The 51,912-nt window shown below is 50.3% G+C and overlaps 1 pseudogene; it reads right to left on the minus strand.

Annotated features, from left to right (window-relative positions):
- Positions 1-491: 491 nt before the first annotated feature.
- Positions 492-38,799, minus strand: LOC118391623 (tyrosine-protein kinase JAK2-like; annotated as a pseudogene).
- Between the last annotated feature and the right edge of the window lie 13,113 nt (positions 38,800-51,912).

Consider the following 51,912-nt stretch of genomic DNA (forward strand, 5'->3'; position numbering starts at 1 on the left):
ACAGGAGTACAGCATTACAGGAGTACAGCATTACAGGAGTAGAGAAGTACAGCATTACAGGAGTACAGCATTACAGGCGTACAGTATTACAGGTGTACAGCGTTACAGGAGTACAGCATTACAGGAGTACAGCGTTACAGGAGTACAGCATTACAGGAGTACAGCATTACAGGTGAAGTACAGCATTACAGGAGTACAGCATTACAGGAGTAAGAAGTGAGTACAGGAGAATATTACAGGAGTACAGCATTACAGGAGTACAGCATTACAGGAGTAGAGGAGTACAGCATTACAGGAGAACATTACAGGATTACAGCATTACATGGAGATTAGAGGAGAACATTACAGGATGTACAGCATTACAGGAGTAGCAGGAGAATATTACAGGAGTACAGCATTACAGGCAGTAGAGGAGTACAGCATTACAGGAGTAAGTACAGCATTACAGGAGTAGAGGAGTACAGATTAGATGAGTACAGCATTACAGGAGTACAGCATTACAGGAGAATATTACAGCGATTACAGGAGTACAGCATTACAGGCGTACAGCATTACAGGCGTACAGCATTACAGGCGTACAGCATTACAGGAGTACAGCATTACAGGCGTACAGCATTACAGGCGTACAGTATTACAGCATTACAGGCGTACAGCATTACAGGAGTACAGCATTACAGGAGTACAGCATTACAGGAGTACAGCGATGCAGGAGTAGAGAAGTTAGCAGCATTACGGGAGTACAGCATTACAGTGTTACAGGCGTACAGCGTTACAGGCGTACAGCGTTACAGGAGTACAGCGTTACAGGAGTACAGCATTACAGGAGTACAGCATTACAGGAGAATATTACAGGATTAGAGCATTACAGGAGTACAGCATTACAGGAGTACAGCATTACAGGCGTACAGCATTACAGGTGTACAGCATTACAGGAGTAGAAGTACAGCATTACAGGAGTACAGCATTACAGGAGTACAGCATTACAGGAGTACAGCATTACAGGAGTACAGCATTACAGGCGTACAGTATTACAGGCGTACAGCATTACAGGAGTAGAGAAGTAGTGTACCTTGCAGATCTGTGAGGCGTAGTGCAGGAGCTTCTTGTAGTCGAAGCGGGCCTTGTTCTTGATGAGGTAGTCCCTCAGACTGCCGTAGGGGAGGTACTCCATGATGAGACGCAGGTTCCTCCGGCCTAGGAATAGGGGAGGAAGAGGGTCAGACAGGCACCCAACAGAGGGAGGGAGAGAGAGGGTCAGACAGACACAGAACAGAGGGTCAGACAGACACAGAACAGAGGGTCAGAGAGGAACGCAACAGAGGGAGAGAGAGGCTCAGACAGACACAGACAGAACAGAGGGCCAGAGAGAGAACAGAGGGTCAGAGAGAGAACAGAGGGTCAGTCAGACAGAACAGAGGGTCAGAGAGTATTACAACAGAGGAAGAGGAGATCAGGGTCTTACTCCATTTATTTGTATTTTTATGGAGAGCTACAGTCTGAACTTGTCCAATAAGAACAGATGTTTGTTTTACCTTGCAAAATGTCTTATTACAGTGTACGCTGAGGGCCCCTCTCTTCAGGGGCCCTCAGCCGTTCCTGATTGAACTGGTCAGCTAATTAACAAGCCCCTGATTAGGGAAATCAGTCCACGGCTACAATAACATTGTGAAATATCTGGAGGTCCCAGAGGAAAAGGTTTGAAAACCTCTGCACTACTAAACACAACCCTGGCCTGTCTTTCACAAAATGGACACGATGAACTGATCTCCTGCCTTGGTAATTCACCCATGCTATTGTTTGAGGAGAGTGTACAATTATGAACTTGAAAATGTATTAATAAACCAATTAGTCACATTTGGGTAGTCTTGAGACAACATTTTGAACAGATATGCAATGGTTCATTGGATCTGTCTAAAACTTTACACATACACTGCTGTCATCTAGTGGCCAGAATCCAAATTGTGCCTTGGCTGGAATAATACATTATGGCCTTTCTCTTGCATTTCAAAGATGAAACAAGAAACAAACAAGAAAAGCATGTTTTTTTCTTTGTATTATTTTATACCAGATCTAGGGTAGCCTAGTGGTTAGAGTGTAGAGGCGGCAGGGTAGCCTAGTGGTTAGAATGTAGAGGCGGCAGGGTAGCCTAGTGGTTAGAGTGTTGGACTAGCAACCTGAAGGTTGCAAGTTCAAATCCCCAAGCTGACAAGGTACAAATATGTTGTTCTGCTCCTGAACAGGCAGTTAACCCACAGTTCCTAGGCCGTCATTGAAAATAAGAATTTGTTCTTAACTGACTTGCCTAGTTAAATAAAGGTAAAAATATATATATTCTCCTACATTCATTTCACATTTCCACAAACTTTAAAGTGTTTCCTTTCAAATGGTACCAAGAAAATGCATATCCTTGGTTCAGAGTCCGTAGACCTGGGTATGTCATTTTAGGTCAAAATGGGGAAAAAAGGGGCCAATCCTTAAGATGCACTGATTCCCTGCCTTGGTGATTTAAGTTTCTCTAGTTATGATGATGGTAAATCTCACCAGCACTGTAACACACTCCCTTGTACTTGACGATGTTGTCATGCTGAAGGGACTTGAGGATCTCTATCTCACGTTCAAAGTCTCGGAGGTGTTCTGCTGTGCTGTGCTGCAGCTTCTTGACAGCCACAACCTCCCCAGTGTTATCCTGCAGAGGGTCATACCTACACATCTCCACACTGCCAAAGTTACCCTGAGAGAGAGAAGAGAGAGAAGGAGTTAGAGAGAGGGGGAATAAAAAGTGTGGAGAGGGAGGGAGTTAGAGAGAGTAAAATGTGCAGAGGGAGTGAAAAGAGGAAAAAGAGCGACAGAGCGACTCCCATATCTATTGAGCAAAATACCACAGTGTGACATCACAGCAGCAAGATTTGTGACCTGTTGCCACAAGAAAAGGTCAACCAGTGAAGAACAAACACCTTTGTAAATACAAGCATAAATATGGGTTATTTATTTTCCCTTTTGTACTTTAACCATTTGTACATAGTTACATTTGTAATGTCTTTATTCTTTGGGAACTTCTGTTAGTGTAATGTTTACTGTTCCTTTTTATTGTTTATTTCACTTTAGTATATTATCTACTTCACTTGCTTTGGCAACGTTAACATATGTTTCCCATGACAATAAAGCCCTTGACTTGAATTGAGACAGAGTGAGTGACAGAGAGACAGAGAGTGAGTTAGAGACAGAAATGAGAAGTGACAGAGAGACAGAGAGTGAGTGAGTAGAGACAGAGAATGACAGAGAGTGACAGAGAGACAGAGAGTGAGAGACAGAGAGTGAGTGAGAGACAGAGAGTGACAGAGAGAGTGAGTGAGAGAGAGAGAGAGTGAGTGAGAGACAGAGAGTGAGTGAGAGAGAGAGTGAGTGAGAGACAGAGAGTGAGAGACAGAGAGTGAGTGAGAGACAGAGAGTGACAGCGAGAGTGAGTGAGAGACAGAGAGTGAGTGAGAGACAGAGAGTGAGAGACAGAGAGTGAGTGGGAGAGACAGAGAGTGAGTGAGAGACAGAGAGACAGAGAGTGAGTGACAGAGAGACAGAGAGTGAGTGACAGAGAGTGAGTGACAGAGAGACAGAGAGTGAGTGACAGAGAGTAGCAGAGAAGAAGTGAGTGAGAGACAGAGAGTGAGTGAAGAGACAGAGAGTGAGTGAGAGACAGAGAGTGAGTGAGACAGAGAGTGAGTGAGAGACGGACAGAGTGAGTAGAGAGAGACAGAGAGTGAGTGAGAGACAGAGAGTGAGTGACAGAGAGACAGAGAGACTGGTGACGTGTGTGTGTTGTCGAACCTTGCCCAGCTGCTTGAGGAAGATGAGATGTCTCTCTTCAAACTGAGCAGGGTTTTGGTTCTCAAAGGCCCCTGGGAACCCAAACCCTCTGGCCCTGTTGGGCACCATGTCACTCTCCACCAGCAACTCATAGTCTGCAGCAGGAGACAAGACACAATCAACACCTTCTGGAAATAAACCAAAACATACATACATCCTAATCTAGCATACATTTTTTACCCAAAAGTGTCAGAGAACTGTCAACACTGACAGTGACCTAATAGCCTACATTCAGTATATCTTGCAGTCCATGCGAGAATGGAACTGACGTTGGCAGTGCCATGGTTTAACACACCGAGCCACTGGAACAGCATCAGTGAAATCACTAGTAGGACATGTTTGTCAGTCTGCAGAGCACTAGAAAGAGAGGAGACGACCGACCAGGTGTGAAGAGGCTGTTGAGGTCTCTGATAACAGCTCTGAAGGAGGGTCTGTTGGACGGCTCATAGTCCATACAGCTGTTGATCAGGTTGGCCAGCTCTGTCCACTTAGGAGCAGGCAGCTGGTGATGGTCTTCATAGAACAGACGTTTCTACAGAGGACAATAACGTCAACTATAAACAGAGGAACTCTAATACCTTACTAATAATGGATTATTATGCTGTGCATGACAGTTGGATGGTGTTTTTTAACAAGACAAAGACAAATAACCTGATGAAGACAATGTCAGAAGACAGTTTTAGTCTCAGTGTCCAGACAAGAGAACAGTACATCAACTATGTCTCTCTAAACATAACATACTGTAACATACCAGTAAACTGAGGCACAAAACCCTCAGGTTGGACATCTTCGACTTTGATTTAAATTGATTTGATTTCCTGCTTGTAAAAACCACCTTGATATTTGGCTGTAATTTACAGTGGGGCAATACCAACAATGAGACAGAAACAGGAGATGGAGTCCTGCCTTATAGACCGTTCTGGCTCGCACAAGGCTTACCATTACTGACTAAATTAAATTATATTAGAATTATATATCAATATATATATATAGCAAAATATAAATATTCCATGAAAAGTGTTAATTGCACCTCCAGAAATCCTTACCTTGGAGCAGTCCAGTGTGCTGAGTGGTCTGTCTCCTCCACTACAGATCTCCCACAGAGTGGTGCCGAAGGCCCACTTATCTGTAGCCAGAGTCATGATGTCTGTCCTCCCAAACACTCTGAGGTACCCAGGGGATGCGCTCCACAAGGACTGGAGGGACAGTGGAGGACAGGATGATGGGATGGGAATACATAGAGTACACAGACATTAAATATACCCCTTCCTGACTTCCTGAGTTGCTGTTCTTATTTGTTTCTGCGTTGTATGCTTTAGCTGTTAGTGTATAAAACATTAGGAACAAACACCCAGTGATGCCTTGTGTCGCTGTGTAACCAAGCCAAACAGTCGACACATAGTATTGTAAAACAACGTGCAAAAGTTCAGTAAAGTACAATTTCTTAGTACAGTATCTTTGTAATAACTAATACGCAGGGTCGGTAATTACCATCTTTGGGCAGCACAGTGATGCTGATTCCAGGGTCACTCAGTTTGATGAAGGGGGTTCCCATTCTTCCTGTCCTCCTCTCGGATCAACAGGACGCTTCTGGCACACACGTTCCCATGGACCAGGCTCTTGTCCTCCTGTTATTAAATTGAACATGGCGGACTGATTAGTGGCTGATTGAACACAAAAGTTACACCATTACGGAGATATCTGCCACTTAGCAGATTCAGTTGTATTCAATGTGTTTATTGGACAAAGAGGAGAAAGTGGGAAAGATAGGGAGGGGGGTTAATTGATGGATTGATTGATTGGTCTTACCAGGTAATGCATAGCCCAGGCCAGCTGCTTGGCCACCTCTAGCTTCCAGGTGATGTTCACAGAGCTTCTTCTTCTTCAGGTATGTATCCAGGGAGCCAAACTTCCCATATTCCTGCACCATCATGTCTGAAAGGGTTAGAATTCAACAAATTACAGCTGGACCAGTGGAGCACATCTACTAAAGGGGCTTAAAACTGCTAACAGAGGCTAACAGAGGAAAGGTTGGGATGGAGACAGAGGAGGCTAACAGAGGAAAAGGTTGGGATGGAGACAGAGGGAGGCTAACAGAGGAAAAGGTTGGGATGGGAGGTAGACTAACAGAGGAAAAGGTTGGGATGGAGGTAGGCTAACAGAGGAAAAGGTTGGGATGGAGACAGAGGGGAGGCTAACAGAGGAAAAGGTTGGGATGGAGACAGAGGAGGCTAACAGAGAAAGGGTTGGGATGGAGACAGAGGAGACTAACAGAGGAAAAGGTTGGGGTGGAGACAGAGGGAGGCTAACAGAGGAAAAGGTTGGGATGGAGACAGAGGAGGCTAACAGAGGAAAAGGTTGGGATGGAGACAGAGGAGGCTAACAGAGGAAAAGGTTGGGATGGAGGTAGACTAACAGAGGAAAAGGTTGGGATGGAGGTAGGCTAACAGAGGAAAAAGGTTGGGATGGAGACAGAGGAGGCTAACAGAGGAAAAGGTTGGGATGGAGACAGAGGAGGCTAACAGAGGAAAGGGTTGGGATGGAGACAGAGGGAGGCTAACAGAGGAAAAGAGGGTTGGGATGGAGACAGAGGAGGCTAACAGAGGAAAGGGTTGGGATGGAGACAGAGGGAGGCTAACAGAGGAAAGGGTTGGGATGGAGACAGAGGAGGCTAACAGAGGAAAGGGTTGGGATGGAGACAGAGGAGACTAACAGAGGAAAAGGTTGGGATGGAGACAGAGGAGGCTAACAGAGAAAAAAGGTTGGGATGGAGGTGGAGGAGACTAACAGAGGAAAAGGTTGGAGATGGAGGTAGAGGAGACCTAGAGGGATGGAACAGAGACTAACAGAGAGGAAAAGGTTGGGATGGAGGACAGAGGGAGGCTAACAGAGGAAAAGGTTGGGATGGAGACAGAGGAGGCTAACAGAGGAAAAGGTTGGGATGGAGGTAGAGGTAGACTAAACAGAGGAAAAGGTTGGGATGGAGACAGAGGACTAACAGAGGAAAAGGTTGGGATGGAGACAGAGGTTGGGGAGGCTAACAGAGGAAAAGGTTGGGATGGAGGTAGTAGGTTGGGATGGAGGGAGGTAGACTAACAGAGGAAAAGGTTGGGATGGAGGTAGAGGTAGGAGGTGACTAACAGAGGAAAAGGTTGGGATGGAGGGAGGTAGACTAACAGAGGAAAAGGTTGGATGGAGGTAGAGGTAGACTAACAGAGGAAAAGTTTGGGATGGAGGGAGTAGAAAAAGGCTGGGATGTGGAGGCAGAGGTAGACTAACAGAGGAAAAGGTTGGGATGGAGGAGACTAACAGAGGAAAAGGTTGAGATGGAGGTAGGGAGACTAACAGAGGAAAAGGTTGGGATGGAGTATGGGAGAAAAGGTTGGGATGGAGGGAGACTAACATAGGAAAAGGTTGAGATGGAGACTAACAGAGGAAAAGGTGGGATGGAGGTAGACTAACAGAGGAAAAGGATGAGATGGAGGTAGACTAACAGAGGAAAAGGTTGGGATGGAGGGAGACTAACAGAGGAAAAGGTTGAGATGGAGGTAGACTAACAGAGGAACAGTTTGGGATGGAGGGAGACTAACATAGAAAAGGTTGAGATGGAGAGAGACTGGATGAGATGGAGGTTGACTAACAGAGGAAAAGGATGAGATGAGGGACTAACAGGAAAAGGATGATGGAGGTAGAGGGAGGCTAACAGAGGAAAAGGTTGGGATGGAGGTAGACTAACAGAGGAAAAGGTTGGGATGGAGGGAGTAAACAGAGGAAAAAGAGATGGAGGGAGACTAACAGAGGAAAAGGATGAGATGGAGGGAGACTAACAGAGGAAAAGGATGAGATGGAGATAACAGAGGAAAAGGATGAGATGGAGGTAGAGGAGGCTAACAGAGGAAAAGGTTGGGATGGAGGAAGACTAACAGAGGAAAATGGGATGAGATAGGAAAAGGTTGAGATGGAGGGGAGACTAACAGAGGAAAAGGTTGGGATGGAGGTAGATAACAGAGAAAAAGGATGAGATGGAGGAGGCTAACAGAGGAAAAGGTTGGGATGGAGGTAGATGTAGACTAACAGAGGAAAAGGTTGGGATGGAGGTAGAGGTAGACTAACAGAGAAAAAGGTTGGGATGGAGGTAGACTAACAGAGGAAAAGGTTGGGATGGTAGATGTAGACTAACAGAGGAAAAGGTTGGGATGGAGGTAGAGGTAGACTAACAGAGAAAAAGGTTGGGATGGAGGTAGACTAACAGAGGAAAAGGTTGGGATGGAGGTAGACTAACAGAGGAAAAGGTTGGGATGGAGGGAGACTAACAGAGGAAAAGGTTGAGATGGAGGTAGAGGTAGACTAACAGTGGAAAAGGTTGGGATGGAGGGAGACTAACAGAGGAAAAGGTTGGGATGGAGGTAGAGGTAGACTAACAGAGGAAAAGGTTGGGATGGAGGTAGAGGTAGACTAACAGAGAAAAAGGTTGGGATGGAGGTAGACTAACAGAGGAAAAGGTTGGGATGGAGGTAGACTAACAGAGGAAAAGGTTGGGATGGAGGGAGACTAACAGAGGAAAAGGTTGAGATGGAGGTAGAGGTAGACTAACAGAGAAAAAGGTTGGGATGGAGGTAGACTAACAGAGGAAAAGGCTTGGGATGGAGGTAGACTAACAGAGGAAAAGGTTGAGATGGAGGAGAGGTAGACTAACAGAGGAAAAGGTTGGGATGGAGGTAGACTAACAGAGGAAAAGGTTGGGATGGAGGTAGACTAACAGAGGAAAAGGATGAGATGGAGGTTGACTAACAGAGGAAAAGGATGAGATGGAGGTTGACTAACAGAGGAAAAAGGTTGAGATGGAGGTAGAGGGAGGCTAACAGAGGAAAAGGTTGGGATGGAGGTAGACTAACAGAGGAAAAGGTTGGGATGGAGGGAGACCAACATAGAAAAGGTTGGATGGAGGAGACTAACAGAGGAAAAGGTTGGGATGGAGGTAGACTCAACAGAGAAAAGGATGAGATGGAGGTAGACTAACAGAGGAAAAGGTTGGGATGGAGGGAGACTAACAGAGGAAAAGGTTGAGATGGAGGTAGACTAACAGAGGAACAGTTTGGGATGGAGGGAGACTAACAGAGGAAAAGGTTGGGATGGAGAGAGACAACAGAGGAAAAGGATGAGATGGAGGTTGACTAACAGAGGAAAAGGATGAGATGGAGGTGACTAACAGAGGAAAAGGATGAGATGGACAGAGGGAGGCTAACAGAGGAAAAGGTTGGGATGGAGGTAGACCAACAGAGGAAAAAGGTTGGGATGGAGGGAGACTAACAGAGGAAAAGGTTGAGATGGAGGAGACTAACAGAGGAAAAGGATGAGATGGAGGTTGACTAACAGAGGAAAAGGATGGGATGGAGGTAGAGGAGGCTAACAGAGGAAAAGGTTGGGATGGAGGAAGACTAACAGAGGAAAAGGTTGGGATGGAGGACTAGAAAATGAGATGGAGGGAGACTAACAGAGGAAAAGGTTGGGATGGAGGGACCAACAGAGGAAAAGGATGAGATGGAGGTAGACTAACAGAGGAAAAGGTTGGGATGGAGGTAGATGTAGACTAACAGAGGAAAAGGTTGGGATGGAGGAGAGGTAGACTAACAGAGAAAAAGGTTGGGATGGAGGTAGACCAACAGAGGAAAAGGTTGGGATGGAGGTAGATGTAGACTAACAGAGGAAAAGGTTGGGATGGAGGGAGCAGACTAACAGAGGAAAAGGTTGGGATGGAGGTAGAGAAAAGGTTGGGATGGAGGTAGACTAACAGAGGAAAAGGTTGGGATGGAGGAGACTAACAGAGGAAAAAGGTTGAGATGGAGGTAGAGGTAGACTAACATGGAAAAGGTTGGGATGGAGGGAGACTAACAGAGGAAAAGGTTGGGATGGAGGGAGACTAACAGAGGAAAAAGGTTGGGATGGAGGTAGAGGCAGGACTAACAGAGGAAAAGGTTGGGATGGAGGTAGACTAACAGAGGAAAAGGTTGGGATGGAGGTAGACTAACAGAGGAAAAGGTTGGGATGGAGGGAGACTAACAGAGGAAAAGGTTGAGATGGAGGTAGAGGTAGACTAACAGAGAAAAAGGTTGGGATGGAGGTAGACTAACAGAGGAAAAGGTTGGGATGGAGGTAGACTAACAGAGGAAAAGGTTGAGATGGAGGTAGAGGTAGACTAACAGAGGAAAAGGTTGGGATGGAGGTAGACTAACAGAGGAAAAGGTTGGGATGGAGGTAGACTAACAGAGGAAAAGGTTGGGATGGAGGTAGACTAACAGAGGAACAGGTTGGGATGGAGGGAGAGGTAGACTAACAGAGGAAAAGGTTGGGATGGAGGTAGAGGTAGACTAACAGAGGAAAAGGTTGGGATGGAGGTAGAGGTAGACTAACAGAGGAAAAGGTTGGGATGGAGGTAGAGGGAGTCTAACAGAGGAAAAGGTTGGGATGGAGGTAGAGGGAGGCTAACAGAGGAAAAGGTTGGGATGGAGGTAGACTAACAGAGGAAAAGGTTGGGATGGAGGTAGAGGTAGACTAACAGAGGAACAGGTTGGGATGGAGGTAGAGGTAGACTAACAGAGGAACAGGTTGGGATGGAGGTAGACTAACAGAGGAAAAGGTTGGGATGGAGGTAGAGGTAGACTAACAGAGGAAAAGGTTGGGATGGAGGTAGACTTACAGAGGAAAAGGTTGAGATGGAGGTAGAGGTAGACTAACAGAGGAAAAGGTTGGGATGGAGGTAGAGGTAGACTAACAGAGGAAAAGGTTGGGATGGAGGTAGACTAACAGAGAAAAGGTTGGGATGGAGGTAGACTAACAGAGGAAAAGGTTGGGATGGAGGTAGACTAACAGAGGAAAAGGTTGGGATGGAGGTAGAGGTAGACTAACAGAGGAAAAGGTTGGGATGGAGGTAGAGGTAGACTAACAGAGGAAAAGGTTGGGATGGAGGTAGAGGTAGACTAACAGAGGAACAGGTTGGGATGGAGGGAGACTAACAGAGGAAAAGGTTGAGATGGAGGTTGACTAACAGAGGAGAAGGTTGAGATGGAGGTAGAGGTAGACTAACAGAGGAAAAGGTTGGGATGGAGGTAGAGGTAGACTAACAGAGGAACAGGTTGGGATGGAGGGAGACTAACATAGGAAAAGGTTGAGATGGAGGGAGACTAACAGAGGAAAAGGTTGAGATGGAGGTAGAGGTAGGCTAACAGAGGAAAAGGTTGGGATGGAGGTAGACTAACAGAGGAAAAGGTTGGGATGGAGGTAGATGTAGACTAACAGAGGAACATGTTGGGATGGAGGGAGAGGTAGACTAACAGAGGAAAAGGTTGAGATGGAGGTAGAGGTAGACTAACAGAGGAAAAGGTTGGGATGGAGGGAGACTAACAGAGGAAAAGGTTGAGATGGAGGTAGACTAACAGAGGAAAAGGTTGAGATGGAGGTAGACTAACAGAGGAAAAGGTTGAGATGGAGGTAGACTAACAGAGGAAAAGGTTGAGATGGAGGTAGACTAACAGAGGAAAAGATTGGGATGGAGGTAGACTAACAGAGGAAAAGGTTGGGATGGAGGTAGAGGTAGACTAACAGAGGAACAGGTTGGGATGGAGGTAGACTAACAGAGGAAAAGGTTGAGATGGAGGTAGAGGTAGACTAACAGAGGAAAAGGTTGGGATGGAGGTAGACTAACAGAGGAAAAGGTTGAGATGGAGGTAGAGGTAGACTAACAGAGGAAAAGGTTGGGATGGAGGTAGACTAACAGAGGAAAAGGTTGGGATGGAGGTAGAGGTAGACTAACAGAGGAAAAGGTTGGGATGGAGGTAGACTAACAGAGGAAAAGGTTGAGATGGAGGTAGACTAACAGAGGAACAGGTTGGGATGGCGGTAGACTAACAGAGGAAAAGGTTGAGATGGAGGTAGACTAACAGAGGAACAGGTTGGGATGGAGGTAGACTAACAGAGGAAAAGGTCGAGATGGAGGTAGAGGTAGACTAACAGAGAAAAAGGTTGGGATGGAGGTAGACTAACAGAGGAAAAGGTTGGGATGGAGGTAGACTAACAGGAAAAGGTTGGGATGAGGGAGACTAACAGAGGAAAAGGTTGGGATGGAGGTAGACTAACAGAGGAAAAGGTTGGGATGGAGGTAGACTAACAGAGGAAAAGGTTGGGATGGAGGTAGAGGTAGACTAACAGAGGAAAAGGTTGGGATGGAGGTAGACTAACAGAGGAAAAGGTTGGGATGGAGGTAGAGGTAGACTAACAGAGGAAAAGGTTGGGATGGAGGTAGAGGTAGACTAACAGAGGAAAAGGTTGGGATGGAGGGAGACTAACAGAGAAAAGGCTGATGGATGGAGACTAACAGTGGAAAGGCTGGGATGGAGGGAGACTAACAGAGGAAAAGGTTGGGATGGAGGTAGAGGAGACTAACAGAGGAAAAGGTTGGGATGGAGGTAGAGTGTAGACTAACAGAGAAAAAGGTTGGGATGGAGGTAGACTAACAGGGAAAAGGTTGGGATGGAGGTAGACTAACAGAGGAAAAGGCTGGGATGGAGGGAGACTAACAGAGGAAAAGGTTGAGATGGAGGTAGAGGTAGACTAACAGAGAAAAAGGTTGGGATGGAGCAGACTAACAGAGGAAAAATGGAGGTAGACTGAGGAAAATGAGATGGACAGACTAACAGTGGAAAAGGCTGGGATGGAGGGAGACTAACAGAGGAAAAGGTTGAGGAGGTGGTAGACTAACAGAGAAAAAGGTTGGGATGGAGGGCTAACAGAGGAAAAGGCTGGGATGGAGGTAGACTAACAGAGGAAAAGGTTGGGATGGAGGTAGTTGGGATGGAGGTAGAGGTAGACTAACAGAGGAAAAGGTTGGGATGGAGGTAGACAGAGAAAAGGTTGGGATGGAGGTAGACTAACAGAGGAAAAGGTTAGGTTGGGGATGGAGGAACAGAGGGAGGTAGACTAACAGAGGAAAAGTTGGGATGGAGGTAGAGGTAGATAACAGAGGAAAAGGTTGGGATGGAGGTAGAGGGACTAACAGAGGAAAGGGTTGATGGATGGAGACTAACAGGAGGAAAAGGTTGGGATGGAGGCAGAGGAGTCTAACAGAGGAAAGGTTGGGATGGAGGCAGAGGAGACAGAAAAGGTTGGGATGGAGGTAGACTAACAGAGGAAAAAGGTTGGGATGGAGGTAGAGGTAGATGGAGGAACAGGTTGGGATGGAGGTAGAGGTAGACTAACAGAGGAACAGGTTGGGATGGAGTAGTCAACAGAGGAAAAGGTTGGGATGGACTAGACAGGAGGAAAAGGTTGGGATGGAGACAGAGGAAAAGGCTGAGATGGGAGGTAGAGTAGACTAACAGAGGAAAAGGTTGGGATGGAGGTAGAGGGAGACTAACAGAGGAAAAGGTTGGGATGGAGGTAGACTAACAGAGAAAAGGTTGGGATGGAGGTAGACTAACAGAGGAAAAGGTTGGGATGGAGGTAGACTAACAGAGGAAAAAGGCTGGGATGGAGGTAGAGGCAGACTAACAGAGGAAAAGGTTGGGATGGAGGTGGAGACTAACAGAGGAAAAGGTTGGGATGGAGGTAGACTAACAGAGGAAAAGGTTGGGATGGAGGTAGAGGTAGACTAACAGAGGAACAGGTTGGGATGGAGGGAGACTAACATAGGAAAAGGTTGAGATGGAGGGAGACTAACTGAGGAAAAGGTTGAGATGGAGGCTGACTAACAGAGGAGAAGGTTGAGATGGAGGTGGTAGGCTAACAGAGGAGGGGAGGTAGACTAACAGAGGAAAAGGTTGGGATGGAGGTAGAGGTAGACTAACAGAGGAAAAGGTTGGGATGGAGGTAGACCAACAGAGGAAAAGGTTGGGATGGAGGTAGATGAGATAACAGAGGAACATGTTGGGATGGAGGGAGAGGTAGACTAACAGAGGAAAAGGTTGAGATGGAGGTAGAGGTAGACTAACAGAGGAAAAAGGTTGGGATGGAGGGAGACTAACAGAGGAAAAGGTGAGATGGAGGTAGACTGGAAAAGGTATGGAGGTAGACTAACAGAGGAAAAGGTTGGGATGGAGGTAGACTAACAGAGGAAAAGGTTGGGATGGAGGTAGACTAACAGAGGAAAAGGTTGGGATGGAGGTAGAGGTAGACCAACAGAGGAACAGGCTGGGAGAGGGAGAGAAAAGGTTGGGATGGAGGTAGAGGTAGACTAACAGAGGAAAAGGTTGGGATGGAGGTAGACTAACAGAGAAAAGGTTGGGAGGTAGAGGTAGACTAACAGAGGAAAAGGTTGGGATGGAGGTAGACTAAGAGAGAAAAAGGTTGGGATGGAGGTAGAGGTAGACTAACAGAGGAAAAGGTTGGGATGGAGAAAAGATTGAGATGGAGGGAGACTAACAGAGGAACACTTGGGATGGAGTAGAGGACTAACAAAAAAGGTTGGGATGGAGGTAGAATAACAGAGGAAAAGGTTGAGATGGAGGTAGAGGTAGACTAACAGAGGAAAAGGTTGGGATGGAGGTAGAGGTAGACTAACAGAGGAAAAGGTTGGGATGGAGGTAGAGGTAGACTAACAGAGGAAAAGGTTGGGATGGAGGTAGACTAACAGAGGAAAAGGTTGGGATGGAGGTAGATGTAGACTAACAGAGGAAAAGGTTGGGATGGAGGGAGAGGTAGACTAACAGAGGAAAAGGTTGAGATGGAGGTAGAGGTAGACTAACAGAGGAAAAGGTTGGGATGGAGGTAGACTAACAGAGGAAAAGGTTGGGATGGAGGTAGAGACTAACAGAGGAAAAGGTTGGGATGGAGGTAGACTAACAGAGGAAAAGGTTGGAAAAAGGTTGAGATGGAGGTAGACTAACAGAGGAAAAGGTTGGGATGGGGGAGGTAGACTAACAGAGGAAAAGGTTGGGATGGAGGTAGAGGTAGACTAACAGAGGAACAGGTTGGGATGGAGGTAGACTAACAGAGGAAAAGGTTGGATGGAGGTAGAGGTAGACTAACAGAGGAAAAGGTTGGGATGGAGGTAGACTAACAGAGGAAAAGGTTGAGATGGAGGTGCAGAGGTAGAAAAGGTTGGGATGGAGGTTGACTAACAGAGGGGAAAATGATGAGATGGAGAAAGGTAGACTAACAGAGGAAAAGGTTGGGATGGAGGTAGACTAACAGAGGAAAAGGTTGGGATGGAGGTAGAGGTAGACTAACAGAGAGGAAAAGGTTGGGATGGAGGTAGACTAACAGAGGAAAAGGTTGGGATGGAGATGTAGACTAACAGAGAGGAAAAGGTTGGGATGGAGGAGACTAACAGAGGAAAAGGTTGGGATGGAGTGTAGACTAACAGAGGAAAAGGTTGGGATGGTAGACTAACAGAGGAACAGGCTGGGATGGAGGTAGACTAACAGAGAAAAGGTTGGGATGGAGGTAGAGGTAGACTAACAGAGGAAAAAGGTTGGAGATGGGGTAGAGGTAGACTAACAGAGGAAAAGGTTGGGATGGAGGTAGACTAACAGAGGAAAAGGTTGAGATGGAGTAGAGGTAGACTAACAGAGGAAAAGGTTGGGATGGAGGTAGACTAACAGAGGAAAAGGTTGGGAGAGGTAGAAAAGAGGAAAAGGTTGAGATGGATGGAGGTAGACTAACAGAGGAAAAGGTTGGGATGGAGGTAGACTAACAGAGGAAAAGGTTGGGATGGAGGTAGACTAACAGAGGGAACAGGTTGGGATGAGGGAGAGGGTAGACTAACAGAGGAAAAGGTTGGGATGGAGGTAGAGGTAGACTAACAGAGAGAAAAGGTTGGGATGGAGGTAGAGGTAGACTAACAGAGGAAAAGGTTGGGATGGAGACAGAGGCTAACAGAGGGCTGAGAACAGAGGAAAAAGGTTGGGATGGAGGTAGACTAACAGAGGAAAAGGTTGAGATGGAGGTAGAGGTAGACTAACAGAGGAAAAGGTTGGGATGGAGGTAGACTAACAGAGGAAAAGGTTGGGATGGAGGCAGAGGTAGACTAACAGAGGAAAAGGTTGGGATGGGGAGACTAACAGAGGAAAAGGTTGAGATGGAGGTAGACTAACAGAGGAAAAGGTTGGGATGGAGTAGTAACAGAGGAACAGGTTGGGATGGCGTGCAGACTAACAGAGGAAAAGGTTGAGATGGAGGGATAACAGAGGAGGTTGGGATGGAGGTAGACTAACAGAGGAAAAGGTTGGGATGGAGGTAGAGGTAGACTAACAGAGGAAAAGGTTGGGATGAGGTAGACTAACAGAGGAAAAGGTTGGGATGGAGGTAGAGGTAGACTAACAGAGGAAAGGTTGGGATGGAGGTAGACTAACAGAGGAAAAGGTTGGGATGGAGGTAGAGGTAGACTAACAGAGGAAAAGGTTGGGATGGAGGTAGACTAACAGAGGGAAAAGGTTGGGATGGAGGTAGAGGTAGACTAACAGAGGAACAGGCTGGGATGGAGGTTAACAGAGGATGGATGGAGGTAGAGGTAGACTAACAGAGGAAAAGGTTGAGATGGAGAGGTAGACTAACAGAGGAAAAGGTTGGGATGTAGAGGGAGACTAACAGAGGAAAAGGTTGGGATGGAGTAGACTAACAGAGGAAAAGGTTGAGGGATGGAGGTAGACTAACAGAGGAAAAGGTTGGGATGGAGGTAGACTAACAAAGGTTGAGATGGAGGTAGAGGTTAACAGAGGAAAATGGAGGGAGACTAACAGAGGAAAAGGTTGGGATGGAGGTAGAGGTAGACTAACAGAGGAAAAGGTTGGGATGGAGGTAGACTAACAGAGGAAAAAGGTTGGGATGGAGGAGACTAACAGAGGAAAAGGTTGGGATGGAGGTAGAGGTAGACTAACAGAGGAACAGGTTGGGATGGAGGTAGACTAACAGAGGAAAAGGTTGAGATGGAGGTAGAGGTAGACTAACAGAGGAAAAGGTTGGGATGGAGGTAGACTAAGAGGAAAAGGTTGGGATGGAAAAGGTAGACTAACAGAGGATGGGATGGTAGACTAACAGAGGAAAAGGTTGGGATGGAGGTGAGATGGAGGTAGACTAACAGAGGAAAAGGTTGGGATGGAGGTAGACTAACAGAGGAAAAGGTTGAGATGGAGGTAGAGGTAGACTAACAGAGAAAAGGTTGGGATGGAGGTAGACCAACAGAGGAAAAGGTTGGGATGGAGGTAGACTAACAGGAAAAGGTTGGGATGAGGGAGACTAACAGAGGAAAAGGAGGAGAGGTAGACTAACAGAGGAAAAGGTTGGGATGGAGGTAGACTAACAGAGGAAAAGGTTGGGATGGAGGTAGAGGTAGACTAACAGAGGAAAAGGTTGGGATGGAGGTAGACTAACAGAGGAAAAGGTTGGGATGGAGGTAGAGGTAGACTAACAGAGGAAACAGGTTGGGATGGAGGTAGACTAACAGAGGAAAAGGTTGGGATGGAGGTAGAGGTAGACTAACAGAGGAAAAGGTTGGGATGGAGGTAGACTAACAGGAAAAGGTTGAGATGGAGGTAGACTAACAGAGGAAAAGGTTGGGATGGAGGTAGAGGGAGACTAACAGAGGAAAAGGTTGGGATGGAGGTAGACTAACAGAGGAAAAGGTTGGGATGGAGGTAGACTAACAGAGGGAAAAGGTTGGGATGGAGGTAGACTAACAGAGGAAAAGGTTGGGATGGAGGTAGACTAACAGAGGAAAAGGTTGGGATGGAGGTAGACTAACAGAGGAAAGGTTGGGATGGAGGTAGACTAACAGAGGAAAAGGTTGGGATGGAGCTAGACTAACAGAGGAAAAGGTTGGGATGGAGGTAGAGGGAGGCTAACAGAGGAAACGGTTGGGATGGAGGTAGAGGGAGGCTAACAGAGGAAAAGGTTGGGATGGAGGTAGACTAACAGAGGAAAAGGTTGGGATGGAGGTAGAGGGAGGCTAACAGAGGTAAAACGGTCAGAGGTATAATTTAGTTTGGTAATGTCACTTACTCTCCTCTCCGCAGACACACACGCCATAGGTGAGGAGCAGGTGCTTATGGGATAGCTGGCTCATCATACTGGCGGCTTCAAAGAACGACTGGAGAGAAGAGAGAGAAGAGCCGTCAGACAGAGTTAAATATTGTATCGTAGGAAATGTAATCAAACATAGAAAATTAACACATTAATTGGCAAAACATTGTGCTAAATAAAATGACTGCAATGGAAGAGTCATGTCCCTTTCAAGAACCAATGCAAAAAAAACTCCCAAGTCCATCTCCTTAACACTACATGTTGTTGGCTGGAGTTGAGGAGAGGTTCTCGACCAACCTCAGAGTAGTTTCGGTGAGCCTTATCCAGGATCTTAACAAGGACGTCCATCTGGTGAATCTCTCCGTAGTCTCCCAGCTCCTTCCTCACGCCACAGAAGATCTTAGTAAACGCCCCTGACCCAGACTGTCTTTCTGTAACACACAGGGAACACCGGGTCTGAGATCCTCTCCTGGTCATCCAAAGATGTTGTGATGATGCCAACACATCCGCCCCTTATTTCAATTGTATTTGTGAGTGTTAATTTCTATGTATATTTTATTAACCTACATTATTCATGTCATAGTTGAGATCTCATGCCACCATTTCACCTGAACCAGCTAAGGAGAAACAATTCAGTCTCTGATTGAAGTCCTCTATCATGTGTGTGAGTGGCAATGTCTGCAGGTACATGCAGGTGTATGTGACCGTGTCACAGGTGAAAGAGGTCATTACACCATGACAGGAATGTTAATTAATTTCACCTTTATTTAACCAGGTAGGCAAGTTGAGAACAAATTCTCATTTACAATTGTGACCTGGCCAAGATAAAGCAAAGTAGTTCGACACATACAACGACACAGAGTTACACATGGAGTAAAACAAACATACAGTCAATCATACAGTAGAAAAATAAGTCTATATACAATGTGAGCAAATGAGGTGAGATGAGGTAAAGGCAAAAAAAGGCCATGGTGGCGAAGTAAATACAATATAGCAAGTAAACCACTGAAATGGTAGATTTGCAGTGGAAGAATGTGCAAAGTAGACGAGAAATAATGGGGTGCAAAGAGCGAAATAAAAATACAGTAGGGGAGAGGCAGTTGTTTGGGCTAAATTATAGATGGGCTATGTACAGGTGCAGTGATCTGTGAGCTGCTCTGACAGCTGGTGCTTAAAGCTAGTGAGGGAGATAAGTGTTTCCAGTTTTTTGTAGTTCGTTCCAGTCATTTGCAGCAGAGAACTGGAAGGAGAGGCGGCCAAAGGAAGAACTGGTTTTGGGGGTGACCAGAGAGATATACCTGCTGGAGCGCGTGCTACCGGTGGGTGCTGCTATGGTGACCAGCGAGCTGAGATAAGGGGGGACTTTACCTAGCAGGGTCTTGTAGATGACCTGGAGCCAGTGGCTTTGGCGACGAGTGTGAAGCGAGGGCCAGCGAACGGTTGAAGAGCATGCATTTTGTTTTACTTGTATTTAAGAGCAGTTGGAGGCCATGGAAGGAGAGCTGTATGGCATTGAAGCTCGTCTGGAGGGTTGTTAACAGTGTCCAAAGAAGGGCCAGAGGTTTACAGAATGGTGTCGTCTGGAGGGCTGTTAACAGTGTCCAAAGAAGGGCCAGAAGTTTACAGAATGGTGTCGTCTGGAGGGCTGTTAACAGTGTCCAAAGAAGGGCCAGAAGTTTACAGAATGGTGTCGTCTGGAGGGCTGTTAACAGTGTCCAAAGAAGGGCCAGAAGTTTACAGAATGGTGACGTCTGGAGGGTTGTTAACACAGTGTCCAAAGAAGGGCCAGAAGTTTACAGAATGGTGTCGTCTGGAGGGCTGTTAACAGTGTCCAAAGAAGGGCCAGAAGTTTACAGAATGGTGTCGTCTGGAGGGCTGTTAACAGTGTCCAAAGAAGGGCCAGAGGTTTACAGAATGGTGTCGTCTGGAGGGCTGTTAACAGTGTCCAAAGAAGGGCCAGAAGTTTACAGAATGGTGTCGTCTGGAGGGTTGTTAACAGTGTCCAAAGAAGGGCCAGAGGTTTACAGAATGGTGTCGTCTGGAGGGTTGTTAACAGTGTCCAAAGAAGGGCCAGAAGTTTACAGAATGGTGTCGTCTGGAGGGTTGTTAACACAGTGTCCAAAGAAGGGCCAGAAGTTTACAGAATGGTGACGTCTGGAGGGTTGTTAACAGTGTCCAAAGAAGGGCCAGAAGTTTACAGAATGGTGTCGTCTGGAGGGCTGTTAACAGTGTCCAAAGAAGGGCCAGAAGTTTACAGAATGGTGACGTCTGGAGGGTTGTTAAAGGACCTTTCAGTCATGGCTGAAGGAGAAGGAGAGTGAGTGACAGAGAGGTAATCTTACGATGACAAGATCCTCCTTGCGTATCTTGTGGAAGACCATCTGGCTGATGTTGTGTCTGTGCAGAGAGGGGGACAGGGGAACCTCAGCACCCTGGTTACTGCGGCACACCAACAGGTTAGACTTGTCTGCAGATACAGGGAACACAGAGACGAGGACGTTAGGTGAGTTAGAAGTACATCATCTAGTATTATTTATAGGTCTTATTCATTAGGGCATACCGCAGCAAAAAAGGTTTTAAACGCTAAACAAAAACAAGTGGGACAGCTTAGGTAGACCCTGAACAGGGTGTGCAAAGCTGTCAACAAGGCAAAGGGTGGCTACTTTGCAAAATCTCAAATCTCAAATATATTTTGATTTGTTTAACACTTCTTTGGTTACAACATGATTCCATATGTGTTATTTCATAGTTTTGATGTCTTCACTATTATTATACAATGTAGAAAATAGTCTAAATAAAATAAAAACACTTCAATGAGTAGGAGTGTCCAAACTTTAGACTGGGACTGAATGTGACACAGCATAATGTTATGTACAGTACGTGTAACCTAAGTGTGTTTCTGTTGTGTTTGACTATAGACAAGGGAATTGAACATCATGGTGAACATACATGACCAAAATAAACCCTCTTGAACGTTATGACCTAGATGATGATCATTTTACAAGAGCTCGGACTATAATACTGCCGGGACGGTAGCGTAGCCTAGTGGTTAGAGTGTTGGACTAGTAACTAAAAGGTTGCAAGTTCAAATCCCCGAGCTGACAAGGTACAAATCTGTCGTTTCTGCCCCTGAACAGGCAGTTAACCCACTGTTCCTAGGCCGTCATTGAAAATAAGAATTTGTTTGGGGTCTGGACTAAACACACTCTCCTTTTAAACAATAGTGCATTATTTTTATATAGTTAACTAGACAAGTCAGTTGAGAACAAATTCTTATTTACAATGACGGCCTACCAAAAGGCCTCCTGCGGGGACAAGGGCCTGGGATTAAAAATACAGTAAATAAAAATATAGAACAAAACACACATCACGACAAGAGAGACACCACTATATAAAGAGACCGAAGACAACAACATAGCATGGCAGCAACACATGACAACACAGCATGGTAGCAACACAACATGACAACATTGTTCATCAAACTACTGTGAGAATATAGACTTAGTGTTGAGTGTGGCTGGAGAGCTGAGTCAGCCCACAGTTTATGATATTGTTTTAATCACAAAACACAGCTATGACCCTTATTCCCTGACCTCCTCACCTTTCGCTTTAGGCGGGCAGCACTTGGTGAACTGGAAGATGTGTCCGTCAGAGCGCAGAGCTTCCTTCTGGTAGCGGTGGAGCAGCTCCCTCAGAGAAGCAAAACTCTTCGTGGCCCCAGAGAGGATGTAGTCTCCTGATCCGTCTTCACTATCTGGCAGTGCTTGTACTCAACTAGGCTGTCACACTGCAGGGGGACACAGATCAGATATGCACCCTACCACTCCCTATTGGTCCTTACCCTTCAAAGTTTGTAGATATGTAAGGTGTTAGAAATATGGTGAAAGCTGCACCAGTACGCCTGCATACCTATCCAGACCCGTTCAGATCTGGAAACACTGAAGGGTCCTGGACTAAACACACTTAGCAGCATGTCTTTCAACCTGTATGGTATTATACTCACGCCCACTACAAAAGACAGGAAGTATTTGTTGTAGTCCTTAGGGCTGCTACGGAGGATGTACAGACCCTTTTGATTCCCAGACCGCCGCAGCTTACCAGCAAAGTCCATCCTGAGGATAGAGAGACAGAACAGATATGGTCAGTCATAGTTTGTGCGTGCGTATATATGTGCGTATATATGTGCGTATATATGTGCGTGTATATGTGCGTGTATATGTGCGTGTATATGTGCGTATATATGTGCGTGTATATGTGCGTGTATATGTGCGTGTATATGTGCGTGTATATGTGCGTATATATGTGCGTGTATATGTGCGTGTATATGTGCGTATATATGTGCGTATATATGTGCGTATATATGTGCGTATATATGTGGATGTACAGACCGTTTGATTCCCCCAGATGTGCCGCATGTGCGCTTACCGATATATGTGCGTGTATATGTGCGTGTAAGTCCATCCTGAGGATAGAGAGACAGAACAGATATGGTATATATGTGCGTATATAGTCATAGTCGTATATGTGCGTGCGTATATATGTGCGTATATATGTGCGTATATATGTGCGTATATATGTGCGTATATATGTGCGTATATATGTGTATATGTGCGTATATATGTGCGTATATATGTGCGTATATATGTGCGTATATATGTGCGTGTATATGTGCGTGTATATATGTGTATATGTGCGTATATATGTGCGTATATATGTGCGTATATATGTGCGTATATATGTGCGTATATATGTGCGTATATATGTGCGTATATATGTGCGTATATATGCGTATATATGTGCTTGTATATGTACAAGTTAGTGATGAGGGGGTTGACAGGGTTATATCCGCGGGACAAACGGGTTTAGGGTCATGACAATTTGCGGATTGAATAAAAACAGAAGACAATGCCTTTAAAAATGCATAAATGTGCAATTTATATCTATAGGCTACATGAAATTATTTTAGATGATCTGTCATTAGTGCTTAAGCCTAAACTTTAGAGCCTAACAGTACGTCCGCCAAATAGCCGACACGCCAATCCCCAAATAGCCGACACGCCAAATAGCCGACACGGACACCTAAAATAGTTTATTTAGTCTTCTAGGGCAACATATCTAACATATCAGGCAAAACAAGTCCTGCACCCGCTATCAAATCGTTACGCCGTCTCCGACTAGCCAACTGTTGTGCATTTTCGATATTAGCGGGTTAGGGTGCAGGCCTCAGATTGTCATGTTATCACATATAGGTTGGGCGGTTGCAGATGGGTGAACAAACCTGCTGAGCCACACACCCCTAGTACACGTGTCATGTGTGTGTGGATGTTCTTGTGTTTGTACAGTATGTGCCTAGTCTAGACTTACGAGACTGGACCATGGCAGTAACTCTGAATGGCCTCCAGCAGCCTAGGGGCGCCACCTCTTTACACAGGAAGTGGTGAGCGTCGGCTATGAGCCGGTAGTAGCCATCCACCAAAGACACAAAGGACAGAGCCTCCGACAGGGAACGGAACTCCAGCTCCTGTGTAGCAGAGAGAGATGGAGGAGGATAAGAGGAGGGGTGGATCAGTCCTCTGTTACGCATAATACATGAGACATGTTCCTGTTCTGATCTAACATATCAGCTGGTCTGAGTCTAAAATGTCACCCTGTTCCCCTACAAAGTGCACTTCGCCCTATGGCCCTGCTCAAAAGTAGTGCACTATATTGGAAATAGCTTGTCATTTCAGATACAAATTATGTCCTTGTCCCTGTCTGAGTTATGAGGTTAGCAGAGTCATCGTACCAGAGTCTGACTGTCCTGTCTGTTGATGGTGACGATACGACTCTCGATAGAGCCATCCTTGTTGGCTTGTTTGATGCTGATGTCAATAACTTCAGGGAAATCACAGTACATCTGGAAACCCTATAGAGAGAGAGAGAGAGAGAGAGAGAGAGAGAGTAAGAGTAGTAGCAGCCACCCTGAATGCACAACCGTTTCAAACATCCTTTCTCTGACTCTCTACGACATTATTACAGGAGACTATTTGAACACATGACTAACTCGAGCCCCTTTGTGGTTGTCTCAACAGGTCATATGTGCTTTCAGGAAAGAGAAAGATAAAAGGAGAAGACGAGAAGGAAAAATACGAAAGAAAAAGACGAGGACAACAAGGAACAAGAATAAAAAGGAAGAGAGAGTGAAAGAAGAATAGAGAAGAGAACGCTACTTCTCCCCCCTACCTTCTCTGCCTCCTTATCCTCCTCCCGGGACCACTGGATGCCGTTGTTTCCTGTGACGACAATGGTGACCTCTCCTTCCAAGGACTCAGTGACACGGAAGCACTCTGAGTAGAAGGCTGGGTGCAGCGTCTCCAGGTTTACCAGGTATTTGAGCTTGAGGTCACGAGCCGTGGCTTTACACTGGCTGAACTGCTGGATGAACTTCCTGAAGCGATGGCGGATCCTCTTCCGGGTCACAAAATGGTACTCTTGGATATGGGCACGTATGTCCTTGGGCAGGAACGACTTATAGCTAGGGAGGGAAGGTGAAAGAATTTGTTTAGTTACAATTGGGTCCATTACATACTAGCATCAATAGCAGCAAAGAGCTGAATTATGTGATACAACAAACACAATACAGATTTTAAGAACATGGGCTGGGGTGGATTGGAGTGAGGCGGGGGTGGATTGGATTGGAGTGAGGCGGGGGTGGATTGGAGTGAGGCGGGGCGGATTGGAGTGAGGCGGGGGTGATTGGAGTGAGGCGGGGGTGGGGTGAGGCGGGGGTGGAGTGGATTGGAGTGAGGCGGGGCGGATTGAGTGAGGCGGGCGGATTGGTGAGGCGGGGCTTGGAGTGAGGCGGGGCGGATTGGAGTGAGGCAGGGTGAGTGGATTGAGTGAGGCGGGCGTGGATTGGAGTGAGGCGGGGGGGTGGATTGGAGTGAGGCGGGCTGGGGTGGATTGGAGTGAGGCGGGCTGGGGTGGATTGGAGTGAGGCGGGCGGATTGGAGTGAGGCGGGCGTGGAGTGGATTGGGAGTGAGGCGGGGTGGAGTGGATTGGAGTGAGGCGGGGGTGGGTGGATTGAGGAGGCGGGGCGGATTGGAGTGAGGCGGGGGTGGAGTGGATTGGAGTGAGGCGGGGCGGGAGTGAGGCGGTGGGGGTGGAGTGGAGTGAGGCGGGGGTGGGTGGATTGGAGTGAGGCGGGGGTGGGTGGATTGGAGGAGGCGGGGGGTGGGTGGATTGTGAGGCGGGTTGGATTGGAGTGAGGCGGGGGTGGATTGGAGTGAGGCGGGGGTGATGGAGTGAGGCGGGGGTGGAGTGGATTGAGTGAGGCGGGGGCGGATTGGGAGGCGGGGGTGGATTGGAGGGAGGCGGGGGTGGATTGAGGCGGGGGTGGATTGAGTGAGGCGGGGGTGGAGGATTGGAGTGAGGCGGGGGGGTGGATTGGAGTGAGGCGGCGGATTGGAGTGAGGCGGGGGTGATTGGAGTGAGGCGGGGGGTGGAGTGGATTGGAGTGAGGCGGGGGTGGAGTGGATTGGAGTGAGGCGGGCGGATTGGAGTGAGGCGGGGTGGATTGATTGAGGGTGGGGGTGGAGTGGATTGGAGTGAGGCGGGAGGAGTGAGGGGGGTTGAGGCGGGGTGGAGGAGGAGGCGGGGTGGATGGAGGAGTGAGGCGGGGGTGGATTGGAGTGAGGCGGGGTGGGGTGGATTGGAGTGAGGCGGGGGTGGATGGATTGGAGTGAGGCGGGTGGATTGGAGGAGGCGGGTGGAGGAGTGAGGCGGGGGTGGATTGGAGTGAGGCGGGTGGATTGGAGTGACTGCTGGATTGGAGTGAGGCGGGGGTGGATTGGAGTGAGGCGGGATGGAGTGGAGGAGGGGGTTGAGGCGGGGGTGGAGTGGATTGGAGTGAGGCGGGGGTGGAGTGGATTGGAGTGAGGCGGGGGCGGATTGGAGTGAGGCGGGCGGATTGGAGTGAGGCGGGGGCGGATTGGAGTGAGGCGGGGGCGGATTGGAGTGAGGCGGGGGCGGATTGGAGTGAGGCGGGGGTGGATTGGAGTGAGGCGGGGGCGGATTGGAGTGAGGCGGGGCGGATTGGAGTGAGGCGGGGGCGGATTGGAGTGAGGCGGGGGCGGGGGTGAGGCGGGGGCGGATTGAGTGAGGGGGTGGATTGGAGTGAGGCGGGTGAGTGAGGCGGGTGATTGAGGAGGCGGGGTGGATTGAGTGAGGCGGGTGGATTGAGGATTGGAGTGAGGCGGGGCGGGATTGAGTGAGGCGGGTGGATTGGAGTGAGGCGGGGTGGAGTGGAGTGAGGCGGGGTGATTGGAGGAGGCGGGGGTGGATTGAGGAGGCGGGCGTGCGAGATTGGATCGAGGAGGCGGGGCGGATTGGAGTGAGGCGGGGGTGAGGAGGAGTGAGGGGGTGGATTGGAGTGAGGCGGGGGGTGGAGTGGATTGGAGTGAGGCGGGGGGTGGAGTGAGGCGGGTGGATTGGAGTGAGGCGGGGGGTGAGGAGGTGGGGTGGATTGAGTGAGGCGGGGGTGGAGTGAGGGATTGGAGTGAGGCGGCGGGATTGGAGTGAGGCGGGGGTGGATTGGAGTGAGGCGGGGGGTGGAGTGGAGTGAGGGGTGGATTGGAGTGAGGCGGGGCGGGGAGTGGATTGGAGTGAGGCGGGCGGATTGGAGTGAGGGGGGATTGAGTGAGGTGGGGGTGGATTGGAGTGAGGCGGGGGTGGATTGGAGTGAGGCGGGCAGATGGAGTGAGGCGGGTGGAGTGGATTGGAGTGAGGCGGGGTGGAGTGGATTGAGTGAGGCGGGGGGATGGAGGCGGGTGGAGTGGATTGGAGTGAGGCGGGGTGGAGTGGATTGGAGTGAGGCGGGGGCGGATTGGAGTGAGGCGGGTGGATTGGATTGAGGCGGGGGTGGAGTGGATTGGAGGAGGCGGGGGCGGATTGGAGTGAGGCGGGTGATTGACTGAGGCGGGGGTGGTGGAGGAGGCGGGGGGTGATTGGAGGAGGCGGATGGAGTGGAGTGAGGCGGGTGGATTGGAGTGAGGCGGGGGGATTGGAGTGAGGCGGGGTGAGTGGATTGGAGTGAGGCGGTGATTGAGTTGGAGGAGTGAGGCGGGGGTGGATTGGAGTGAGGCGGGTGGATTGGAGTGAGGCGAGTGGCGAGTGATTGGGGATTGTGAGGCGATTGGGTGAGGCGGATTGGAGTGAGGCGGGGGTGATTGGAGTGGGAGGTGAGGCGGGGGTGAGTGGATTGAGTGGATTGAGGCGGGGAAGGATTGGAGTGAGGCGGGGGTGACTGGATTGAGGGGGGTGATGGATTGGAGTGAGGCGGGGGATTGGAGGAGGCGGGGGTGATTGGATTGAGGCGGGGGGTGGAGTGGAGGAGGCGGGGGTGGATTGGAGGAGGCGGGATGGAGTGGAGTGAGGCGGGGGTGGATTGGAGTGAGGCGGGGGTGGATTGGTGAGGCGGGTGGAGGATTGGAGTGAGGCGGGGGTGGATTGGAGTGAGGCGGGGGTGGAGGAGGCTGGGGTGGATTGGAGTGAGGCGGGGGGTGGATTGGAGGAGTATGGCGTGGATTGGAGTGAGGCGGGGGGGATTGGAGTGAGGCGGGTGATTGAGTGAGGCGGATGGAGGAGTGAGGCGGGGGTGATTGGGAGGCGGGGGTGGAGTGGATTGAGTGAGGCGGGTGGAGTGGATTGGAGTGAGGCGGGGGCGGATGGAGTGAGGCGGGGGCGGATTGAGTGAGGCGGGGGGCGGATTGGAGTGAGGCGGGGGCGGATTGGAGTGAGGCGGGGGCGGATTGGAGTGAGGCGGGGGTGGATTGGAGTGAGGCGGGGGCGGATTGGAGTGAGGCGGGGGTGGATTGGAGTGAGGCGGGGGTGGATTGGAGTGAGGCGGGGGTGGATTGGAGTGAGGCGGGGGTGAGGCGGGGGCGGATTGGAGTGAGGCGGGGGATTGGAGTGAGGCGGGGGTGGATTGGAGTGAGGCGGGGGTGGATTGGAGTGAGGCGGGGGTGGATTGGAGTGAGGCGGGCGTGGATTGGAGTGAGGCGGGGGTGGATTGGAGTGAGGCGGGGGTGGATTGGAGTGAGGCGGGATGGAGTGGAGTGAGGCGGGATTGGGTGAGCTGGGGTGGTGGAGGAGGCGGGGGGGTGGCGGATTGGAGTGAGGCGGGGGCGGATTGGAGTGAGGCGGGGGCGGATTGGAGTGAGGCGGGGGATTGGAGTGAGGGGGCGGATTGAGTGAGGCGGGCGGATTGGAGTGAGGCGGGGCGGATTTGAGGCGGGGGGGCGGATTGGAGTGAGGCGGGGGCGGATTGGAGTGAGGCGGGGGCGGATTGGAGTGAGGCGGGGGCGGATTGGGAGGCGGGGGCGGATTGAGTGAGGCGGGCGGATTGGAGTGAGGCGGGGGCGGATTGAGTGAGGCGATTGAGTGAGGCGGGGTGGATTGGAGTGAGGCGGGTGGTGGAGTTGGATTGGAGTGAGGCGGGGGATTGGAGTGAGGGGGGGGTGATTGGAGTGAGGCGGGGAGTGAGGCGGGTGGATTGAGTGAGGCGGGGTGGATTGGAGTGAGGCGGGGCGGATTGGAGTGAGGCGGGCGTGGATTGGTGGATTGATTGAGTGAGGGGGGTGGAGTGGAGGAGGCGGGGGTGGATTTGAGGCGGGGCGGATTGGAGTGAGGCGGGCGGATTGGAGGAGGCGGGGCGGATTGGAGTGAGGCGGGCGGATTGAGTGAGGTGGGGGTGGAGTGGATTGGAGTGGATTGGAGTGAGGCGGGGGTGGAGTGGATTGGAGTGAGGCGGGGGGGTGGATTGGAGTGAGGCGGGGGTGGAGTGAGGCGGGGTGGATTGAGTGAGGCGGGGGTGGATTGAGTGAGGCGGGGGTTGGATTGGAGGAGGCGGGTGGAGTGGATTGAGTGAGGCGGGGGCGGATTGGAGTGAGGCGGGGGGGGTGGATTGGAGTGAGGCGGGGGTGGATTGGAGTGAGGCGGGTGGATTGGAGTGAGGCGGGGGTGGAGTGGATTGGAGTGAGGCGGGGTGGATTGGAGTGAGGCGGGTGATTGGAGGAGGCGGGGGGGTGGATTGGCGGGGGTGGATTGGAGTGAGGCGGGGTGATTGGAGTGAGGCGGGTGGGTGGATTGGAGTGAGGCGGGGGTGGATTGGAGTGAGGCGGGGGTGATTGGATTGAGGCGGGGGTGGGATTGGAGTGAGGCGGGGTGGATTGGAGTGAGGCGGGGATGGATTGGAGGAGGCGGGATGGAGGGAGGAGGCGAGGCGGGGGTGGAGTGGATTGAGTGAGGCGGGGGGTGGATTGGAGTGAGGCGAGGCGGGGGATTGGAGTGAGGCGGGGGTGGATTGGAGTGAGGCGGGCGTGGATTGGAGTGAGGCGGGGGTGGATTGGAGTGAGGCGGGATGGATTGGAGTGGATTGGAGTGAGGCGGGGGTGGATTGGAGTGAGGCGGGGGTGGAGTGGATTGGAGTGAGGCGGGGGCGGATTGGAGTGAGGCGGGTGGATTGGAGTGAGGCGGGGGCGGATTGGAGTGAGGCGGGCGGATTGGAGTGAGGCGGGGGCGGATTGGAGTGAGGCGGGGGGGATTGGAGTGAGGCGGGGGTGGATTGGAGTGAGGCGGGGGTGGATTGGAGTGAGGCGGGGGTGGATTGGAGTGAGGCGGGGGGGGGAGTGAGGCGGGGGTGGATTGGAGTGAGGCGGGGGGGGATTGGAGTGAGGGGGCGGATTGGAGTGAGGCGGGGGTGGATTGGAGTGAGGCGGGGGTGGAGTGGATTGGAGTGAGGCGGGGGCGGATTGGAGTGAGGCGGGGGGGATTGGAGTGAGGCGGGGGTGGATGGAGTGAGGCGGGGGTGGATTGGAGTGAGGCGGGGGTGGATTGGAGTGAGGCGGGGGTGGATTGGAGTGATGGATTGGAGTGAGGCGGGTGGATTGGAGTGAGGCGGGGGGGTGAGGGTGGATGGATTGGAGTGAGGCGGGGTGGATTGAGTGAGGCGGGGATTGGAGTGAGGCGGGCGTGGATTGAGTGAGGCGGGGGGTGGAGGATTGAGTGAGGCGGGGGTGGATTGGAGGTGGATTGGAGTGAGGCGGGGCGGATTGAGTGAGGCGGGGTGGATTGGAGTGAGGCGGGGGTGGATTGGAGTGAGGTGGGGGTGGGAGTGAGGCGGGGATTGGAGTGAGGGGTGGGGGTGGATTGGAGTGAGGCGGGGGTGGATTGGAGTGAGGGGGGGTGGGTGGATTGAGTGAGGCGGGGGTGGTGGATTTGAGGCGGGGGCGGATTGGAGTGAGGCGGGGGTGGATGAGGCGGGGGGGTGGAGGCGGGGGTGGGAGTGAGGCGGGGGTGGGTGGATTGGAGTGAGGCGGGGGTGGATTGGAGTGAGGCGGGGGTGGATTGGATTGAGGCGGGCGGGTGGATTGGAGGAGGCGGGGTGATTGGAGTGAGGAGGGGGTGGATTGGATTGAGGCGGGGAGTGAGGCGGGGGTGGATTGGAGTGAGGCGGGGATGGAGTGGAGGAGGCGGGGTGGATTGGAGTGAGGCGGGGGTGGATTGAGGAGGCGGATTGGGTGAGGCGGGGGTGGATTGAGTGAGGCGGGGGTGGATTGGAGTGAGGCGGGGGTGGAGGGCGGGCGTGGATTGGAGTGAGGCGGGGGGGGATTGGAGTGAGGCGGGGGGGATTGGAGTGAGGCGGGGGTGGATTGGAGTGAGGCGGGGGTGGATTGGGTGGAGGCGGGATGGATGGAGTGAGGCGGGGGTGATTGGAGTGAGGCGGGGTGGATTGAGTGAGGCGGGGGTGGATTGGAGTGAGGCGGGTGGATTGGAGTGAGGCGGGGGATTGGAGTGAGGCGGGGGCGGATTGGAGTGAGGCGGGGGCGGGAGTGAGGCGGGGCGGATTGGAGTGAGGCGGGGGGCGGAGTGAGGCGGGGGTGTGAGGCGGGGGTGGATTGGAGTGAGGCGGGGGTGGATTGGTGGATTGGAGTGAGGCGGGGGGCGGATTGAGTGAGGCGGGGGTGGGAGGCGGGGGTGGATTGAGTGAGGGGGTGGATTGAGGCGGGGGTGGATTGGGAGTGAGGCGGGGTGGATTGGAGTGAGGCGGGGGGGATTGGAGTGAGGCGGGGGTGGTGAGGGGTGGATTGGAGGAGGGGTGGTGGATTGGAGTGAGGCGGGGTGGAGTGGAGTGAGGCGGGGGGGGCGGATTGGAGTGAGGCGGGGGGCGGATTGGAGTGAGGCGGGGTGGATTGGAGTGAGGCGGGGGTGGGCGGATTGGAGTGAGGCGAAGGATTGGAGTGGTTGGATTGGAGGAGGGGGATAGATTGGAGTGAGGCGGGGGGGATGGATTGAGTGAGGCGGGGGTGGATTGGGATGAGGCGGGGTGGATTGAGTGAGGCGGGGGTGGATTGAGTGAGGCGGGGGTGGATTGGAGTGAGGCGGGGGGTGGATTGGAGTGAGGCGGGGATGATTGGAGTGAGGCGGGTGGATTGGAGTGAGGCGGGGGTGATTGGAGTGAGGCGGGGGGTGGATTGAGTGACGGGGGTGGATTGGAGTGAGGCGGGGGTTGGAGTGAGGCGGGGGTGGATTGAGTGAGGCGGGGTGGATTGAGTGAGGCGGGGGTGGATTGAGTGAGGCGGGCGGATTGGAGGAGGCGGGGTGGATTGGAGTGAGGCGGGGGTGGATTTGAGTGAGGCGGGTGGATTGGAGGAGGCGGGGGTGATGGAGGAGGAGGCGGGGGTGGATATGGATTGGAGGAAATGGATTGGAGGAGGCGGGGGTGGAGTGGATTGAGTGGTGAGGCGGGGTGGATTGGAGTGAGGCGGGGTGGGGAGGCGGGGGTGGAGGGATGAGGCGGGGGTGGAGGGAGGAGGCGGGGGTGGAGTGAGGCGGGGGTGGATTATGAGTGAGGCGGGGGTGATTGGATGGATTGAGTGAGGCGGGGTGGATTGAGTGAGGCGGGTGGTGGATTGAGTGAGGCGGGGGTGGAGTGAGGCGGGGGTGATTGGAGTGAGGCGGGTGGATTGGAGTGAGGCGGGTGATTGGAGTGAGGCGGGTGGATTGAGTGAGGCGGGGTGGATTGAGTGAGGCGGGGGGATTGGAAGGAGGCGGGTGGATTGGAGTGAGGCGGGGGTGGATTGGAGTGAGGCGGGTGGATTGGAGTGAGGTGGGGGTGGATTGAGGAGGCGGGTGGATTGAGTGAGGCCATGATTGGAGGAGGCGGGGTGATGATTGGATGAGGCGGGTGGGCGGACTTGGAGTGAGGCGGGGGTGGGAGGAGGATTGAGTGAGGCGGGGGTGGATTGGAGTGAGGCGGGGGTGGATTGGAGTGAGGCGGGGGGGGATTGGAGTGAGGCGGGGGTGGATTGGAGGAGGCGGGTGGATTGGAGTGAGGCGGGGATTGGAGGATTGAGTGGACGGGGGCAGATTGGAGTGAGGCGGGGGGGGATTGGAGAGGTGGGGGTGGATTGAGTGAGGCAGGTGGTGGATTGAGTGAGGCGGCTGATTGGATGAGGCGGGGTGGTGGATTGGAGTGAGGCGGGGGTGGATTGGAGTGAGGCGGGGGTGGATGGAGTGAGGCGGGGGTGGATGGATTGAGTGAGGCGGGGGTGGATTGGAGTGAGGCGGAATGGGGCGGGATTGGAGGCGAGGTGGATTGGAGTGAGGCGGCGTGATTGGAGTGAGGCGGGGTGGATCTCTTCTGGAGTTGGATTGAGTGAGGCGGGGTGGATTGGAGTGAGGCGGGGCGGATTGGAGTGAGGCGGGTGGATTGGAGTGAGGCGGGGGGGATTGGAGTGAGGCGGGGGTGGATTGGAGTGAGGGGTGGAGTGGATTTGAGGCGGGGGTGGATTGGAGTGAGGCGGGCGGATTGGAGTGAGGCGGGGTTAAGGGATGGAGTGGAGGAGGCGGGGGTGGATTGAGTGAGGCGGGGGTGGATTGGAGTGAGGCGGGGGTGGATTGGAGTGAGGCGGGGGTGGGATTGGAGTGAGGCGGGTGGATTGGAGTGAGGCGGGTGGTTTTGGATTGGAGTGAGGCCTTTGGATTTGGAGTGAGGCGGCCTGAGTGGGAGGCAGGCGGGATTGGAGTGAGGCGGGGAGTTGGAGTGAGGCGGATGGATTGGAGGCGGGTTGGAGGCGGGATGGAGTGGAGGAGGCGGGTGATGGAGTGAGGCGGGGTGGATTGGAGTGAGGCGGGGGTGATTGGGATTGAGGAGGCGGGGGTGGATTGGAGGAGGCGGGGGGTGGATTGGAGTGAGGCGGGTGGTGGATTGGAGGAGGCGGGGTGGATTGGAGGAGGGTGAGGGTGGCGGGGAGGGGGTGGATTGGAGTGAGGCGGGTGGGTGGAGTGAGGCGGGGGGTGGATTGTGTACCTTGAGGCGGGGGTGGATTGAGTGAGGCTGGGGGTGATTGGAGTGAGGCGGGGGTGATTGGAGTGAGAGGTGGGGGTGGACCCTGAGGCGGGGGGGTGGATTGGAGTGAGGCCCAGTGAGGCGGGTGGATTGAGTGAGGCGGGGGTGGTTTTGAGGCGGGGGTGGATTGGAATGAGGCGGGGTGGATTGGAGTGAGGCTCTGATTGGAGTGAGGCGGGGGTGGATGGAGAGGCGGGGGTGATTGGAGTGAGGCGGGGGGTGATTGGGTGGGGGTGGATTGGAGTGAGGCGGGGATGGAGTGGGAGGAGGTGGGGGTGGATTGAGTGAGGCGGGGGGTGGATTGGAGTGAGGCGGGGGGGTGATGGAGTGAGGCGGGGGGGATTTGGGTGAGGAGGCGGGGGTGATTGGAGGCGGGTGGATTGGAGTGAGGCTGGAGTGAGGCCTGGATTGGAGTGACCAGGCGGAATGGAGTGAGGCGGGGGGTGGATTATGGATTGAGTGAGGCGGGGATGTGGAGTGAGGCACAGGAGGACTGGAGGCGGGGGTGGATTGGAGTGAGGCGGGTGGATTGGAGTGAGGCGGGGGTGGATTGAGCGAGCCATGAGGGGGGTGTCCTCATCAGGGGGGGTGGTGGAGCCAGGCGGGGGTGGATTGGAGAGGCTGGGGGGTGGATTGGAGACTGGCGGGGGTGGATTGGAGTGAGGCGGGGGTCCTGGAGGGAGGAGGAGGCTCATGGTCCAGGCTGGAGTGAGGCGGGGTGGATTGGAGTGAGGCGGGGGTCGAGGGCGGAGCCCAGGCGGGGGGGATGGAGTGGGTGAGGAGGAGGCGGGGATGGAGGAGGTGGGCCACTGAGGAGGAGGTGGGGGTGAGTGGATTGGAGGAGGAAGGCGGGGTGGAGAGGAGGTGGGGGTGGGATTGGAGGGAGGCGGGGTGGTTGGAGTGAGGCGGGGGTGGGTGGATGGAGTGGGGGGGAGGAGGCGGGGGTGGATTGGAGTGAGGCGGGTGGGGGGATTGAGTGAGGCGGGGTGGATGGATTGAGCGGAGGCGGGGTGATGGATTGGAGCGAGGCGGGGGTGGAGTGGATTGGAGCGAGGCGGGGGGGATTGGAGAGTGGAGGATTTGAGCCAGGGGTGGTGGAGGAGGCAAAGTGATGGATGGCGGATGGAGAGGAGGCTGGGGTGTGGAGGAGGGGTGACTGAGCGAGGCGGGGGTGGAGGAGCGAGGCGGGGGTGGAGGAGTGAGGCGGGGTGTGAGTGGAGTTACTACATGATTCCATAAGTGTTATTTCACAGTTTTGATGTCTTCACTGTTATTCTCGAATGTAGAAAATAGTAAAATAAAGAAAAACCCTTGAATGTGTAGGTGTTCTAAAACTTTTGACCAGTAGTGTACACATATCAGATACAGACATATGCCAAAACATGACTTGTATTGAACCCCGATTGTGACGTGTATGAACAGTACAACTCAGAGGTTGAAGGGGATCTAGGAATGATTAGGTGGCCAGGAAAGTGTCAGGTTTAGATTTAAGAGTGAGGAGATTTAACATCTCTTCTTTAGTGACCGCAGGGAAGACTCTGCATTCCACCTGGTTTGACCGTTTTGTACACATTGCTCTATGATTTTTAAATTTTATTTCACCTTATTTAACGAGGCAAGTCAGTTAAGAACAAATTCTTATTTTCAATGACGGCCTCGGAACAGCGGGTTAACTGCCTGTTCAGGGGCAGAACAACAGATTTGTACCTTGTCAGCTCGGGTTTGAACTTGCAACCTTCCGGTTACTAGTCCAACGCTCTAACTAACCACTAGGCTACCCTGCCGCCCAAATGGTTTTCAGCTCTGACAGTTTCTTCTCGGTTCAACATGCATCATCTTCCTCCTACCGGCCTCCTCACCTGGTGTCGTTAAGATGTCCACAGGGGACTGGCTACTCTCCTTAGCCATCCTCATCATGTCCAACACAGCCATGCCAAGACACTCCTCCTGGGTCTCATGGTCCACTGGGATAATCACCCAGCTATGCACAAAGTCACTACGCCACTGAGAGGAGGGAGGGAGATGTATAGATAGAAGTGTCATAAGGTGAAAACAAACAAGGCAAACCGACGGAGAGAGTAGAGAGAAAGAGAGAGGAGGGTTGGTAACTAACATATGACAGACAACAGCAGCAGACTGGCAGACACCCGAACATATCACACACGTCTGTTAAGGCATGAGGCAGTTGGTACACACCCCTATCTGTGGCATGCCCCGGTCTCGTGCATGCCCAAGTGGCACCCTAAATAGGGTAGTCTAAACAAATCGGAGTGCACCAGAGCCCTATGGGCCGTGGTATAAAGTAGTGCACCAGAGCCCTATGGGCCGTGGTCTAAAGTAGTGCACCAGAGCCCTATGGGCCGTGGTCTAAAGTAGTGCACCAGAGCCCTATGGGCCGTGGTCTAAAGTAGTGCACCAGAGCCCTATGGGCCGTGGTCTAAAGTAGTGCACCAGAGCCCTATGGGCCGTGGTCTAAAGTAGTGCACCAAAGACCTAAAGTAGTGCACCAGAGCCCTATGGGCCGTGGTCTAAAGTAGTGCACCAGAGCCCTATGGGCCGTGGTCTAAAGTAGTGCACCAGAGCCCTATGGGCCGTGGTCTAAAGTAGTGCACCAAAGCCCTATGGGCCGTGGTCTAAAGTAGTGCACCAAAGACCTATGGGCCGTGGTCTAAAGTAGTGCACCAGAGCCCTATGGGCCGTGGTCTAAAGTAGTGCACCAAAGCCCTATGGGCCGTGGTCTAAAGTAGTGCACTATATTGGGAATAGGGTGCCACTTTCATTTAGTTTCACTTAGTTCATGCTGGCTAAGGAAGAGGTCCCCACAGGCAGGGTTACAACCTAACTGGGGAGAAAAGACTGCCTGTGTGTTTGAGAAGATCCATTTAACCAAGGTAGGATGCAGGCACAACCACTTCATTACATAATGATTAGTTATGCTATTTAAGACGCAAGGAGATTTGCAGTTCAGTGATTCCGACTGCAATGTTGTCCATCTCAAACACGTACACTCTGCATCTCTGCATCCCTCGTCTTCCTGACTGTCTGTTCTAGTTACAGCAAATAACAGCCTGACATGGTACGTGGGATACATGCAGCCATGTTTCCACAAGCTACACCGGAAGTATTACACTCCCTCTTTCATTGTTTTGCTCAACAACTTTCTGTTCTGCACCAAAAGCGATAGGGATCTTAGTGTGTGTGAGCTCTAGAACTATGGCCAGTCCAGTTGAACGTCCATTCTCTCTGGGGATAAACATCAAGTGAAACCACAGGAGACATTGGCCTCGGCTATACAAACAACACGTCAGTAGACAGAATGTCTTGAGGAACATAAGCCACATTTCCAAGAATAGAAACTAAAGAAAACTTTTTTTTTTAAATTATTTTTTTTACATGGAAACAAAGAACCTCAGTTCTCAGAACTGTGGAATAAAGTCAACACCGCTTTCCTCACAGAGCCTCCATTTTTCTATAATACAGACTTAAAGGGGCCATCCACCATTGAAACAATAAACTAAGGGATCCAGCCCCAGCCTCTGTCTTGGTAAAAAGCTGAGGGATGGGCCTGGAGAAATGGAACCACTCTTGAATTAATAAGCAGAGGTATTGATGCAAGGACTGACCATCCAAAATATCAACATTACAGTTATAAGCAGTTGTATACAGTGTTTGTTTACATTTTTAATCTTTACAAATATTGAAGTAAAACAAGCTTGTGTTTCAGGTTCTGATGGGGTATTACAGTTGAACTAAGCTCATAAGGCATTTATAAGTTATATTCTTCAAGAATCAATGGATGTAGCAATTGCGGCTTGCTCTTTAAAATGACAGCAGGACCTCACATAGTAACTAACGTATACAGGGTAATCTCTCCCACCCAGTGTGTTTGTGACAATGTGAATGTGAAGATAAAAACTGAAAAGGACACCACAGTCCACACAGACATTCTAAAAACACGCACATACACACAAAAACACACCCTACCAGCCACAGCCTTCACCACTGCCTGTCACCCTCCCAACGCCACTTCCCCTTTTCTTCAGCATATGTACGGACACACACACACACACACACACACACACACACACACACACACACACACACACACACACACACACACACACACACACACACACACACACACACACACACACACACACACACACACACGGGTAGATTAGGCAGTTATTTACACCACACAGACTTTACAGCTTCGTTGATTGGTGATTGGTTTCTAGAAACCAGTTGCTTGGCTAAATCAATTTGTCTCACCAGCTGGCTCTCTCTGTAGCAATTGAGCCAGGGATGAGGTTACTTAATACCTCAGGTTACTGAAAGGTGGCTTTACAGGTAGGCTATTTTAGCGGAGTCTGTAGCATACATGTCAGACTAGAGCCCACATTTACAAAGCAACTCAGAGTCGTGCTCATTCATTATGATCTTTAAGGCAAAGCTGATCCAAGATCAGCACGCCTACACTCTTGAATTTCACACTACAAGACTGAGAAAACTTTCCTGGTAAAAAAAAATAGCCCAAGACTAACCTGAGCAAAGAGGTAGGACATGACGGTATCGTCGAACACCGGGCTGTCCATTCCCTTGTTGACCCCATAGCGGTGGGAACAGGAGCCTCCATACCAGCCAGGGAAGTAGTACCTGGGTGATGTAGAATTTTATTATCAATGTTTTTCATTTTCAATTATTCTAATCGGTCTGCAACCCAGAGTGTGTAAAGTTCTGGTTTAAATTAAACAGAATTCCCAGCTCACAATTAGTCAAATAAATGTTTATTCACGAGAGCTCTCCCATTCACATACAAAGATGTTCCTTTTATAACATCCTTCTAACCTTCGCACACACATGCACACTAACATTAGGAGAGCCATCTTCTTCTCTACAATTTTAGTTTATCACTACCCAGCTGACAGTTCCAGTCCCCCCCCCCAGAAAAAGGAAACCTGGAGGGGTTACTCCCTGTACAAGCATACGTTCCCAGAGTTATAGCCGGGTCAGTTCAACCATAGTTGAATTGTTTCTAGGTGTTTTCTTAGGCATACACACATTCCTCTCACTCCCAGTCTAACCTAGTCGGACTTACGTTTAATATTTTTAATTACTCCTTATCCATGCTACATAACCTTTAATCCCTAATGGTTTAAGATAAACCTTATAAATTATTTTATCACAGGGGGGATACAGAAAGGGAGAAGAAACAGGAAGAGGAGAGAAGATAAAGAAGAGGACTATATAAAAGACAAGCACATTGTGTCTAATACTACTACCGTACAATGATACTTTAATTAAATGGCATTGCATATTTCACACTTTAATTCCTTAATATTTTTAATCGTCAATCTAATTGTTTCCTTTTCAACAGAAAAATAAAATCTAGACCCCTGACCACACGCCACATCCTACCTCACTCTGAAGAGGAGACTGTCATTTGCTGATTGGTCGAGTTTGAGGATGTGATTGGGTGGGAACCATGCGGTCGCTCTCCTCATCAGGCCAAACAGGCTGCAATACAACGGTGCCAGGCCTGGGAGACAGGAGAGAACAGAATAATAACAACATTGACACCAAACACATCCATAGGGATAAGCAGAGCCGTATCCTTGTGGTTAGTGTGTCAGCCCTGAGATTGGAAGGTTGGGGATTTGATTCCCCCGCCAAGTCATACCAAAGACTCCAAAATTGGGACCTGATGCCTCTATGCTTGGAACTTTAGTATTTAGGAGATGAATTAGGGTTAAGGCCCTGCGATAGACTAACGTCCTGTCCAGGGGGTGTCTCACCCTACAGAAATGGGAGGCAGAGCAATGGACATTAGACTGGTGGGAATCTGTCCTTTTGTCCAAATTTGAGATTTTTGGTTACATCTCTCTATGTGAGATGCAGAGTAGGTGAACAGATGATCTTCGCAAGTGTACTTCCCACCGTGAAGCATGGAGGAGGTGTGATGGTGCTTTGCTGGTAACACAGTCTGTGATTTATTTAGAATTCAAGGCACACTTAACCAGCATGTCTACCACAGCATTCTTCAGCGATACACCATCCCATCTGGTTTGCGCTTCGTGGGATTATCATTTGTTTTTCAACAGGACAACGGCCTCCACAAACCCCTGACCTCAACCCAATTGAGATGAGTTGGACCGCTGAGTGAAGGAAAAGCAGCCAACAAGTGCTTAGCATATGTGGGAACTCCTTCAAGACTGTTGGAAAAGCATTCCTCATTATGACCTTTAAGGCAAAACCAATCCTAGATCAGCACTCCTACTCATGCACAAACATACAGGTGGTTATGGTCAACTGGTCCCTGTAAGAGGGTTGGGGTTGTGAGGGTGTAGAGTTTAGGATTTTAAGCTTGAGGCGAGACATTTCAGTGGATAGTATTGGGCCTCAGTCAGCTGTGCTCTAGTCTGGAATCTTGGAGTGAAATCTGCTGTGTTGTCTGGTCTGGGCTCTGGGAGTGAAATCTGATTAACTGGCCAAAAGGCACCTACTGTATGAAATGGCATTCTTCTCAGCATGGAAATAACGTTGTAAAGAGCATTAAACACACTAGCCATTTCAACAGCTTTAAAGTTATTAATAGATGTATGTTTTTTCCACGTATGTAGGCCTATAGCTTCGGGCTGCAATGTGTCCACAGGGGCAGCAGGTAGCCTAGTGGTTAGAGCATTGGGCCAGTAATCAAAAGGTTGGTGGCTCAAATCCCAGAGCTGACAAGGTGAAAATCTGTCGTTCTGCCCATGAACAAGGCAGGTATCCTACTGTTCCTAGGCCGTCATTGCAAATAAGAATTTATTCTTAACTAACTTGCCTGGTTAAATACAAACATTTAAAATGCATGTATTTACACTACCCATCAAAAGTTTGGGGTCACTTAGAAATGTCCTTGTGAAATTAGTTGCAAAATGAATACGAAATAGAGTCAATGATTTTTAATTGAAATAATAACTGTGTCCTTTCGTCAAAGAATCCTTAATTTGCAGCAACTACAGCCTTGCAGACTTTGGCATTTTAGTTGTCAATTTGTTGAGGTAATCTGAAGAGATTTCACCCCATGCTTCCTGAAGCACCTCCCACAAGTTGGATTGGCACTTCTTAGGTACTATACAGTCAAGCTGCTCCCACAACAGCTCAATAGGGTTGAGATCCGGTGACTGCTGTCCACTCCATTATAGACAGAATACCAGCTGACTGCTTCTTCCTAAATAGTTCTTGCATAGTTTGGAGTTGTTCTTTGGGTAATTGTTTTTTCTGCGTCTCACGAATGTTCAAACACCTCAAATTTAGATTTGTCTGTCCATAACACTTTTTCCAATCTTCCTCTATCCAGTGTCTCTGTTCTTGCCCATCTTAATATTTTCTTTTAATTAGCCAGTCTGAGATATGGCTTTTTTTTTTTTGCAACTCTGCCTAGAAGGCCAGCATCCCGGAGTCGCCTCTTCACTGTTGACATTGAGACTGGTGTTTTGCGGGTACTATTTAATGAAGCTGCCAGTTGAGAAGTTGTGAGGAGTCTGTTTCTCAAACTAGACATTAATGTACTTGTCCTCTTGCTCAGGTGTGCACCGGGGCCTCCCACTCCTCTTTCTATTCTGGTTAGAGCTGGTTTGCGCTGTTCTGTGAAGGGAGTAGCACACAGCGTTGTACAAGATCTTCAGTTTCTTGGCAATTTCTCACATGGAATAGCCTTCATTTCTCATAACAAGAATAGCCAGAAATCTTGCTTGTTTGTAGGTGACCAAATACTTATTTTCCAACATAATTTGCAAATAAATTCATTAAAAATCCTACAATGTGATTTTCTGGATATTTTTCTTCTCATTTTGTCTGTCATAGTTGAAGTGTACCTATGATGAAAATTACAGGCCTCTCATATTTTTTAGTGGGAGAACATGCACAACTGGTGGCTGACTAAATACTTTTTTGCCCCATTGTATATATGTATATATGTATACATCCTTCTGCAGGGAACAATTGTTTTCCCAGTTCTGTTTTTAATCATGGGAGTACTCCTAACAGTAAAACATGTCAAATGCCCATCCTCTCATTTTTATTTCGGCCCCCCAAAAAATGTGCCAGCGATTCGCCCATGGATTGATGTTTCAACATTGTCTCGATGAAGAGTTTGGCGTTCGACTAGCCACGTGCAGTTACAAGCCTGCTAGAGTTAGCGGCAGGCGGACAAGCAATATCCACCGTCGTAGTACAGATGAAACCTGAACTGTGAGCTGGACAGTTTTAGAAAACCCTGACTAGATCTAGTTTCAGTAATAGTATACCCCTTTGGGCCAAGCCCTCAAAAACAACAACAACAAAAACAACAACAACAACAACAACGTCTATGAGACGAGGTGTGACAGACAGCAGATGAGAGAAACCGGAAGTGAGAATAGAGTGCTGTGTGACAAGAGGAAGAGAAGCCTAGGCCAGCGTATTGCATGGTGGAGGTTAGTAAGTTTGTTAGCTAGCCAGCCCCACTTTCTGCCTGTACGGGGGAGACTGCTATATGGCAGCCTGGGGGAGCAGAGGAAGAATAGAATAAAAGTACTAGATTGAGTGTATCCGTCAAATTTCTGTGGTCTGAGGAGCTTTGCCCATTCTACTAGACCTAATTATATGGTTGTCGCTTTCTCCCTTAGGTGCTCAGAATAACCTCACTGTCTCTCTAAACTCAATTAAAAATAATCAGAGAGCCTGGGGTGTGTTTGAGATTATTTTTAATTGACTCCTCTCACTCCCTGTCCACCTATACCTTCTGACGTTTAACTACTCTACAGTGCAGTGTAACTCGATATGCTGGAGTGATTATGTTGCCATGTCAGAGTTATTATGTTACCAAGTTTAGAGAGACAGTGAGAGAGCCAAAGAGAGAGAGTCAAAGAGAGAGAGCCAAAGAGAGAGAGCCAAAGAGAGAGAGCCAAAGAGAGAGAGCCAGAGAGAGCCAAAGAGAGAAAAATGAAAGCGAGAGAGTAAATGAAAGAGAGAGAGTGTAAGAGAGAGAGTGCAAGAGAGAGAGTGCAAGAGAGAGAGTGCAAGAGAGAGAGTGCAAGAGAGAGAGTGCAAGAGAGAGAGTGCAAGAGAGAGAGTGTAAGAGAGAGAGTGCAAGAGAGAGAGTGCAAGAGAGAGTGTAAGAGAGAGAGTGCAAGAGAGAGAGTGCAAGAGAGAGAGTGCAAGAGAGAGGGAGTGCAAGAGAGAGAGTGCAAGAGAGAGAGTGTAAGAGAGTGTGAGAGAGTGTAAGAGAGAGAGTGTAAGAGAGAGAGTGTAAGAGAGAGAGTGCTGCAGGGTGCATATCAGAGACCTTCTGGGGTGTGTTTGAAAGAGATAGAGACATAGAGAACTAAAAATCAACAAGTCAACAGCCTGCTGAGGTCAGTGTATGAACACCCAGGTCAGTGGTAGGCTATATTCAACATAACTACACTACATGACTGTGGCTCCAAGACAAATTCAAGCAAAACTGCTATCAAGGCTTTTCCGGGTTGGGACTAAGAATATATTCTCTTTAAACTACATCTCGATGCATATTTACACTTTACAGATTAAACTGAAAGATACAGAACAATGTTTACACTTTGAAGCAAAATTGAAGAAGGGTAATTTGGAATGAAAATTAGTTATTTTTTGAGTACTCTGTAAACCGGGCCAAACAGATAGCAGTTTGACACATTTGTCCTCTTGCACAGATGAGCTGAACTCCTCAAGTGGAGGTGTCAAATAGGTTTTAAAGCTAAAAATACACACACTGTTGGACATCTAGTTAAACAACCACTCTAACAACTGTATAACTGCTTAAAATTACATTAAGACTGATCAAGGAGAGATGGGTCTAAGTAGGCGGGTTCTGCTCTAACGGAAGAACAGACTGCGCTTCAACTCAGGTACACCACTCGCTACCTACCGCCAAACATTGCACACGACTCTGCCAAGAAGCACAATGCTCAAATACTTCTGCGTTAGTCTTTGACTAATCAAATAATTCATTGATCAAATAATTTGTCTAATGAATCTGAGTACAGCCTCTCAAGGCCCAGATTACCCTAGTCACAGGTCTATACCAAGGGAATATGAAGCTTGATTTACTGCCATGGTGGCTGGTTACACACGTGCGGAATCCCAAATCAACCCTTCGCTTGCCTGCGCCAGACGTTCTATGCGTCTACATCTTAATTGGACGGGTGTTGCAGCGTCCCATATCCAGCAAGCATCAAACCCACAACCTCAGTTTACATTTACCGCTACAATGACTCAGTCTATGTCAAGACAAAATGAGAACCCCGTCTGCAGTAAACAATGACTAGAGTTGTAGTTCCACAAAGCCCTCAAGAGAAGTAACCTTGAGTCAGACTGCTAATGAAAGAGGTCAGAGGAGATATTTGTGTGGATTACACTCCCTCCGCATTGAAACCTCTTCCTCGTGCTTCTGTCTGCGCTGAAAAGGTTTACTTTTATGGGTTAGGGATGGTTTGATGTTTGTTGTAGGGGCAATAAGAACAAACGGCATGCACTTTAGGCCTTGTAGGGCAGGAGATCGTCTCTGTGGGCTGCAGCATTGTGAGGGTTAACACGTTTACATTTTTTACTCACGTTGGCCACAGAGAAGGAGAGCCCACAGGCTTTGGAAGCGGGCCGTGTCAGTGGCACTGTATTGTCCTCAAAGCGAGCAAAGAAGTTGTTTAATTTGTCTAGAATAGGAACCTGCTCTGCTTTCTGTGTGAGGAAAGGTAGTAATCTACAGGTGTTATAGAGCAAAAACCTATAGGAGAGTCAATGCTTTGATGTTTGCAGTGAATGACTGGGTGTTGTCCAGGATCACACCAAGACACTAATGTCAGGCCGGACACTAGTCTTGTGTTCAGAGCCAATGTTGGTTTTGATGGAGGCTGGGGCCAGTCTGTGATATGGGCGTTGCGTGGATTTGGATGAGCGAGGGAGTCTGGGCCCTTTGGTGTCAACAGCAGTCACAGGACATGGACGTGTGTGAGGTGTGGTTTTCAGAGGAGGTTGGTGTGAAGAGCTATAGGAGGACAGGCTCATTGTAATAGCTGGAATGGAATAAACACAACAATAAAACACAACAAGCATATTGAAACCACAACTTGACTCCATTCTAGCCATTACATGACAGTCCTCCAACAAAACTAAGGAGATGATTGTGGACTTCAGGAAACAGCAGAGGGAACAACCCCCTATCCACATCGATGGAACAGTAGTGGAGAGGGTAGCAAGTTTTAAGTTCCTCGGCATACACATCACAGACAAACTGAATTGGTCCACTCACACTGACAGCGTCGTGAAGAAGGCGCAGCAGCGCCTCTTCAACCTCAGGAGGCTGAAGAAATTTGGCTTGTCACCAAAAGCACTCACAAACTTCTACAGATGCACAATCGAGAGCATCCTGGCGGGCTGTATCACCGCCTGGTACGGCAACTGCTCCGCCCCTTAACCGTAAGGCTCTCCAGAGGGTAGTGAGGTCTGCACAACGCATCACCGGGGGCAAACTACCTGCCCTCCAGGACACCTACACCACCCGATGTTACAGGAAGGCCATAAAGATCATCAGGACATCAACCACCCGAACCACTGCCTGTTCACCCCGCTATCATCCAGAAGGCGAGGTCAGTACAGGTGCATCAAAGCTGGGACCGAGAGACTGAAAAACAGCTTCTATCTCAAGGCCATCAGACTGTTAAACAGCCACCACTAACATTGAGTGGCTGCTGCCAACACACTGTCATTGACACTGACCCAACTCCAGCCACTTTAATAATGGGAATTGATGGGAAATGATGTAAATATATCACTAGCCACTTTAAACAATGCTACCTTATATAATGTTACTTACCCTACATTATTCATCTCATATGCATACGTACGTATATACTGTACTCTACATCATCGACTGCATCCTTATGTAATACATGTATCACTAGCCACTTTAACTATGCCACTTTGTTTGCTTTGTCTACATACTCATCTCATATGTATATACTGTACTCGATACCATCTACTGTATGCTGCCCTGAACCATCACTCATTCATATATCCTTATGTACATATTCTTTATCCCCTTACACTGTGTATAAGACAGTAGTTTTGGAATTGTTAGTTAGATTACTTGTTGGTTATCACTGCATTGTCGGAACTAGAAGCACAAGCATTTCGCTACACTCGCATTAACATCTGCTAACCATGTGCGGACTCACTAAACAGAGAACATCCCTGGTCATCCCTATTGCCTCTGGCCTGGAGGACTCACTAAACAGAGAACATCCCTGGTCATCCCTATTGCCTCTGGCCTGGCGGACTCACTAAACAGAGAACATCCCTGGTCATCCCTATTGCCTCTGGCCTGGAGGACTCACTAAACAGAGAACATCCCTGGTCGTCCCTATTGCCTCTGGCCTGGAGGACTCACTAAACAGAGAACATCCCTGGTCGTCCCTATTGCCTCTGGCCTGGCGGACTCACTAAACAGAGAACATCCCTGGTCGTCCCTATTGCCTCTGGCCTGGAGGACTCACTAAACAGAGAACATCCCTGGTCGTCCCTATTGCCTCTGGCCTGGCGGACTCACTAAACAGAGAACATCCCTGGTCGTCCCTATTGCCTCTGGCCTGGCGGACTCACTAAACAGAGAACATCCCTGGTCATCCCTATTGCCTCTGGCCTGGAGGACTCACTAAACAGACAACATCCCTGGTCATCCCTATTGCCTCTGGCCTGGAGGACTCACTAAACAGAGAACATCCCTGGTCATCCCTATTGCCTCTGGCCTGGCGGACTCACTAAACAGACAACATCCCTGGTCGTCCCTATTGCCTCTGGCCTGGCGGACTCACTAAACAGACAACATCCCTGGTCGTCCCTATTGCCTCTGGCCTGGAGGACTCACTAAACAGACAACATCCCTGGTCATCCCTATTGCCTCTGGCCTGGCGGACTCACTAAACAGAGAACATCCCTGGTCATCCCTATTGCCTCTGGCCTGGCGGACTCACTAAACAGAGAACATCCCTGGTCGTCCCTATTGCCTCTGGCCTGGCGGACTCACTAAACAGAGAACATCCCTGGTCGTCCCTATTGCCTCTGGCCTGGAGGACTCACTAAACAGAGAACATCCCTGGTCGTCCCTATTGCCTCTGGCCTGGCGGACTCACTAAACAGAGAACATCCCTGGTCGTCCCTATTGCCTCTGGCCTGGCGGACTCACTAAACAGACAACATCCCTGGTCATCCCTATTGCCTCTGGCCTGGAGGACTCACTAAACAGAGAACATCCCTGGTCATCCCTATTGCCTCTGGCCTGGCAGACTCACTAAACAGGAGCTAGCTAACGCTAGCTAACGCACACAGATTAGCATCACTGTAGTGCTATTCACTCAACTGTACGACTTGATTAGTTTACTGTTAGCTAGCTACATAATCTTAGCCATTCTTCTTAGCTAGCTACATAGCCGTCCTTGTATCAGAGATAATTGCATAATTATCGTATTTCGTATTTCGTCGCCCTAACGTAGCCTTCACTGCTATTCGCCCAGGAGCTAGCAACGCTAGCTAACGCACACAGATTAGCATCACTGTAGTGCTATTCACTCAACTGTACGACTTGATTAGTTCAGTGTTAGCTAGCTACATAGCTGTCTTTGTTTCCAAGATAATTGTGTAGTTTAGTGTGTGTAGCCTTGGAGTGATTATGTTAATTCACTGAGGTTCGCTAGCCAGCTATTTGTCGTCCTTAACGTAGGAGACTCTGCTAGCTAGCCAACAGCTAACAGCTAACAGCTAGCCAACGTCTACTGTTTCGAATTCAATCACCGGTCAGGTAGTATCACATTTTCATTTCATTACAGTACAACGGTTTGATTTGTTTGATCGTAGCTAGCTACATAGCCGTCTTTGTTTCAAAGATAATTGTGTAGTCTAGACCGATTTCCTAGGTTAGCTAGCCAGCTATTGTCGTTCTTTTAACTCAACGTAACGTAAACAACACTGCTAGCTAGCCAGCTAGCCCCGAATAGCAGCACTGTAGAATTATTACACTCAACGGAACGACTTGATTAGTGTAGTGTCAACAACGCAGCTACTGCCAGCTAGCCTACTTTAGCAGTACTGTATCATTTTAATCATTTTAGTCAATAAGATTCTTGCTACGTAAGCTTAACTTTCTGAACATTCGAGACGTGTAGTCCGCTTGTCATTCCAATTTCCTTGCATTAGCGTAGCCTTTTTCTGTAGCCTGTCAACTATGTGTCTGTCTATCCCTGTTCTCTCCTCTCTGCACAGATCATACAAACGCTCCACACCGCGTGGCCGCGACCACCCTAACCTGGTGGTCCCAGCGCGTACGACCCACGTGGAGTTCCAGGTCTCTGGTAGCCTCTGGAACTGCCAATCTGCGGCCAACAAGGCAGAGTTCATCTCAGCCTATGCCTCCCTCCAGTCCCTTGACTTCTTGGCACTGACGGAAACATGGATCACCACAGATAACACTGCTACTCCTACTGCTCTCTCCTCGTCCGCCCACGTGTTCTCGCACACCCCGAGAGCTTCTGGTCAGCGGGGTGGTGGCACCGGGATCCTCATCTCTCCCAAGTGGTCTTTCTCTTTCTCCCCTTACCCATCTGTCTATTGCCTCCTTTGAATTCCATGCTGTCACAGTTACCAGCCCTTTCAAGCTTAACATCCTTATCATTTATCGCCCTCCAGGTTCCCTCGGAGAGTTCATCAATGAGCTTGATGCCTTGATAAGCTCCTTTCCTGAGGACGGCTCACCTCTCACAGTTCTGGGCGACTTTAACCTCCCCACGTCTACCTTTGACTCATTCCTCTCTGCCTCCTTCTTTCCACTCCTCTCCTCTTTTGACCTCACCCTCTCACCTTCCCCCTACTCACAAGGCAGGCAATACGCTTGACCTCATCTTTACTAGATGCTGTTCTTCCACTAACCTCATTGCAACTCCCCTCCAAGTCTCCGACCACTACCTTGTATCCTTTTCCCTCTCGCTCTCATCCAACACTTCCCACACTGCCCCTACTCGGATGGTATCGCGCCGTCCCAACCTTCGCTCTCTCTCCCCGCTACTCTCTCCTCTTCCATCCTATCTTCTCTTCCCTCTGCTCAAACTTTCTCCAACCTATCTCCTGATTCTGCCTCCTCAACCCTCCCTCTCCCTTACTGCATCCTTTGACTCCCTATGTCCCCTATCCTCCAGGCCGGCTCGGTCCTCCCCTCCCGCTCCGTGGCTCGACGACTCATTGCGAGCTCACAGAACAGGGCTCCGGGCAGCCGAGCGGAAATGGAGGAAAACTCGCCTCCCTGCGGACCTGGCATCCTTTCACTCCCTCCTCTCTACATTTTCCTCCTCTGTCTCTGCTGCTAAAGCCACTTTCTACCATTCTAAATTCCAAGCATCCGCCTCTAACCCTAGGAAGCTCTTTGCCACCTTCTCCTCCCTCCTGAATCCTCCCCCTCCCTCCTCCTCTCTGCAGATGACTTCGTCAACCATTTTGAAAAGAAGGTCGATGACATCCGATCCTCGTTTGCTAAGTCAAACGACACCGCTGGTTCTGCTCACACTCCCCCTACCCTATGCTCTGACCTCTTTCTCCCTCTCTCTCCAGATGAAATCTCGCGTCTTGTGACGGCCGGCCGCCCAACAACCTGCCCGCTTGACCCTATCCCCTCCTCTCTTCTCCAGACCATTTCCGGAGACCTTCTCCCTTACCTCACCTCGCTCATCAACTCATCCCTGACCGCTGGCTACGTCCCTCCCGTCTTCAAGAGAGCGAGAGTTGCACCCCTTCTGAAAAAACCTACACTCGATCCCTCCGATGTCAACAACTACAGACCAGTATCCCTTCTCTCTTTTCTCTCCAAAACTCTTGAGCGTGCCGTCCTTGGCCAGCTCTACCGCTATCTCTCTCAGAATGACCTTCTTGATCCAAATCAGTCAGGTTTCAAGACTAGTCATTCAACTGAGACTGCTCTTCTCTGTATCACGGAGCGCTCCGCACTGCTAAAGCTAACTCTCTCTCCTCTGCTCTCATCCTTCTAGACCTATCGGCTGCCTTCGATACTGTGAACCATCAGATCCTCCTCTCCACCCTCTCCGAGTTGGGCATCTCCGGCGCGGCCCACGCTTGGATTGCGTCCTACCTGACAGGTCGCTCCTACCAGGTGGCGTGGCGAGAATCTGTCTCCTCACCACGCGCTCTCACCACTGGTGTCCCCAGGGCTCTGTTCTAGGCCCTCTCTTATTCTCGCTATACACCAAGTCACTTGGCTCTGTCATAACCTCACATGGTCTCTCCTATCATTGCTATGCAGACGACACACAATTCATCTTCTCCTTTCCCCCTTCTGATGACCAGGTGGCGAATCGCATCTCTGCATGTCTGGCAGACATATCAGTGTGGATGACGGATCACCACCTCAAGCTGAACCTCAGCAAGACGGAGCTCCTCTTCCTCCCGGGGAAGGACTGCCCGTTCCATGATCTCGCCATCACGGTTGACAACTCCATTGTGTCCTCCTCCCAGAGCGCTAAGGACCTTGGCGTGATCCTGGACAACACCCTGACGTTCTCAACTAACATCAAGGCGGTGTCCCGTTCCTGTAGGTTCATGCTCTACAACATCCGCAGAGTACGACCCTGCCTCACACAGGAAGCGGCGCAGGTCCTAATCCAGGCACTTGTCATCTCCCGTCTTGATTACTGCAACTCGCTGTTGGCTGGGCTCCCTGCCTGTGCCATTAAACCCCTACAACTCATCCAGAACGCCGCAGCCCGTCTGGTGTTCAACCTTCCCAAGTTCTCTCACGTCACCCCGCTCCTCCGCTCTCTCCACTGGCTTCCAGTTGAAGCTCGCATCCGCTACAAGACCATGGTGCTCGCCTACGGAGCTGTGAGGGGAACGGCACCTCAGTACCTCCAGGCTCTGATCAGGCCCTACACCCAAACAAGGGCACTGCGTTCATCCACCTCTGGCCTGCTCGCCTCCCTACCACTGAGGAAGTACAGTTCCCGCTCAGCCCAGTCAAAACTGTTCGCTGCTCTGGCCCCCAATGGTGGAACAAACTCCCCTCACGACGCCAGGACAGCGGAGTCAATCACCACCTTCCGGAGACACCTGAAACCCCACCTCTTCAAGGAATACCTAGGATAGGGTAAGTAAGGGTAAGTAATCCTTCTCACCCCCTTCTCCCCCAACAAGATTTAGATGCAAGTGGCTGTTCCACTGGTTGTCATAAGGTGTATGCACCAATTTGTAAGTCGCTCTGGATAAGAGCGTCTGCTAAATGACTTAAATGTAATGTAAATGTAACATCCCTGGTCGTCCCTATTGCCTCTGGCCTGGAGGACTCACTAAACAGACAACATCCCTGGTCATCCCTATTGCCTCTGGCCTGGCGGACTCACTAAACAGAGAACATCCCTGGTCATCCCTATTGCCTCTGGCCTGGCGGACTCACTAAACAGAGAACATCCCTGGTCATCCCTATTGCCTCTGGCCTGGCAGACTCACTAAACAGAGAACATCCCTGGTCATCCCTATTGCCTCTGGCCTGGCAGACTCACTAAACAGAGAACATCCCTGGTCATCCCTATTGCCTCTGGCCTGGCGGACTCACTAAACAGAGAACATCCCTGGTCATCCCTATTGCCTCTGGCCTGGCAGACTCACTAAACAGAGAACATCCCTGGTCATCCCTATTGCCTCTGGCCTGGCGGACTCACTAAACAGAGAACATCCCTGGTCATCCCTATTGCCTCTGGCCTGGAGGACTCACTAAACAGAGAACATCCCTGGTCGTCCCTATTGCCTCTGGCCTGGAGGACTCACTAAACAGAGAACATCCCTGGTCGTCCCTATTGCCTCTGGCCTGGCGGACTCACTAAACAGAGAACATCCCTGGTCGTCCCTATTGCCTCTGGCCTGGAGGACTCACTAAACAGAGAACATCCCTGGTCGTCCCTATTGCCTCTGGCCTGGCGGACTCACTAAACAGAGAACATCCCTGGTCGGTCCCTATTGCCTCTGGCCTGGCGGACTCACTAAACAGAGAACATCCCTGGTCATCCCTATTGCCTCTGGCCTGGCGGACTCACTAAACAGAGAACATCCCTGGTCATCCCTATTTCCTCTGGCCTGGCGGACTCACTAAACAGAGAACATCCCTGGTCATCCCTATTGCCTCTGGCCTGGAGGACTCACTAAACAGACAACATCCCTGGTCATCCCTATTGCCTCTGGCCTGGCGGACTCACTAAACAGAGAACATCCCTGGTCATCCCTATTGCCTCTGGCCTGGCGGACTCACTAAACAGAGAACATCCCTGGTCATCCCTATTGCCTCTGGCCTGGCAGACTCACTAAACAGAGAACATCCCTGGTCATCCCTATTGCCTCTGGCCTGGCGGACTCACTAAACAGAGCACATCCCTGGTCATCCCTATTGCCTCTGGCCTGGAGGACTCACTAAACAGAGAACATCCCTGGTCATCCCTATTGCCTCTGGCCTGGCGGACTCACTAAAAGAGAACATCCCTGGTCATCCCTATTGCCTCTGGCCTGGCAGACTCACTAAACAGAGAACATCCCTGGTCATCCCTATTGCCTCTGGCCTGGCGGACTCACT

The sequence above is a fragment of the Oncorhynchus keta genome, unplaced genomic scaffold (assembly GCF_023373465.1).
Source record: "Oncorhynchus keta strain PuntledgeMale-10-30-2019 unplaced genomic scaffold, Oket_V2 Un_contig_3604_pilon_pilon, whole genome shotgun sequence".
Classification (NCBI taxonomy): Eukaryota; Metazoa; Chordata; class Actinopteri; order Salmoniformes; family Salmonidae; genus Oncorhynchus; species Oncorhynchus keta.